The sequence below is a fragment of the Azolla caroliniana genome, unplaced genomic scaffold (genome assembly GCF_043228905.1).
Source record: "Azolla caroliniana isolate FFs.n. ecotype wild unplaced genomic scaffold, voAzoCaro1.0.p SCAF_3, whole genome shotgun sequence".
Classification (NCBI taxonomy): domain Eukaryota; kingdom Viridiplantae; phylum Streptophyta; class Polypodiopsida; order Salviniales; family Salviniaceae; genus Azolla; species Azolla caroliniana.
In genome coordinates, this window is record NW_028230438.1 from 3,328,930 (window position 1) to 3,386,573 (window position 57,644).

The 57,644-nt window shown below is 47.6% G+C and overlaps 1 protein-coding gene across 1 annotated transcript; it reads left to right on the forward strand.

The window, feature by feature from the left end:
- The first annotated feature begins 35,816 nt into the window (after positions 1-35,816).
- Positions 35,817-36,368, forward strand: LOC147865896 (uncharacterized). The gene has a single exon (XM_087316010.1). The coding sequence runs from the start codon at positions 35,817-35,819 to the stop codon at positions 36,366-36,368; it is 552 nt and encodes a 183-aa protein (XP_087172136.1).
- The last annotated feature ends 21,276 nt before the right edge of the window (positions 36,369-57,644 follow it).

The window sequence follows — 57,644 nt, forward strand, 5'->3', positions numbered from 1 at the left end:
TATACAAACATCGAGATAAAGCATCTGCTTTTCCTTGTTGCATCCCAGGGCGACATAGAATTACAAAATCAAAACGAGTTAAGAATTGCGCCCAACGAGCTTGTCGACGATTCAAGACTCGAGCCCTTTGGAAGTATGTTAGATTTTTGTGATCATTGAAGACAATAATCTGTTGAGAAGAACCCTCCAAAAAATGACGCCATTGTTGAAAAGAATCCACAATGGCAAGAAGCTCTTTGTCATGAATCTCATAGTTGATTTCTGTGGCTTCAAATTTCCGTGAGTGAAAAGCCACACGGTGCAGTTTGCCATCTTCACCAATCTGGGATAGTACACTTCCGAGTGCGAAATCAGATGCATCAACTTCAAGTATAAAGCGCCTCATTGGATTGACATGCATTAAAATTGGTGCAGATGTAAACGCTTGCTTTAAACCCTCAAATGCAGAATTCGCATCTATACCCCATACAAATCGTTGATTCTTGCGCATTAGTTGAGTGAGGGGCAATACAATCTTTGAATAATCTTTGATGAACTTGCGATAAAAGTTTGCGAACCCCAAAAAATATTGTACATCTCGCACAGACTGTGGTGTTTGCCAATCCAAAATTGTTTGAACCTTTGATGGATCCATAGAGATGCCATTTGAAGAGACTATGTACCCCAAAAATTCCACTTGACACTGGTTGAAACTACACTTCTCCAATTTTGCATAGAGACCATACTCTCATAACCGTTGCAAAACTTGGCGAACATGTATCTCATGCTCCTCGTGAGTTTTTAAGTAGATCAAGATATCATCCAAGTAAACTATGATGAAGATATCGAGGAAGTCTCGAAAAATGTCATTCGCCATATGTTGGAAAACTGTTGGTGCATTCGTGAGACCAAATGGCATCACTGTATATTCAAAATGACCATAGCGAGTGCGGAATGCGGTCTTCCATTCATCCCCAGGACGAATTCGAACAAGGTTGTAGGCACCTCGAAGATCTAATTTCGTGAAATACTTTGCTCCACTAGGGCGTTCTAGAAGGCTTGAGATCAATGGTAGAGCATATCGGTTTCTAATAGTCACTTTATTCAAGCCCCGATAATCCACGACCATACGAAGCATACCATCTTTCTTCTTAATGAAAAAGATGGGTGCACTAGCAAGAGATCTTGAATGTTGGATAAAACCATTTGTCAGGTTCTCATCTATATATTCTCGAAGAACCTCTAACTCCGTGGGCGAAAGGTTATAAATTGGCCCCCATGGAGGCTCTTTTCCTGGCTGCAAATCAATTGGGCAATCATAGGGTCGATGCTCTAGTAATCTATTAGCCTTCACCTTATCGAACACATCGGAGAATTCTATGTACTTCTTTGGTAATTGGACCCCCAATTCTTGTGAGCTAGATGAGGGAGTTGCCAAAACCGCAAACACCATCATGTCTTCCTTCCTTCCATCCTCTCGTAACTGATGTATAGAGATTGTTGAAATCATGTGGGATCCTAGATCCTTTGTTGGAGTTTCAAGAGACTTGGACTGTACTATGACCTCTTAAATAGTTCTTTTTCTCCAATCAATAGTTGGGTTATGTAACTCAAACCAAGGAAGACCAAGAACTAGAGAGTGCTCTGGACTACTAATGATGTTGAATGAGATGATACTAGCCAAATTACCTAGGACTACACGAATTGATTCAGACTCTTCGACTATATCACCTAATGCTATAGGGCGACCATCAATGACTCCTACAGCTACTGGGTTCGGGAGCTTGTTCAAGATGATGTTTTGGGTCAATGCAAACTCATGATCCATGAAACAAGAATTGGCTCCAGAATCTAGGAGGACAGAGGCTAGGACTCGATGACCTGTAGATGTGCTAAGCTCGACTTGTGCAAAAAAAACTCTACTAACTTGATTTGATGAAATGGAACCACAACTAGGTACAAACTCTACATATCTAGGATGGTCCAACCAAATGGCTCCTTTTTTGGCCGGACTTATTCGTTTAACACATCCTCTAATTGGCTCAAGACATCAAATCTATTCTCATGGCATGGGTTATTAGACTCAGTAGTTAAGTTATTAGAAGTGATAGTAGAACTCATGGTAGGGTTATCATGTGCACTTACTTGGTAAACTTGTCGTCTGGGTTTATGTGAACAATTCTCAACAATATGTGCTGGACCACCACAATAGAGGCATAGGCGATGCGCCCGACGTCGTTGTTTCTCAGCATCTGATAAAGGCCCTCGACATTGTGTTGAATCTATTTCCATCGGAGTGGGACCATCCCTCGTAACGGGTCTGGGAACTTGTGGCAGTGTTGCAACTATTGAAGCATACATCTGTTCCGGTTAACGGCATAACATTTGTTGACGTTCAGAACGTCGCTCAAATAGGTGATTATCACATCGCACAGCTCGAGTGATTTAGTCTCGACAGTTTGAACCGAATGAGTTGAAACGAATGTATAGACAGTTATTTATAGGTCCTTATGGAGTAATCTAGAATGTTCTAGAATATTTTAGATTTTATGATAAGAAATATAATCATGAAATATTAAAGGATGTTCTAGAATAATCTAGAATGTTCTAGAATATCCTAATATCTTGTAATAACTAGAAACGTAATTATTATAATCACACAACATATATGTTATTACAATGGTTAAGGGTTCAACACATAGATCAAGAAGTCGTGGGTTCGATTCTTGATAACCAAAATGTTGTCTTCATGACACCTTGTAAATAACTAGGAGCAAAGATACTAGATGTGACACATTGAATATCTTGGAAATCAAAGAGTATCTCTATCCGAAAGGACAGAGAATAAATGGATGAAAACGAGGGTGCAATGGCCTGCCTCGAGCGCCTACAAAAGGGAAGGAAGAAGGCAGATGAAAATATCATGTTTGAGGAGCGAGGACTGGTGCTGCCGGATTGGGACCAAGCTCTCTCCTCCATCGTTCGTCATTCTCTGCAGGATTTCGGACTGGGTTGCCTCTGCTTCGTGGACAACCTGTGTGCTTCCGACAAAGGCTCCACAGTGCAGTCGGGGCTATGTGCGTGCGTGAGCATCGTGTGTGTGAGTGTTCGCCTGAGTTGGGTCCGTTGTCGGCTTGCCGATTGTAATCGTTATTGATTTGTAATTAAGACTTTGTTCTCTTTCTCCCTCTGTGTTTCTACAAGCTGGTCTTTCTCTCTCTCTTCTTCTCACGCTCCTTGGTTCAAGGCCCTCGCGGTTCCGCCTCTTTCCACACGCGAAGAGCGTAACAACTCGACATATTTGGTGAACCCGACGTGAAACAAGCGGCAAAGGAGTGAAGGATGAGGGGATCCGAGCTTGCTAAAGCTATGGTCATAGCCGTTGACCGGCTAGTGAGCGCTCGTGAGGGAACGGGTGCCCTCGACAGGGCCATTGAGTCGATCGTCGACACCATAGGTCGATTCGGTGGTCAGAATGCCACGAGCTACTTGGAGGCCTACCGGGCTGAAATGATCATCAGGGATATCTCGATGAACAGGCCGTTATCCGGTTTCCCTCGGGTGGTGATGTAGAGCATCAACGTAGAGGTGCTCGAGGTGCTGGCCGGATGCCAGACTTGGGAGGAGTTCGAGCTACGGCTCCTCGAGATGTATGGGTTCAATGACTCGCTTCGACTGTCGAAGCGAGACTTCATGGCGTGGATTGAGGGCCCTGGGAAGGGGAGGAACACGTCGGCGCTCCCCCAAGAGTTCGAGAAACGGTTCGCATGGCTGTCAACGATGGACCGAACCGTGCTCGACACAAGCCGAGTCCTACTATTCGTCAAGTCGGTGGACGCCATGGACCGGGAGAAGGTGGGTCTCCTGTTGGAAACGGATGAAGTGCTCACGGTAGACTGGGCCATGGTAAGGAGGGTCTGCGGTCGTTTCGACAAGCGGCGCGAGTGGAACAACGAGGGCTCGTCGGCGGAAGGCCGGTCCCGGCAAGGGAGCTCGAGGAGCCGATTTTGGTACTGGCTAGGAAGGAAGAAACTCGGAGTTGGCTTGAGACGGGCTCAGCCCCAAGCAGAGTGGTCAAAGGTCCCTCCGGAGGCGTGGCTCTAGAAGAGTTGTCGCAAATGGTGCGAAATCTCCAAATCGCACAGGCCCGGAGGGACAGCAGTGAACAGTCTCGTGACCGAAGGCCGCCGGCGGGGCAACGGTGCATGTGGTGCGACGCGGTCGGCCACATCCGGAAAGAATGCGCGGATTTCGCCGAGGCACTCAGGACCAATGTGGTGTACCTCTGGAACGAGCGGGTGCACGCGAGCGAGACCTGGAAAGCCCTAGAGTTGAATACAGGGCGCGGCAGAATGAAGCGGTTGATGGAAGAGGCCGCGACATGACATGCAGAGGCCGTTAACTACTCGGCATTCGGCGGGAATCCGGGTCGGGGGCGATGAGGCCCTGAAAGCGAAGGACTCCAGATTCTGGCCGCTGGTGCTAGAGGTTCTCTCCGGAGTACGGCTGAAGAAGGAAGAGGCAGACCACGCGGAACAACGGATCCAGGAGGTTACCGGATGGGACGACCCGGTGGAAGAAAAGACTGGCTTCGTGGCAGCCACATGCCAGAACTACAAGGTTCGGGTAGAAGACAAGCGCGCGGGAAAGGCCGGAGGGGGCGGCCCCTCGCAGCGGTATGAGACCCGGTTCGGACCGAAGCCGAATGAGGCTGCCAACGCCAGCGCACCGGAGAAGAAGAAGCAAGCCGGTTTCCGGCTGAGCACCGAAATAGAACGAACAACGGTCCTGGAAGAGAGAATTCTCGACAGCAAGGTCGAGATGTCATTACGAGAGGTGCTGGGAATTGCCAAGAAGGAGTTCCACGACTCCATCGTGGACTTGGTGAAGCAGAAGAGGCTCTCGACGGAGCCGGAACCGGAGAGGCCAGTGGAAGTGCAAACGACGCACTTAGAAGAAACAGCCCTAGAGGATAAGTTGGCGGAAAGCCACTACGCAAAGCCATTTTGGGCTAGGGCCACTACGGAAACCCCTGTTCGGATCGGCGACGTCCAGGAGCCGGTGGTGGCATTGGTAGACCACGCTTCAAAGATCAACCTAATGTCCATGGACATCTATAAAAAGGGGAAATGGCCGATTGTTGAGCGGCAAGCTCAACCGAAGCCGGATCGGCTGAATAAGCCGGAGCTGGTAAGCAAGACGGATCGGGCGAAACGGATCGGTATGACGATGAGCAACCGAACCAGCAAGCAGTGGAGGCCGGGTGCAATCCATAACCGGAAGTCTAATCAGAAGCCTAGTATAGGATAGACTACTAGGTAGCTATAGTCTCGTAGTAAGTGTCAGATGCTCGTGTGAGCATTGAAGTACATGGTACTTCTGTCAGTCCCAAGAGGACTTGTATAAATAGTGCTACTTAGCACAGTGTATATACAGAGTTTTGATATAATTTTGAAATTGCGTTCTGCTCTCTCTGTCTCTCTATCTCTCTCTCTCTGTGTTGTTCTCTGTTTTACGCTTCCGCAAACACTTATGTTCACATGGTATTAGAGCGTGAGGGTTGAGAACCTCTACTGCAGACATTTACTCTTGAGAAGAAAACCCTAACAGGTCCAAAACAGACACAGTAGAAGACATGGATAAAGGCATGGCTACGTCGCTCCCGGTGGAGAAGCTCGACAGGAGCAACTACGCATCCTGGTCTTACAAGATGCACCAGTACTTGCTTGGACATGGATACTGGAGTTATGTTGAAGGAGCGAATGATGCGGCACCCGACTCGGCACACAAGGACTTCCCGGTATGGGAACAGGCGGCAAGCAGGGGATGTACTGCTTCGCGTCCAGTGTCGGCGATCAGCTGCTCAGCCACATCCGTGACGCCAAGACACCGAAGGATGCTTGGCGGAAACTTGAAAAAGGTTTTCGTCGCAAGCACCACTGCCCGAAAGTTGCAACTTAGACAGGAGTTGAGCAATGTTCGACAGAAGAACATGTTCGTGGCAGACTACACGGGCCGGATAAAGGAGATCTGCGACTCGCTCGCCTCTATCAATGTTACCGTAGAGGAAGACGAGATGGTGCAGGTATGTCTCACAGGCCTGGCGTCCAAGTTCGGAGCATTCCGGACTGCGGTGTGTACAAGGGAGAATACCCCCTCATTCTTCGACTTACAGTCGATGCTCCTTGTAGAGGAGAACCACGCCGGTGCATCTACTAGTGCATCCCCGGACAGTCGAATGTTGTACACGGGAACAGATCGGTTCCGTGGGCGTGGTGGAAGAGGTGGGTTGGCACGCAATGGAGGCGGCAGGCAAGAGCAGGAATGGAAGCACTATGAACGTGCCGACAGCAGTTCCGGGACTTCCACAAGCAGGGGGAGTCAAGGCAGTGCCGGAGGCCGGCAAGACAAATCCGCTACGGAATGCTGGTACTGTGGCAAAAAAGGCCACAGGGAAAGCGAGTGGTGGAGAAAGCGTGCCGATTCGGACAAGTCCGGATCCAGCAAGACCGGTAAGGATGGCCAACAAAACTCGCACTACGCAAACGGATCAGAAGGATCCGGAACCGGAAAGGCCGGTAAGGGGCCAGCCTTGGTGATGAATCACAAGGCAAACTCAATGAATAAGACCACTTCCAAAACGGAGGAAGTGTGGTATGTTGATTCCGGCGCGTCGAACCACATGACGAGCCACAAAGAGTGGTTCTCCTTTCTGGAGAAACCAGATCAACCAGGAGTAGTCGAAACCGGAGACGACACTCCTCACCCAATCGTGCACATTGGAGAAGTCCCTCTAAGCCACGTCAGACAGAAAGGGAAGCTGATGAACGTATTACACATTCCGACAATCACGAAGAACCTGGTGTCCGTCGGTCAGATTGTCGACCAGGGGATGCAGGTGCGGTTTACGCACCTCAGGTGCTTCATTGAGGATGAGGGCGAAGTCATTGCACAAGGGCGCAGAGACGGGAGGATGTTTATTCTCGACACCAATGACTTTGGCACCGCTCTGTTCGCAAAACGACAGAAGGTCGAGTCGGACATCGACCTGTGGCACAAGCGGATAGGCCACGTCAACTATTGGAGGCTTCAAGATCTACAAACGAAACAAGTCGTTTTCGGTTTGCCGAAGTTCAGCGGCCGGAGAGCCGAAATTTGTGAAGCCTGCCAACTTGGGAAGCAACACCGGCTTCCATTCCACACCGAACGGAACCGGAGCCGTAACAAGCTCGATCTCATCCATTCGGATGTGTGGGGACCGACACAAAGTGTAAACCTTGGCGGGAGCCGATACTTCGTCTCCTTCATCGACGACTATACTTGGCATACTTGGATCTACCTCATTGAGCGGAAGAGTGAGGTCTTCGACTGTTTCCGGAGCCTCCAAAAGATGGTGGAACAGGACGGAGAGGAAGATCAAATGCCTTCGGTCGGATGGCGGAAAGGAATATTTTTCCGGCCAATTCACTAGTTATCTGTAGCAGAAGGGAATTCGGCGAGAGTTCAGCTGCAAATACACACCGGAGCAAAACGGTGTGGCCGAAAGGAAGAATCGGACACTCGTCGAAGCGGCAAGGGCAATGCTGGAGGAAAAGAGCATGCCCCGATTCTACTGGGCAGAGGCGGTTCAGACGGCCGTCTACATACAAAACCGCATTGGTGACAAGGTGTCAGCTCATGAGCTGTATTTCGGGCGCAAGCCGAACTTAAGACACCTTCGGATATTCGGCAGCATAGCGTATGTGCATGTGCCGGATCAGAAGCGGAGAAAGCTGGATGCAAAATCGGAAAAATGCATCCTAGTCGGCTATGCTCAAGAGCAAAAGGGGTATAAGTGCTATAACCCCCGGACGAAGGAAGTCCGAGTTAGCCGGGATGTCGAGTTCGACAAATCGGCATCCTGGTACTCCGTACCGACTCCGACTTCCGATCTCGACCCAATGCCAGAAGATCAGGCCAGTGAGCCTGAATCAGCCCTGGCAGAGGATGATGAAGCCGGGACTCAAGATGAGAGTCCGGAATCGTTTCGGTTGAGTGGACCGAACGAGCAACTGAGTCGGTTGGACCAGTCGGATGAAGAGACGACAAGTGGTGGAGACTCTGTCGTGCTCTCCCCGCGCAAGGAACCAAGGAAACGGTTCACGCGCAAAGAGAAGGGGAAGAGGAAGATGCCGGAATTCGAAACCGGCAACGATGAGTCGGATCGGTGCGTATCCGACTCCGGAAAGGAGAAAGGCAGATCTTCGGCAATGAAGACCGAACTTGCCAAGAAGGGCCTCAAATCAGGTGACGGTGCGTTCCGCCGATCAACCCGTCAGAAGGATCCCGTCGTGTGGTACGGGTACAATGAATACATGGCGCATCATTATGCGTACATGACTAAGGTGACAGAAGTGCATGAGCCGGAGAGCTACGCAGAAGCGGCAAAGGACGCAAATTGGCGTGCCGCTATGGACGAAGAAATGCGGGCACTCGATGCCAACGAAACTTGGGACCTAGTTGATCCTCCCCGTCACTGTAAACCGATCAGATGCAAGTGGGTGTACAAGGTCAAGTACAACGCCGACGGTTCTGTTAACCGGTACAAAGCCCGGTTAGTGGCGAAGGGATACGCGCAGACCCACGGAATCGACTACGACGAGACCTTCGCTCCTGCGGCGAAGATGACGACGGTTCGTGTGGTACTGGCGGTTGCTGCGGCAAGGGGGTGGCATCTTCACCAGATGGATGTGAAGAACGCCTTCCTTCAAGGAGAGCTTGAAGAAGAAGTCTTTATGACTCAGCCCCCCGGATTTCAATCGGAGATGAACAAATCGGCGGTATGCCGACTGAAGAAGTCGCTTTACGGCTTGAAGCAAGCCCCCCGAGCTTGGAACGCGAAGATCACGCACAGGTTGCGTCAACTGGGGTTTGCTGTCTCTAAGTCGGACTCTTCGTTGTTCAACCGGCAAGGCTCTGACAGTCCGGTATGTATACTCTGTTGGGATTACGGTCCCTTCTGATGGGATGGTCGGATGTCGGAGATGAATGCCGACAGGCCCGGTTTCGGTTTCGGATCCGGATGACGAAGACCCCGGCTTCGGTGCCGGATGACGAATGTACCCGGAGACCGATCCGGATGCAGGGACATATCCGTGAATATGTTCGCTATGGGCCCCTGAGGCCACAGTTGTAAATAGCCCCAAAGTCATATGTGTATAAATATGACTTAGGGCAAACTGTTTTGTTGTTGCTTCTCATTTTTCTGTTTTTCCACTCAAGAGGAGTGAAGAGGGAGCAGCCGTGAGACAGAGTGAGAGATAGAGCGCGAGAGAAGAAGAGGTAGACGCCTCTGTGTATTTCCGCCGCCTGTGGCGAGGACAGCGAGCTCAAGGTCGTCGCCTTGGAGCTCGTCATTGTATACTTCTCTTGTATAGTGTTGTTTGGAGTCTTGCACTCCCGTGGTTTTTCCCATCTAGGGTTTTCCACGTAAATCCCTGTGTACTCGTGTGTTTCTCTCTTTTGGTTTCTATTTTCTGCTGCATTGATCCGCGATTAATCGGTTGTGGCCGAGGGAAGAAGGTGAATCTAAGCGTTGATTCCCAACAAACTGGTATCAGAGCGACTGTTGCAGAAAATGGAAGGCGGCGGCAGCGGGCAGCCGATGATGATGGTGCTGAATGCGCAGAATTACGCCGACTGGAAGATCAAGATGGAGGATCTTCTGATTGTTCGGGACCTGTACGAACCGATTGACAGGTCGGAAATACCGAAAGGGGTACTTGAGTCGGAGTGGAAGCTCCTGAACCGGAAAGCCGTAGCGACGATCCGACAATATGTCGATGTAAGCGTCCTACAACATGTGGCGAACGACACCAACGCACATGAGATGTGGAAGAAGCTGTCGGGCCTCTATGAGAGGAAGAATGTGTTGAACCGGACCTCCCTGATGAGGAAGATAGTGAATCTCAAGTACCGGGACGGCGAGAGTATGGTTGAACACGTAAGCACGTTCATGGGATTCGTGAATCAGCTTGCGGCGATCAAGTTCCCGTTGGAGGATGCAATGCAAGCCATCATCCTGATGTGTACATTGCCGGAAAGCTGGGAGAACTTGGTGGTGACTCTCAGCACCTCGTGCACCGAAGATAACTTGTCCTTACAAACGGTAAAGACAAGTATTCTGAATGAAGAAGCGCGTCGGAGAGATAAGGAACCGGCCTCCGACCCGAAGATGCTGTTTACCGAATCGGATCGGGGAAGACAATGGAACCGGAGTCCGCAAAGACGGGAGAAGTCGGGGACCCGGTCGCAGTCAAGAGGAAGGCCCACATGCTTCCACTGTGGGAAGCCGGGGCACTTCCGAAAGAATTGTCGGCATTACCGAAAAGACAATGGAACCGACAACACCGATTCGAAGAAGTCACCGGAGAGAAACGGTGCATACCGGGGAGCCACGGACCGGAATGGTTCAGATCGGCGAGGACAGGACCGGAAAGGAACGACGGCACTCGCGGCAAGTGAAGAGGAGATCATGCTCATCACCGAAGAAGGTGAACTAAACATTGCCGGCGATGAGACGACCTGGGTGGTCGATTCCGGAGCATCGTTCCACCTGACCCCGGAGAGAAGATACTTCTCATCCTACACAGCCGGTGAGCATGGCTGTGTTCGGATGGGAAATGAAGGTACGTGCCGGATTTCCGGCATAGGAGACGTGTGGTTGACAACCCCGACCGGATGCAAAATGCTGCTGAAGGATGTCCGACACGTTCCGGAGGTTCGATTGAACCTGATTTCGGCCGGGAGGCTAGACGATGAAGGCTACACAGGTAGCATCCGGAACGGCGTAATGAAGTTCAGCAAGGGGAGCCTGATAGTGGCTCGGGCCCGGAAAGTCAACACACTGTACCTGATGAATGCCCGGTTATGTCCGGAAGAACTGAATGTGGCAGCCGACACTGCCGGTGAGCTGTGGCACAAGAGACTGTGCCACATGAGCGAGAAGGGGATGAAGAGGCTTGCAGAAGACAACCTTATTCCAGTGAAGCATGTGCACCTGGAGAAGTGCACCGATTGCCTGGCCGGTAAACAGAACCGAACCTCCTTCCACTCAAGGCCACCGACGAGACGTAGCGCACCATTGGAGTTGGTGCACACCGACGTGTGTCAGGTAGAAACGAAGTCACATGGCGGAGCGCAGTACTTCGTAACTTTCATAGATGATCACAGCCGAAGACTGTGGACGGCACCGTTGAAGACAAAGGACCAAGTGTTGTGCGTCTTCAAAGAACTCCACGTGAGAGTGGAAAGGGAATCCGGCAAGAAGCTGAAAGCGATACGAGCGGATAACGGAGGGGAATACCGGGGGCAGTTCCAGGAGTACTGTCGCTCGAAGGGAATCCGGCTCGAGTTTACTGTGCCGAAGACGCCGGAACTGAACGGGCTGGCCGAGAGGATGAACCGGACCATAATGGAGAGGGTCCGGAGTATGCTGGCGCATGCGAAATTACCCAAGGGGTTTTGGGCTGAGGCAATGTCGACGGCGACATACGTGATAAACAGATCACCCTCAGTGCCTTTGGATGGAGACACGCCGCAGAAAGTGTGGACCGGTAAGGAAGTGTCCTACCGGCATCTGAAGGTGTTTGGGTGTCTCGCATACGTGCATGTGGCAAAGGACCGGAGAGGAAAGCTAGATCCGAAGACCCGGCCATGCATATTCCTCGGTTACGGCGACGACGAGTTCGGCTACCGAGTATGGGACCCGGTCGACAAGAAGATATTCAGGAGTCGAGACATCATCTTCATGGAGGACAAGACACTCGCCGACTGGGAGTCGGAGAAGAAGGTAAAGAGCTCCAAGTCGACCGGTGAGGATCAACTCTACGAGGAGCAGTCCCGACCGGCAAGGGACCGGTTAGCACTCGAGGATCCGGCCGAAGACGGTGAAGAAACAGAACCGGCCGAAGAAGATGAAAACGATACCGGAACCGGCCCCGATCCCGAAATGGATTCGGATGAAGAAGAATCGGAAGAACCGGTTACCGAAGCTCCGGAACGGAGATATCCTCTAAGGGAGAGAAGGGCCCCCCGGAGATTTCCGGAACCAGAGCACGTGCTGCTAACCGACGAAGGGGAGCCGGAGAGCTTTGAAGAAGCAAAGCATGACACCAAGAGCCGCAGGTGGTTGAGTGCCATGCAGGACGAGATGGATTCCCTGCATGAGAACCACACATATGAACTTGTGGAGTTGCCGAAAGGAAAGCGGGCACTTCGAAACAAGTGGGTGTTCAAGCTGAAACCGGGAGATGCCGGAAACCCCCCGAGATACAAAGCCAGGATCGTGGTGAAGGGGTTTCAGCAAAAGAAGGGCGTCGACTTCGACGAGATATTTGCCCCGGTAGTGAAGATGACCTCCATCCGGACGGTGTTGAGCATAGCGGCAAGCATGGACCTCGAGGTAGAACAGATGGACGTGAAGACGGCATTCCTTCACGGTGACCTCGATGAAGAGATCTACATGCTACAACCGGAAGGATTCGAGAAGAAAGGGAAGGAGCACCTGGTATGCCTGTTGAAGAAGAGCCTTTACGGACTGAAGCAGGCTCCCCGGCAATGGTACCGGAAGTTCGACTCCTTCATGACCGACGAAGGGTACCTCAAAACGCAGTCCGACCACTGCGTGTTTGTGAAGAAGTTCGAAGGAGGAGACTTTCTAATACTCCTCCTGTACGTGGACGACATGTTGATCGTCGGACGGGACCAGGTCAAGATACGGATGCTGAAGAAGGCTCTTCACCGAACCTTCTCAATGAAGGACCTGGGTCCGGCGAGACAAATACTAGGGATGCACATCATCCGGGACCGGAGGAAGAAGCAGTTGTGGCTGTCACAGGAGAAGTACGTGACGAAGGTGCTTCACCGGTTCAACATGTCGGAAGCAAGACCGGTCGGATCGACCCTCCCGACAAACTGCAAGCTGTCCAGCAAGCAAAGTCCCAAGACAAAGGCTGAAAAGGAGGATATGATGAAAGTGCCGTATGCCTCAGCCGTCGGGAGCTTGATGTACGCCATGGTGTGTACGAGACCGGACATCGGATATGCAGTCGGAGTGGTGAGCCGGTACATGAGCAATCCCGGCAAAGAGCATTGGAACGCGGTCAAGTGGATACTCCGATACCTGAAGGGCACGGCAAACGTGTGCCTCCGATTCGGCTCCGGAAAGCCCGAACTCGACGGCTTTACCGATTCGGATATGTCGGCTGATGCAGATACCAGCCGGTCCACATCAGGGTATGTGATGACGTATGCAGGGGGAGCTGTTTCATGGCAGTCGAGGCTGCAGAAGACGGTTGCGCTGTCAACCACGGAGGCGGAGTACATGGCGGCTGTTGAAGCCGGCAAGGAAATAATATGGATGAAGGACTTCATTAGAGAGCTCGGTATCCGGCAGGAGGAGTACCGACTCTACTGCGACAGTCAGAGTGCAATCCACCTTGCAAAGAACGCGGCCTATCACTCCCGGACGAAGCACATCCAGCGAAGATATCACTGGATCCGGGAAAGGATAGAAGACAAGGAGTTCGTGTTGACTAAGATCCACACGGACGAGAACGGGTCGGATATGCTGACCAAGGTCCTCACACCCGACAAGCTGGAAGCATGCCGGAAGAGGATCGGATTGGAGAGACATCCCATGCCGAAGTGAAGGGGGAGTTTGTTGGGATTACGGTCCCTTCTGATGGGATGGTCGGATGTCGGAGATGAATGCCGACAGGCCCGGTTTCGGTTTCGGATCCGGATGACGAAGACCCCGGCTTCGGTGCCGGATGACGAATGTACCCGGAGACCGATCCGGATGCAGGGACATATCCGTGAATATGTTCGCTATGGGCCCCTGAGGCCACAGTTGTAAATAGCCCCAAAGTCATATGTGTATAAATATGACTTAGGGCAAACTGTTTTGTTGTTGCTTCTCATTTTTCTGTTTTTCCACTCAAGAGGAGTGAAGAGGGAGCAGCCGTGAGACAGAGTGAGAGATAGAGCGCGAGAGAAGAAGAGGTAGACGCCTCTGTGTATTTCCGCCGCCTGTGGCGAGGACAGCGAGCTCAAGGTCGTCGCCTTGGAGCTCGTCATTGTATACTTCTCTTGTATAGTGTTGTTTGGAGTCTTGCACTCCCGTGGTTTTTCCCATCTAGGGTTTTCCACGTAAATCCCTGTGTACTCGTGTGTTTCTCTCTTTTGGTTTCTATTTTCTGCTGCATTGATCCGCGATTAATCGGTTGTGGCCGAGGGAAGAAGGTGAATCTAAGCGTTGATTCCCAACATACTCTTGGATGTGGATGATTTAGTCATCACCGGATCGGGTCTTCCCGAAATCAACCGCGTCAAGTCCCAGTTGTCGGACGCATTCGAAATGAAGGACCTGGGGGACCTTCATTTTTTTCTTGGGATCGAAGTGATCCGGACCCCTGCCGGCATATTGCTCTCACAATGACATTACGTGTTGAATATGTTGTATAAGTTCGGCATGACGGATTGCCGACCTATCTCCACACCCCTAGACCGGAACCAGAAGCTTCGTCCCAACTCCGGACCGGCCTGCAATGAGAAACGGTTCCGACAGGTTGTCGGAAGCCTGATCTACTTAACCATCACCCGACCCGACATCAGCTATCCGGTCGGCATAGTAAGCCAGTTCATGCAGAAGCTGACCGTGGAGCACCTTCAGTGCGCGCAAGGAATATTACGGTATGTCCGCGGCACTAAGGACCGGGGACTGCTATACCGGCGAGGTATACCCGAAGAGCTTGTCGGTTACACAGATGCTGACTGGGCCGGCGATGCGTCTCATCGCCGCTACACCAAGCTGCTCAGATCGGACAAGTTGCAGCACTTTACCGACATGCTTGGTATTCAGCATCTCGACGTGCCGCACTTGAGGGGAAGAAGCAAGGGCAAAGTCTCTATCGAAATGGGCAAAGGCCAAAAAACTATTGAACCCGTCGGTACGAGGAGAGCCAGAAGAAGAGGAGACAAGAAGATGAAGTAAGCCGAGTCGACGAAGGAAGTCGACACATCCGAACAGGTCGGAGCAAGCGGCTGTGAAGAAGAATTGTGCACTCAAGAAGAGAAGTGCATGCTGTGCGGAGGTCATCACGACGGTACTGACCATGATGCGGAGTCGAATGAAGAATTCGATTTCGGTTCACCGGCTAAAGAAGCCGAGGGAAGCATGGCGAAGGCCAAGACTCAGAAGTGGTCCGATGTGGTGAGAGGCCTGAAGCCGGAAGTCGAATCGGAGTGTACCGATTCGGACAAGAGCTGGAATGAGTCGGAGACAGCTGACTCGGATCAACAGATGGATCCGGATGAGTCGGATCGACTGAAGGCCAAGGGGACACGGACACAACGGAAGTCGATGCCATCGTGGGAGAACCGACGGATTGGCAAGCTCCGGAGTCACAGCAACGTGAGTGCTAAGATGGGCCTATTGAGCAGACATGCCGACCGAGAGGATCGAGGCGCGCAGAACCAAAGGGGTCGCGGCAAACGGGACCGGACCAGACGAGGAGCGCGAGCAAGGCGGAGTGACGCCAGGAGAAGTCGGTTGGAAGAACCGACTGCCACAGAGGTCGACACTACGACCCCACCTCAGGTTGAGCTTGAGGGGGAGTGTTGAGCGGCAAGCTCAACCGGAGCCGGATCGGCTGAATAAGCCGGAGCCGGTAAGCGAGACGGATCGAGCGAAACGGATCGGTATGACGGTGAGCAACCGAACCAGCAAGCAATGGAGGCCGGGTGCAATCCATAACCGGAAGTCCAATCGGAAGCCTAGTATAGGATAGACTACTAGGTAGCTATAGTCTCGTAGTAAGTGTCAGATGCTCGTGTGAGCATTGAAGTACATGGTACTTCTGTCAGTCCCAAGAGGACTTGTATAAATAGTGCTACTTAGCACAGTGTATATACAGAGTTTTGATATAATTTTGAAATTGCGTTCTGCTCTCTCTCTCTCTCTCTCTCTCTCTCTCTCTCTCTCTCTCTCTCTCTCTGTGTTGTTCTCTGTTTTACGCTTCCGCAAACACTTACGTTCACACCGATCAACACCAAGCACGGGTGGAAGATACGCGTGAAGATCGGCGACGTCGAGATAGATCAGCATTTCTTCGTGCAGGAGACTTCCTCGCACCCTGTAATTCTCGGCGAACCGTACATTACGGTAGCACGCATGGAGACGAAAGTATTGGACAACAGTTCGGCGTATGCGCGCGTGAAGAGCCAAGACGGTCGGCATTCCGTCCAATTCATGACAGTGCAACCCAACCATGAGCGAAACCGCGAGACCCTCAGTGGCGACAACTGAGGGGATTTTTAGAGAGGGCTATCAAGGCATGGGGCAGCAATAGTCCGAACACCCCAGAAGAACCCCACATATGTATTATAAGTAGGAAATTTTGGCTCTCCGAAAATGGAGGTTGTACGTTAACCGACATCAGTAGCCAAGAGAGGAAGCGGGTGGAGAGACGACTTAGGGTGTGTGGAGTCCTCTCCCCCGATGAAGAAATTAGCGGCGCCATGTAGGCGGTATCTTTTGATGACACCTTGGGCAAATTACGAAAGGTGGTCGGTGAAGGCCTTAGCAAAGACTGAACCGTTCCGGTTAGCTCGATTGGAATGTAAGAATTCATCGCGGACTTCGGGGAGAGGATCGGGTCGGATCGAACGGCCCACGTGGACACGAAGTATAAGACTGTGGACCAGAAGGTGAGGCCAATTGTGGCACCCTTGCCGGAGGGCAACGAGGCGGTATCTTTTGACGACACCTTGGGCAAATTACGAAAGGTGGTCGGTGAAGGCCTTAGCAAAGACTGGACCGTTCCGGTTAGCTCGATTGGAATGTACGAATTCATCGCGGACTTCGGGGAGAGGATCGGGTCGGATCGAACGGCCCACGTGGACACGAAGTATAAGACTGTGGACCGGAAGGTGAGGCCAATTGTGGCACCCTTGCCGGAGGGCAACGAGTCACGGATAAAGGGGATCGCGTCAGACCCAAGTTTACGAGATTCGGCCAGCATAGGACACACGTTCACCGACATAACGCTATGGGAGCTCAAGGTTGGTGGGGGTGGCTTTCTACTGCCGGAGGAGGAGGACCGGTTTTGGAGGATGCTCGGAAGGCACAGGAAGGCCTTCGCATTCTCGCCGGAGGAGATCAGGTGCGTAGACCCGACAATGGTCGAGCCAATGGTGATCTTCACGGTACCGCATGTGCCGTGGAATCTCAAACTGATTCCAGTGCCTAGAGCTCACATCCCGATGTTGATGGAGCTACTAAAGCAGAAGGTGGATACGGGCATCCTCAAACCGTCGAGTGCCCCATACTTGAATCGGTGGTTCACGGTGCCAAAGAAGAATGGCACCTTGCGCTTCATACAGGACCTGCAACTGGTCAACAAGGTGACCATCCGTAACGCAGGAATCGGGCCGACCATAGACGAGTTCGTGGAGGCCTTCGCCGAAAGGTCGATCTATTCGGTCAGTGATTTATACTCGGGGTACGACCAGTTCCAACTAGCCGTAGAGAGGAGGGACATCACGACAATGCGGACTCCTCTCGGCTTGGTGCGGATGTGTACCCTACCGCAAGGAGGAACGAATTCGGTGGCGCACATGGTGAACGCAATGAACAAGGTGCTGAGGGGCTGCATCCCGGACATCATTATGCCGTTCCCAGACGACGTACCGATAAAAGGGTGTCCGGTGGAGGATGCAGACGAAACGGTTGGGCCGGATGGATGTCGGAGGTTCGTCGTGAACCACATCGACGACTGCGATAAGGTGTTGTAGAGGCTCGAAAATGCGCGGCTCACCTTCTCCGAAGAGAAATCAGCGTTCGCACAGACGGAGATCCTAGTAGTCGGACACCTATGCAGGCCCTATGGCCAGAAACCATCCTCGGCAAAGGTGAAAGCCATCTCCGTGATGAAGGACGATTGCAGGTCGGTTACGGAGGTCCGCAGATTCTTGGGTGCGTGCGCGTTCTACCACATCTAGATTCCGCACTACGCACATGTCACAGAACCGCTCTACGGGCTATTGAAGAAAGGGAGTAGGTTCGAGTGGAGGACGGAGCACACGGAGTCGGTCCGGAGACTGAAGGAGGCGCTTGCTGCGGCACCAGCTCTCCAGAAAGTGGTTTATGGCAAGGAAGTCCCCATCTACGTGACGGTGGACACGAGCTCAACCGGGATCGGGTGGGTGATCAGTCAGGAGGCCAAGGACGGCGTACGGTTCCCGATCCAGTTCGGGGCGAAGGTGTTGAGCGAGCGGCAGCGAGGATACGCCCAAGTTAAGCGCGAGCTATGGGGTATCATTTCGGCAGCCAAGGCCGACAAGGACTATCTGATCGGGACGAAAGTGATCATCGAGACGGACTGCCTACCGATTCTGGGTATGGTCTCCAGATGCGCGACTCCGAACCTGGCGATGCTCAGGTGGATCGCGTACATCAAGTCCCTGAACCCGGAGATACGGCACATCTCCGGGAAAGATAATGCCATGGCTGATATGCTTTCAAGGGCGCGGTTCAGCGATGAGGACGGCATGGTTTCGGATAACGAAGAAGTCGGCGAGGACTTCTTCGGGTCAGCCAACATTACAACAAGAAAGGGGAGCACTCCGGCACTAAACAAGTTCGACGAGAGCGAATACGACGAAGAGTGGCTCCGAATCAGGAGGTTCCTACGGACGATGACGCCAGACGCGGCGTGGACGAGAGAAAAGGCATGCCAGGTGTGGAGGAAGGCATATCGGTTCTTCCTACGGGAAGGGTGCATATGGGAAGCACCCGAAGAAGCGAAGCAACACCCCACTCCGCGTAGTGGCGAGGGAGGACGAGCAGAAAGTGCTGCTTATGGAGTACCACGAGAGTCCTTGGGCCGGACACAGCGGGATATGGGCCACATTCGAGAAGCTGAAGGGGAAGTACTGGTGGTCGGGACTATACCGAGACGTGCATCGGTTCGTAACGACTTGCGAAAGCTATCAGATGCACACCAGAGTAGGACATCGAGACGAGCTTCACCCGACCTACCCTCCGACCGTCCACTTCAAGTGGATGGTGGATCTGGTAACTATGTCGATGGGGCTAGGGCAGATGCGGTATCTGGTGCTAGCTCGGGAGGACCTGACGAACCAGGTGGAAGGTCGAGCGTTGCAAAACAAAATGACCGCGGCCGTATGCCGGTTTATAATCGAAGATGTGGTATGCCGGTACAGGTGCGTCGGTAAGATCGTGGCCGACCACGGGGAATTGGACGCGCAAGAGGCGGAAGAGTTGTTTGACCAGCTAGGGTTTAAACTCTCGCTCACCACAGCGTACAATCCTGAGGCTAACGGGAAGGTGGAACGCGGACACGGGCCGATCATCAAAGCGTTAGTACGGGCGTGTGGAAGCCAAGTCGGGAATTGGTCACGGCTCTTACCCTATGCACTGTGGGTGGACCGGACTACGCACAGTTCGGTAACGGGGTTCATGCCGACGGAACTAATGTACGGGAAAAAGCCGATCATGCCGGTGGAACGGACGATTTCTTCTTGGGTTGCGGTGGGCTGGAAGGACAAAATGAGCCAGGAAGAGTTGTTAGCGGAGCGGATCCGGCAACTTGAGTGGAGGCCGGAGGACAGAACGGGTGAAGGAGAAGCTACGCATGGCAAGGGAACGAAACAAAACCCGGTTCGACCGGACGCACCGGCTACGACCGAAGAGGATCGAGGAAGGCGATTGGGTGCTAGTTTAGGACTGCAGCCTCAACAACCAACACGAGGCGACCCGCAAATTTGCGAGGAGATGGTTCGGGCCCTACGCGGTGACGAGCACGAACGACAATGGCACGTACCATCTTGCGAAGCTCGACGGGACACGATTGGTGATGCCGGTAGCCGGGAAGCGGATTAAAGCGTTCAAGAAGCGGTACGAAGACGAGCCGGAGCGGGGGAGCAATAACGACGACAATCGGTTCGGGGACGCCGATAGTCCGGAGGGCGACGAGTGAACGCGAGTCGGTTTTCTCCGGTATCTGTCCCTCTTCGGCGCATGCCGGTGGATGCGTGGTTTGGTGGGGGTGGATGTCGTGAAGAAAACAAGCCAGAAGCGGAATCGGCGAAGTAGGGCACATGAACCAGGCCTACACTTTTCCACACCAATTGATACCTTGTAAATAACTAGGAGTAGGACAATGGAAGCAAAGAGACTAGATGTGACGCATTGAATATCTTGGAAATCAAAGAGTATCTCTATCTAAAAGGACAGAGAATAAATTGATGAAAACGAGGGTGCAACGGCCTGCCTCGAGGGCCTACAAAAGGGAAGGAAGAAGGCGGATGAAAATATGGCGTTTGAGGAGCGAGGACGGGTGTTGCCGGAGTGGGACTGAGCTCTCTCCTCCATCGTTCATCATTCTCTGCAGGATTTCGGACTGAGTTGCCTTTGCTTTGTGGACAGCCCGTGTGCTTCCAACAGAGGCTCCACAGTGCAGTCGGGGCTATGTGCGTGCATGAGCATCGTGTGTGTGTGTGTTCACCTGAGTTGGGTCCGTTGCCGGCTTGCCGGTTGTAATTGTTATTGATTTGTAATTAAGACTTTGTTCTCTTTCTCCCTCTGTGTTTCTACAAGCTGGTCTTTCTCTCTCTCTTCTTCTCACGCTCCTTGGTTCAAGGCCGCCGTGGTCCCGCCTCTTTCCACACGTTGTCGTGTGGTTTTTCACACACGATATGAAACCTACCAAAACAATTAATTAAGATTAGCTTAATGTATTCATATAGATAGATGTCTTCAAGAGTTTCATAGCGTATTTTACTACGCATGAAACGGATTAACAAGTATCAAGTTATGTGCGTATAAAGTTTGAAGAAGAAAGAAAAGACAAAACTGTGAGACAACATTGGAACCAAAGATATATAAGGGAAACCAAAACATATTCATTCTATCAATGTGTGGAGCATAGAATGTTCAAGGTGACTTGGGCTACACTGTGTGTTGTGCATGTTGCGTATGCATGGCCGTGTTGAAGCTTAGGGCGTACGCGTGCATGGACGATCGTGTGGACATTTTCGGGTGTGTGCGTGCATGGACGGCCGCGTGGACATTTCCGATGTACGCGCGCATGGACGTCTTTGGATGTACGCGCATGTGCAAGGTTCAGGTGTATGCGTGGACGTTTCAGACGGACGCATCTGTGCGAACGAGTGCGCGGACGCGTGTGTGCGCACGCATGCATGCGTGGATGCGTACACTACGGCGTGGTCAAGACTTTTGCGCGCGGATGCGTACACGGTGCGGGTTGGACGCGTGGATGCGTACACTACGCGGTTGGGACTTTTGCGCGCAGACGCGTCTATGGTTTGGTTGCGACGCACGTACGAATTGCGCACGGGCTAAACTTTATGGATGATTGTGTCATTTGGGTGAATTATACGGACAGTCCCATGCAACCAAAAGCCAAGGCCATGCAACTAAAAGAAAAAGGCATGCATCTAAAAATGGAAGCATGCATCTAAAAATGAAAGCATGCAACAAAAAATAGAGGCCATCCAACTAAAAGTGGGCTTGCAAAGTAACATTGGGGAGGAGGATCAACAAGGAGCTCGATATATGTCCCATTTTTTCCCTCCTAGTTTTTTTTTTTTTTTCTCTTCCTTCTTCTTCCCTCTGGGTTTCGAGAAACAAATGATCTCACATATTGATATCAAACTCCTAGCTTTGTTGAAAGGAGCTTTCTTGTCAAAAATTATCTCTCGTATTCATATCGGACCACTAAATCTAGGTTGCACACGAGTGGCGCCGACTTACAAGCTAGGTCGGACATAGAACAAACAACCAACTTGCAGAAGGTCCTTGAGGACAAGGTTTTAGACAGTCATGTCGACCTTACTTTGAGAGAGCTACTTGGGATCGCTAAGAAGGAGTTCCACAATACTATCGTGGACTTGATTAAGCGGAAGTGGCAACAATCGGATGAAGAAGAGGTGAAAACAAGTGCCATAACCATGGCAAGATCCGAAGAGGAGGAGGAAGAAGAAGTGATGGCAGACAGCCATTACTGTCGGCCTCATTGGGCAAGAGCGACAACGGAGATGCCGGTGAAGATCGGAGAGAAGAAGGAGACTGTCGTAGCCTTGATTGACCATGGTTCGGAGATCAACCTCATGTCGACTAAATTCTACAAGAAAGGAAGATGGCCGATCAACACAAACCACGGATGGAAGATACGAGCGGCAACGAAAGCCACGGAAGACTTGTACGGAGCTTGCCCCAATGTTAAAGTCACAATTGGAGATGTGGAGATGGATCAACACTTCGTGCAAGACTCGGCTTCACATCCCATCATCCTAGGACAACCATATATCACATCATCCCGGATGGAGACTAAGGTGTTCGATAATGGAGCGGCCTTCGCGCGAGTCAAGAGCCTTGACAATCAAAGATCTGTTCAATTCCTTACGGTGCGGGCTAATCACGAAAGGAACCGAGATAGCCTTGCGGGCGAATCCTCGGATTTTTAGATCAGACTATTGAAGCGTGGGGCACAAATAGTCCGAGCAATCATAAGTCCCCACAAGGAAGCGAAATAAGTGGATCACAAGGAGAAGCAACATGTGTGACACCTAGTGGCGCATGTAAACTTACACTACTCAACAAGAAGGACAAGCATTGGATACAAGACTTTGAGAAGATGCTGAAAGAAGAAAGCATAATCGAAGAAGAAGAATTTGTGTCTCATATTCTAGAGGAAGCCTCTTTTAACGACACCATCGGCGAAATCGAGGAAGTCGTGGACTTGAGCTACCCTCACGATCAAAATGTGATTTCGGTTAACTCCGTCAACATGTACGCTATCATCGAGGCATCTTGATGGAGGAAGCTGAAGTCAACTTAAAATATAAAACAGTGGATAAGAAGATCAAGCCAGTTGTGGTTCCGCTACCGGAAGATAGCTGGCAGAAGATGAAAGAAGTTGCCAATGATCCGAGCTTAAGGGATCCAAAGGCAATAGGTCATGTCTTCACCAAAGAGACGAAAGGAAAGCTACAAGTTGGAAGGGAAGATTTCCTTCTCCCCGAAGAGGAGAGAATGTTCCGCAAAATGCTTGAGAGACATGGGAAAGCCTTTGTCTTCTCTCCACAAGAGATCGGATGTGCCGACCTGAAGATGATAGAGCCGATGGTGATTTTTACGGTGCCGCATGTACCTTGGAACCTCAAGCCGATACTGGTTCCAAGAGCTCACATTCCAAAGTTGATTGAGTTTCTAAAGGAAAAGGTTAGGATGGGACTTCTTGAGCCATCCAATGCTCCCTACTCTAATAGATGGTTTATGGTGCTGAAGAAGAATGGTTCCTTATGCTTTATACAAGATCTCCAACCCGTCAACAAGGTGACGATCCGAAATGCCGAAATTGGTCCAAGCGTGGATGAATTTGCCGAAGCCTTCGCGGGAAGATCGATCTATTCCATTGGTGATCTCTACTCGGGTTATGATCAGTTTCAATTGGTTGTCGATAGCAGAGATATAACGACAATGAGGACGCCGATTGGGTTGGTAAGGATGTGCACCTTACCCCAAGGTGCAACAAATTCCGTAGCCCACATGGTGAATACCATGAACAAAGTGTTGAGGGATTGTATCCCTGATATCACAATGCCCTTCTTAGATGACATTCCAATCAAAGGATGCTTGATGGAATAGAAAGATGAATCGAAAGGTGAAGATGGTTGTCGAAGATTCGTCATCGATCATATAAAGGATAGCGAGAAGGTGTTGCAAAAGCTTGAGGATGCGAATCTCACGCTTTCAGGAGAGAAGTCTGCATTCGGTCAACCAGAAATATCGGTAGTAGGACACTTATGTGGGTCTTATGGCCGGAAGCCATCTCCATCAAAGGTGAACGCTATTCAAGAGATGAAAGAAGAATGTGTGTCTCAAACGGAGGTGCGTAGATTCTTGGGAGCATGTGCATTCTATCACATATGGATTCCACATTATGCCCATGTCGTTGAACCATTGTATGGACTATTAAAGGAAAGGAATAAGTTCGAATGGGAAGATGAGCATACCTACGCGATTCGAAAGCTAAAGAAACTATTATTGGAAGCTCCAGCACTACGAAAAGCCGACTACACCGAAGGTACCCCGATATATGTGACGGTGGATACGAGCCCAACCAGAATTGGATGGGTGATAAACCAAGAAGACAAAGAAAAGAATCGGTATGCAATCTGATTCAGTGCGAAGGTGTTATCCGAAAGACAAAGGAAGTATGCCCAAGTAAAGAGAGAGCTATGGGGAATAGTATCCGCGGTTAAAACCGATCGTGACTACCTTATCGGAACATAGGTCATAATCAAAACCGACTGTCTACCTATTCTCGGAATGATATCAAGTTGTGCTACACCGGATATTGCTATGTTGCGATGGATTGCCTATATCAAGTCCCTCAACCCCGAGATTCGGCATATAAATGGAAAGCATAATGTGGTGGCTGATATGTTGTCAAGGGCGAGGTATGAGGGTGAAGAAGATTTGCACTCCAACGAAGAGGATGTTGGCCTAAACTTCTTTACGGTTTCTTGTGCTCGGGTGCTAGCAGTGTTTAAAGTAGAAGATTATGAGGGTGAATTCATCGAAATTGACAAGTACTTAAACTCTCTTACAAAGGATGAATCTGATAAGAATGTGCTCCCCTAAGCTATGCTCAGCCACAACCGAGACGTCGGATCAACCACAGAAAATAGGGATGTGGAGAGATGTATCTACACACGAAACAGTAAAGAAGAGAGTGCATTGGATGTTAACGTGGAAAACCCAAATATGGGAAAAACCACGACAGCCCTCAGACTGCAAAATATCACTATATCAAGATTACAACAATGGGGCACAGAGGCAATGACCTCTTGCTCACTCGCTTCTCCACCAGGCGGTTACAAGAGAGGGAGCAACCTCTTCCTCTCTTGTCCTCTCTCTCTCTCTCTCTCTCTATACACAGTTACACTCAGAATTATCACCACAACGATAATCACACAACCAACTCTACATCATCACTATTAAGTTTGCCCTAGGTCATATTTATACTAATATGACTTTCAGGCTATTTACAAATATAGCCCCAATGGGCTCTCTTGAACATATTTACATATATGTCCCTTCCATCCGATGAGAGGTTCTCACCGGGTCTTCCTTGCCGGGTACTCCACATCCGGTTCTACTCAATTCCCATCCGGAGGGACCTGTTTCCTAACAAACTCCCCCTTCGCTCCGGCATGGGATGTCTTACTAGTCCGATCCGCTTTCGACATGCATCCAGCTTGTCGGGTATCAGTACTTTGGTCAGCATATCTGACCCGTTCTTGGCCGTGTGGATCTTCGTTAGCGCGAACTCTCAATCTTCTACCCGCTCCCGGATCCAGTGAGACCTACGTTGGATGTGCTTCATCCTGGAATGGTACGCTGCGTTCTTAGTAAGGTGGATGGCACTTTGACTGTCAGAATAGAGCCGGTATTCATCTTTCCGGATACCGAGCTCTCCGATGAAGTCCTTCATCCATAATATTTCCTTGCCGGCTTCAACAGCCGCCATATACTCCGCCTCCGTGGTTGACAACACAATCGTCTTCTACAGCCTCGACTGCCATGAAACAGCTCCCCCTGCATATGTCATTACATACCCGGATGTAGACCGGTTGGTATCCACATCAGCCGACATATCCGAATCAGTAAAGCCGTCAAGTTGAGGTTTACCGGAGCCGAATCGGAGACACATATTCGAAATGCCCTTCAAGTACCGGAGTATCCATTTGACCGCGTTCCAGTGCTCCTTGCCGGGATTGCTCATAAACCGGCTCACCACTCCGACTGCATATCCAATATCTGGTCGAGTGCACACCATTGCGTACATTAAGCTCCCGACGGCAGAGGCGTATGGAACCTTCATCATCTCCGCCTTCTCTGCTTTTGTCTTCGGGCTTTGCTTACCGGATAATCTGTAGTTTGCCGAGAGTGTCGATCCGACCGGTTTCGCTTCTAACATGTTGAACCGTTGAAGCACCTTTGTCACATATTTCTCCTATGACAACCACAATTGCTTCTTTGACCGGTCCCGGATGATGTGCATCCCCAGTATCTGTCTTGCCGGGCCCAAGTCTTTCATTGTGAAGGTTCGATTGAGAGCCTTCTTCAGCATCCGTATTTTTTCTTGGTCCCGTCCGACGATCAACATGTCGTCCACGTACAGAAGGAGTATCAGGAAGTCGCCTCCTTCGAACTTCTTCACAAACACGCAGTGATCGGCCTACGTCTTGTGGTACCCTTGATCGGTTATGAAGGAGTCGAACTTCTGGTACCATTGTCGGGGAGCCTGCTTCAATTCGTACAGGCTCTTCTTCAACCGGCAAACCAGGTGCTCCTTGTCAAGAATAGTACTAAAGCAGAGATGGAATTAGTACTAAGAAGAATAGTACTATTAGTACTAAGAGGACGGGACTGCGTAAGATTCCCGAGAGAGAGGAAGTGAGAAGAGGAGAGAGAGAGATAGGATGATGACAGCAGCTCTTATATTATATGAAAGATAAGTACAAATCGACTAAGAGGCTTAAGACTGGTGTTGAACCAATTTGGTTCAAAACAATGCCTTGTGCCTCCTTTTATAGTGTTTTTAGGAATAATCCTGAAGCTTCTAGAATGTTCCAGAGAGATCTGGAATATACATCAATTTTCTATGATAAAGCATAAATAAAAATAATATCCTACAAATTACAATTCATAGTCTAATGGTAAGAGCTCGACCCATGTAGCATAAGGTCATGGGTTTGAGTCTTGCCATATCATGACACTATCTCCCCCTTAAAGACGACGAGTGGAACGAGTCGGCGCTAATTGCGGACCGGGTTTGTCCGGATACTTTCGTTGGAAATCAGCAAGAAGATCCTGTGCATTGGCAACATGCTCGACGGGTTCCCAAGTATGTTCGCTCGGACTATAACCGAGCCAATCGACCAAGTAATAAAGTTTGTTGCGAACAAGTTTGGAATCGAGGATGGCAACAACTTCATACTCCGGGCCGGCGTCCAACTCCAATGGGGGCGGCGGTGGTGTCACACGATCGGGAATGGTGTTTGCTTTATAAGGTTCAAGAAGAGAACAATGGAAAACCGGATGTATCTGAAGCTGCGGAGGGAGATCAAGGCGGAAGGTGAGATCATTAATCTTACCCGTAATACGGAAGGGACCGAGTCGTCGATAATCCAACTTGTCACACGGTCGAGTAGTCTTGATGTGATGACGTAAGAGCCATACTCGATCTCCGATGGAAAAAGAGGAGGGAATCCGATGACGATCCACATAAGTCTTCTGTGTGTGTTGAGCATGACGAAGGTGAGTAGAGAGATCCATCTGGATCTTGCGTAGCCTCTCCAAATGATCCTCGGCACGAGGGTTGGTAGGTAGCTCCAGAGTGTCGATCACCGACCAGCGAGGATGGAAACCGGTATAAGCGAAAAATGGGGAGACCCGAGTCGAGGAGTGAATAGCATTATTATACGCAAACTCCGCAAAGTGGAGAATCTCCGCCCAATCGTCTTGTTGATAACTCAGGAAACACCAGAGATATTGCTCCAACGTTTGGTTTGTTCGTTCCGCCTACCCGTCGGTCTGAGGATGGTAGCCGGAGGAGAGGTTGCAGGAGACCTTGAGCATCTTGAAGAGATGCTGCCAAAATTTGGAGACAAATTGCGGGCCTCGGTCACTGATAATACTGTTTGGGAGGCCATGATGCCGAAATACCTCACGCATAACAAGAGCGGCGGTTTCCTCGCTAGTGATGGCTTTAGTACACGGCACAAAATGTGCCATCTTTGTGTATCGATCGACGACGGTTAGGATAGCATCGAACCCCTTCGAGACCGGCAGATCTGTGATAAAATCAAGACAAATAGACTGCCACGGCTTACTTGGAATCGGTAAGGGTTCCAACAAGCCATATGGATGGTGTCGTGGCATCTTTGCTCGGCAACAAGCGTCACAGGTCCAAACGTAGTCGTCGACAAAACGGCGCATGTGGGGCCACCAAAAAGATCGTTGCACTAGCTCCAACGTCTTAGTACTACCGAAATGTCCCGCCGTATGCGTGTCATGACAATGTTGGACGATTTGAAGGCGACATGAGCAATCGGGGACATATACGCGCTTTTTAAAGAATAACAAACCATCATGATATTCGAATTGTCAGTAGTCAATACCTAGTTGTTGAGACGAGAACAGGATGCCCGAGAAGTATCAATGTGCGCTAGGATGTCTTGAGCAAAACTATCCGTCTTCAAGGTTGCACGTATGTCATCGGTAATCCGTGAATCCATCGGGGTGTGAAAAATCCGCGTCGTGTGCAATCGTGTTGGTCCCAAGATTACTTGCTTTTGATTATCAAATGTTGCGTCACCCGGACGAGGTGCAAGATATGAACGCCGTGATAGTGCATCTGCTTTTCCTTGATGCTTCCCCGGTCGATATGTGATTTTGAAGTCGAAACGCGTGAGGAATTGTGCCCACCGAGCTTGCCGTCGATTTAGTACGGGAGTGTTCTAAAAATAAGCTAGATTTTTATGATCGCTAAAGACAATGACCTGATGTGGAGAGCCCTCTAAGAAATGCCACCATTGTACAAATGAATCCACGATGGCTAATAACTCCTTGTCATGTATTTCGTAGTTGATTTCTGCGACATCAAATTTGCGCGAATGGAAAGCCACCAGATGCAACTCTTCTGTATCGCCTCGTTGAGAAAGGATGCTACCGAGGGCGAAATCTGATGCGTCGGCCTCCATGATGAATGGTTTGCTTGTATCCACATGAGCTAGAATCAGTGCTGATGTAAAGGCTTTCTTAAGATGCCGAAAAGCCATATCTGCTTCTATGGACCAAAGAAATGCTTGGCCCTTCTTCGTAAGTTGTGTGAGAGGTAAAATAATCTTCGAGTAATCCTGTATAAACTTACGGTAGAAGTTAGCAAAACCTAGAAAACATTGTACATCTCGTACCGACCGTGGAATTTGCCACTCTAGTACAGTTTGGATTTTAGCTGGATCCATGGCGATGCCCTTTGAGGAGATGACATAGCCTAGAAATTCCACTTGCTTGCAGTCAAAGCTACATTTTTCTAGCTTGGCATAAAGACCATTCTCGCGGAGTCGCTTTAGTACTAATAGTACATGAGAATCGTGCTCTTCCTGGGTCTTCGAATAAATCAATAGATCATCCAGATAAATGATCAAACAAATATCCAAGAGGTCTCTGAATATATCATTTGCCATGTGTTGGAAGACTGCGGGTGCATTGGTTAGTCCAAACGGCATAACAATATACTCGAAATGCCCATACCGCGTGCGAAAGGCGGTGTTCCACTCATCTCCCGGTCGGATCCGCACGAGGTTATACGCTCCTTGTAGGTCGATTTTAGTAAAAAACTTGGCACCATTAACTCACTCTAAAAGACTTGATATAAGAGGAAGTGCATACCTATTCCGGATGGTGACTTTATTCAATCCGCGGTAATCAACGACAAGACGAAGTGAGCCATCTTTCTTCTTGACAAAGAAGATGGGTGCACCGGCCGGAGATTTCGAATGGCGGATGAACCCACTTGCCAAGTTCTCCTCTATGTAGGCTCGAAGGACTTCTAACTCGGTGGGTGACAAGTTGTAAATTGGTCCCCATGGTGGCTCGGTTCTTGGTTGTAAATCGATGGGACAGTCATAGGGACGGTGATGAGGAAGGGTACCGGCTTTTACCTTGTCAAATACATCGGCATAAGGATGATATTTTGCTGGAAGTTGTACTGAGGAGTCCTTCTTAATAGTGCTGGAAGGATGTACTGATATTGCAAATAGGAACATTGCCTCCTTCGGTCCTTCTTTGCGTAGTTGATGGAGTGAAATGGTCGAAACTTGGTGAGTTGATTCTTGGGGTGGTCGATATCGGACTTCTCTTGTTCTCCAATCTATGGCTGGATTATGTAATTCAAACCAAGGTAATCCTAGGACAATGGGATGCTCTGGACTACTAATTATATTAAATGATATTACACACACAAAACTACCTATGACAACCTGAATGGGTTCTGATTCTTCTACAATATTCCCGGAAGCAATGGGACGACCATCAGTGACTACTATAGATGCGGGACAAGGAAGTTTTCTTAAGGATATCTTAGAAGCTTGGGCAAAATTTCGATCCATGAAACAGGAATTAGCTCCGGAATCTAAAAGTGCTAGAACGGGTACTGGGGGAGTACTTTTAGTACTAACAATGACTTGGGCTAGGAACACATTGCTAATTTGCTTGGAAGGAATGGAACCACTAATGGGTTGTACAGATCTAGGGTTGTTGTCCAACCAAACGGCTCCTATTTTGGCTGGACTCAATCGTTTAACTCTTCATCTAATTGACTAAGGATTTCAAATTTATTTGAGATACTTGGGCTATTAGTACTATGAATACTATCAAACACTCTATTAGTACTATTAATACTATCAAACACTCCTAAGGGAAGAATTGACTCGGGTTTAGTACAGGCTACAATTTGATTTACCTGTCTTCTTAGCCTATGGAGACAATTGATTGCGATATGCCCTGGTCCACCGCAATAAAAACATAATCGATTTGCACGTTGTCATTGCTTTTCTTCTTCCGATAACGGGCCACGTCGACGCATGGTATCGATCTCCATCAGTGTCGAAGTATTTGCTTGAGGTATGTCTCGTGCAAACGGTCTAGCCGCGACTGCGGCGTAAGTGGGCTCCGGCCTAGCGCGTGGTATCTGTAATTGACGTTCCGAACGTCGTTCGAAAAGGCGGTTGTCACATCGGACCGCTCAACTAATTGCCTTTGTAAGAGACTTTGGTTCTTCGGGGAAGGTTAGAAGTAGATCTTTGACATCATTTCGCAGGCCATAGCGAAACTGCTCCATTAGTGCTTGATCATACCAGGGTATGTCGGAAGCGAGTAGGCGGAAATCCGCCACGTAGGCAGAGGCTGGACGATCGCCTTGACGCAATCGCCGGATCTTGTTGATCGTCGTCCTGATGCTGTCGGTGTCTCCAAAGCAGGCTTTGAACTCACTAATAAAATCTTCAAAGTTATTAAGCAAGGGCGATTGTTTTTCTAGAAGCGGAGCGAACCATGCTAAGGCTGAGCCGCTAAGCAATGTGCTTATTAAGCCGACTCGGGATGCATCAGTGGGGTATCAGGAAGGATGCATTTCGAGGACTAATCGTACCTGATTAAGGAATCCCCTGAATTGGGATCGCGTTCCATCAAATTTCACAGGAAGTCCAATCTTCGGCTCTTTATGAAATCCTTGGGGACTTGATCCTTGTTGTTGCAATGCCACTTCGAGTTGTTGCACCCGTAACGCTAACTCCCCATGTTGTTGCTGCGTTTGTTGCTTTTCTAGAGCGATTTGTTGCAGATCCCCTATCAACCGTTGGTTTTCTTGTTCTAGGGCAACAAACTTTTCTTTTAGGCACTGTAACTCGGAGAAAACATATTGATATTCTTGGGCGCTAACAGTAGCCATCGTAGAGGGAAAAGGGTAGGAGGATGAGGGAGAACGACAAGTAGGCTGGAGGAAAGAAAAATTGGTTCAAACTGTCAGGAATAGTACTAAAGCAGAGATGGAATTAGTACTAAGAAGAACAGTATTATTAGCACTAAGAGGATGGGACTGCATAAGATTCCCGAGAGAGAGGAAGTGAGAAGAGGAGAGAGAGAGATAGGATGATGACAGCAGCTCTTATATTATATGAAAGATAAGTACAAATCGACTAAGAGGCTTAAGACTGGTGTTGAACCAATTTGGTTCAAAACAATGCCTTGTGCCTCCTTTTATAGTGTTTTTAGGAATAATCCTGAAGCTTCTAGAATGTTCCAGAGAGATCTGGAATATACATCAATTTTCTATGATAAAGCATAAATAAAAATAATATTCTACAAATTACAATTCATAGTCTAATGGTAAGAGCTCGACCCATGTAGCATAAGGTCATGGGTTCAAGTCTTGCCATATCATGACACTCCTTCCTTTTCTTCACAAATCCCTCCGGTTGTTGCATGTAGATCTCCTCTTCGAGGTCACTGTGAAGGAATGTCGTCTTCACGTCCAGCTGCTCTACCTCGAGGTCCATGCTTGCCGCTATGCTCAGCACCGTCCGGATGGAAGTCATCTTTACTACCGGGGCAAATATCCCGTCGAAGTCCACGCCCTTCTTGTGTTGGAACACCTTCACCACGATCCTGGCTTTGTACCTTGGAGGGTTGTCGGCATCTCCCGGTTTCAACTTGTACACCCACTTGTTTCGGAGTGCCCGCTTTCCTTTCGGCAACTCCACCAATTCGTACGTATGGTTCTCATGCAGGGAATCCATCTCATCCTACATGGCACTTAACCATTTGCGGCTATGGGTGTCACTTTTAGCTTCTTCGAAGCTTTCTGGCTCCCCCTCATCGGTTAGCAGCACATGCTCTACATTTGGAAATATCTAGGGGGCCCTTCTCTCTCTGAGAGGATATCTCTGTCTTTGGCTTTCAGCAATCGGCTCCTCTATTTGTTCTTCATCCGAATCAGATTCGAGGTCTTGGCCGGTTCCGGTTTCACCTATTCCTTCTTCTTCTTCGGCCTGTCTTGTCTCCTTACCGTCACCGGTAGGTTCATCGAGTGCTAACCAGTCTCTTGCCGGTTGGGTTTGCTCATCGTAGGATCGATCCTTACCGGTTGATTCACAGTTCATTATCTTCATCTCTGACTCCCAGTCGGCGAGCGTCTTGTTCTCCATGAAGATAATATCTCGACTCCGGAATACTTTCTGGTTGACCGGGTTCCACACTCGGTAGCCGAACTCATCGTTGCCGTAACTGAGGAATATGCATGGCCGGGTCTTCGGATCTAACTTTCCTCTCCGGTGCTTAGCTACATGCACGTACGCAAGACACCCGAATACCTTCAGATGCCGGTAGGACACTTCCTTACCGGTCTAGACTCTCTACGGCGTGTCTCCGTCCAAGGGTACTGAGGGTGATCTCTTTATCACATATGTCGTCGTCGACAATGCCTTAGCCCAAAGCGTCTTGACACTTCCTTACCGGTCCAGACTCTCTACGGCGTGTCTCCGTCCAAGGGTAGTGAGGGTGATCTGTTTATCACATATGTCGTCGTCGACAATGCCTCAGCCCAAAGCGTCTTGGGTAATTTTGCATGCGCAAGCATACTCCAGACCCTCTCCAATATGGTCTGGTTCATCCTCTCGGCCAGCCCGTTTAGTTCCGGTGTCTTCGGCACGGTAAATTCAAGCCGAATTCCCTTCGAGCGGCAGTACTCCTCGAACTGACCCCGGTATTCTCCTCCGTTATCTGCTCGAACCACATTCAACTGACTTCGTGTCCACTTGACACACATCAGTATGCACCAACTCCAGTGGTGTATTACATCTCATCGGAAATACCGATACTTGATTAACAACATTTTTGTTTTGAAACATAATGTCGATCTTCTCCCAGAGCTCATGAGCCTTGCTCTCTTCATTGAAGTTGTTGTATAAACTCATGTCGATGAAGCACCGTATGTACGCCGTTGTCTTCATGTGCATCACCTCCCATATCGTGGCATCGATTTTGTCTGGTTTCTCGTCCCCGAACTGAACCGGCAACCAAAGATCTTTAACCATGAGTATGTCCGTCATCTTCGACTTCCACACTAAGTAATTGGAGCCGGTGAGCTTGAACATGCCTCCCAACGATTCGTCCATTTTTCTGTGTCGTTTCGCTCTGATACCAGTTTGATAGGAATGCGCTCCCCTAAGCTATGCTCGGCCACAACCGAGACATCGGATCAACCATAGAAAATAGGGATGTGGAGAGATGTATCTACACACGAAACAGTAAAGAAGAGAGTGCACTGGATGTTAACGTGGAAAACCCAAATACGGGAAAAACCACGGCAGCCCTCAAACTGCAAAATATCACTATATCAAGATTACAACAATGGGGCACAGAGGCAATGACCTCTTGCTCCCTCGCTTCGCCACCAGGCGGTTACAACAGAGGCAGCAACCTCGTCCTCTCTTGTCCTCTCTCTCTCTCTATACACAGTTACGCTCAGAATTATCGCCACAACGATAATCACACAACCAACTCTACATCATCACTATTAAGTTTGCCCTAGGTCATATTTATACTAATATGACTTTCGGACTATTTACAAATATAGCCCCAATGGGCTCTCTTGAATATATTTACATATATGTCCCTTCCATCCGATGAGAGGTTCTCACCGGGTCTTCCTTGCCAGGTACTCCACATCCGGTTCTCATCGGGTCTTCCTTGCCGGGTACTCCACATCCAGTTCTACTCACTTCCCATCCGGAGGGACCTGTTTCCTAACAGAATCATGGTCAAAGGAAGACTTCTACCGAATTAGGAAGAAGGCCTACAAGTTCTTCCTCAAAGAAGGACATCTATGGAAGTTTCCAAAGAAGAAGAATGGAACTCCACTTCGAGTGGTGTGCAAGAAACAAAATCAACAAACACTAATTGTTGAATTTCATGATAGTGTGTGGGCAGGTCCTCGAGGTATATGGGCAACATTTGCAAAGCTCAAGGAGAAGTATTGGTGGCCGGGTGTTTACAAAGATGTAGCAAGCTATGTTGAAACATGTGAGCAATGCCAATTATACTCGAATATTCATCATAGGGATGAACTTCACCCGACATATCCATTATCAATGCACTATAAGTGGTTGGTAGACATAGTGGTTATGCCGATGGGATTGGGGCAAATGAAGTATCTCGTTGTCGCGTTGTTACGCGCGTGCGTGGAGAAAGGCGGGACCACAGGGGTCTTGGACTAGGGAGCGACGGAGCGTAGGAAGTCGCACTTCACCGTTTCTGGGGCACCCCTGAAACGCACCGGAAGCAGCCGAAGGGAGAGAGGGAGTGAGAGAGCGTGCTTGACACCAACTCACGCACGCACACACGCACGCACGCACACGCCCTCTTGTACAGGAAACGCAGGGAAGGAGGGGAGCACCCGACACCAACAAGACGCCAATATACACAGACAGAAGCAAATGTATATGTATATATATATAAGAAGAATACACTCCCGGCTTCGAGCCGGACTGAGGTAGGTTACAGTAGTCGTCTGCTGCCAAGCCGCCGTCGGGGAGCTCACGGGCTCGTCGCGCCGAGCGGGGTCTTGTGCAGGAGATGAGCTGAAGCCAACCCTAAACGAACACGAAGGGGAAGAAGAAGAAGCAGAAGAAACCTAACCCTAAACCTACTGGTATACCCTCTAATGCAAAAATGGGCAACCCTTTTACAAAGGGCATTCCCTCCCTTTTATAGAACAAGGAGAGGGATGCGTTACAATGTGGGACAAATCCCGACTTTCATGGGATCGTCTGTCCCGACTTGACTACTCTTCGGCGCCATAAAGGCGCCCTCGATATTCACACTAAATGTACATGGGTACGTACACACGCTGCACCCCGCCGATGTAGCCAATGTTTCCCGGTTTTCGCCTATGGCCGAAATTCTTCACGACATCGTGCTAGCAAGAGAGGATCTCACCAACCAAGTAGAAGGACGAGCGCTAAGGAATAAAACAACTTCGGCAGTTTGTAAGTTTCTCCTTGAAGATGTTATTTGTCGATACGGATGTGTTGGCAAAATAGTAGCTAATAAGGGAGAATTAGATGCGAATGAAGCTAAAGAGTTCTTTTTAAGAATAGGCGTCAAATTATCGCTCACCATGGCATACAACCCGGACGCAAATGGGAAGGTGGAACGAGGACATAGTCCAATTGTAAAAGCTCTAGCAAAGGCTTGCGACAGCAAGATGGGAAATTGGCCACAATTACTACCTTATGCATTGTGGGTAGATAGAACTACACATAGCACGACTACAGGATATATGCCCGCCGAACTCATATTAGGACAAAAACCAATAATGCCTATTGAGCAAAGTGTTGCTTCGTGGACGTCTTTGCCATGGCAAGAGGAAATGAGTTGGGAAGACTTGATAGCCACGAGGATTCAACAATTAGAACAAAGGCCCAAAGATGTCAAGTTGGCAATAGAACGGTTGTACCAAGCTCGATTGAAGAACAAGGAGAATTTTGATAGAAAGCATCGTCTTCGACAAAGAAAAATTGAAGGAGATTGGGTTCTTGTCTATGATAGTAGTCTCGATAATCAATATAGCATTGCTCGAATGTTCGCAAAACGATGGTTTGGCCCGTATATGGTCAAGAAAATAGGAAGCAATGCAACCTATTTTTTAGCAGAGTTAGATGGAACTTGACTTGCTTTGCCAATTGCAAGGAAAAGAATCAAGATCTTTAAGAGAAGAGAGGCCCCAAATCCTGAGATCGAAGCTTTGGATAATATAGCCTCAAACATCGAGGTTGAAAAAGAGTAATTAAAAGAGGAACCTCACCACAATTGGCACATACCAACGGATGTGCAGGTTTGGTGGGGGTGAATGTCGTGTGGTTTTTCACACACGATATGAAACTTAGTAAAACAATTAATTAAGATTAGCTTAATGTATTCATATAGATAAATGTCTTCAAGAGTTTCATAACGTATTTTACTACGCATAAAACGGATAAACAAGTATCAAGTTATGTGAGTGTAAAGTTTGAAGAAGAAGAAAGAAACGACAAAACTGTGAGATATCCCACATAGATAGGACAACATTGGAACCCAAGATATATAAGGGAAACCAAAACATATTCATTCTATGAATGTGTGGAGCATAGAATGTTCAAGGTGACTTGGGCTACAGTGTGTGTTGTGCACGTTGCATATGCACAGTCGTGTTGACGCTTCGGGTGTATGTGCGTATGCACGGCCACGTGGACATTTTCGGGCATACGCGTGCATGGACGGCCACGTGGACATTTTCGGGCATACGCGTGCATGGACGATCGTGTGGACATTTTCGGGTGTACACGTGCATGGACGACTGCGTGGACATTTCGGACGTACGCGCGCATGGACGTCTTTGGATGTACGCGCATGTGCAAGTTTCGGGTGTACGCGTGGACGTTTCAAACGGACGCGTCTATGCGAACGAGCGCGCGGACGCGTCTGTGCGCACGCGCACATGCGTGGATGCATACACTGCGGCGCGGTCGAGACTTTTGCGCGCGGATGCGTACACAGTACGGGTTGGACGCGCGCGCGTGGATGCGTACACTACGCGATCGGGACTTTTGCGCGCAGACGCGTCTATGGTTTGGTTGCGACGCACATACAAATTGCGCACGGGCTAAACTTTATGGATGATTGTGTCATTTGGGCGAATTATATGAATAGTCCCATGCAACCAAAATCCAAGGCCATGCAACTAAAAGAAAAAGGCATGCATCTAAAAATGAAAGCATGCAACTAAAAATAGAGGTCATCCAACTAAAAGTGGGCTTGCAAAGTAACATTGGGGAGGAGGATCAACAAGGAGCTCGATATATGTCCCATTTTTTCCCTCCTAATTTTTTTTTTTTTCTCTTCCTTCTTCTTCCCTCTGGGTTTCGAGAAACAAATGATCTCACATATTGATATCAAACTCTTAACTTTGTTGACAGGAGCTTTCTTGTCAAAAATTATCTCTCGTATTCATATCGGACCACTCCTTGCATGGTTGTTGGCTCCTTTCTTTGAAATATTAATCTCTCATTTCCATACCCAACCCATTGTAACACGATTCTAAAATTATAAAGAATCGATTTTCTTTTGCAATAAACTAATGATTTGTCTCTTCCACTTGTCTTATGCTTAAAACTTGCTTGTGTTGTACATGTTGCACTAAATCCTTCTAGTCCAGAACCCCGGCGGTTCTGTCTCACGATCCGCACATAGTGACGGATTTTCATGACAATGCTAAGCGCATAACAACTCGACAACGTGACCCCCAACAAAGAGTGGTTTTCGGACTACTTAGCCGACACCATCGGCACAGTCCAACTAGGCAACGGGCAAGAGTGCAAAATTGCAGGAACTGGAGAAGTTCCAATCTGATTGCCAAACGGTAACACAATAACCCTACACTAACTTGCTTGTGTTGTACATGTTGCACTAAATCCTTCTAGTCCAGAACCCCGGCGGTTTTGTCTCACGATCCGCACATAGTGACGGATTTTCATGACAATGCTAAGCGCATAACAACTCGACAACGTGACCCCCAACAAAGAGTGGTTTTCGGACTACTTAGCCGACACCATCGGCACAGTCCAACTAGGCAACGGGCAAGAGTGCAAAATTGCAGGAACTGGAGAAGTTCCAATCTGATTGCCAAACGGTAACACAATAACCCTACACCAAGTTCGGCACGTACCCGATCTAAAGAGGAATCTGGTCTCCATTGGCATGTTAGCCGAAGACGGGTACAAAACGACTCTATATGAGTCAACATGGGTGATCAACCGAGGAAATCTAAAAATCGGGAGTGGGCACAAGTACAACAATCTGTACCCATTGATGGCGATCAACCCTGAAGGGGCTATGAACGTAGTTGAGAAGACTGACCCGAACTTATGGCATGGCTGACTAGGCCATATGTCTCAAGCCGGACTTGATCGGCTGATGTCAGTCGGCTACATCTCGAAGCTCCAAGCGAAGATGGACTTCTGCAAGCATTGTCGGTATGGGAAACAAACCCGAAGTCCACATTCTCTCCATTATGAGATGGTACGACAGCCCCTAGAGCTCGTGCACACAGATATATGTGGGTCCATGCCAGAGCGATCACTAGGAGGCTCCCGGTACTTCATCACATTTGTAGATGACTGACTGTACACGGAAAATTTGGGCATACTCCATCAAGTCCAAAGATGAAGCACTCGAGGTCTTCACTCGGTGGATATCTAGAGTGGAGAACCGGTCGGGACACAGAGTGAAGACACTCAGATCCGACAACGGAGGTGACTACACCTCTAGAGCCTTCAAACAATACCTGTCCGAAAAAGGGATTCGGCATCAAAGGACCATTCCTTACACACCCATGCAGAATGGGGTGGCTGAACGGATAAACTGAACGATCCAGGAGAGGATGACGGCAATGCTCCAGCAAGCAGGATTGAAGCTGGAATTCTGGGCCGAGGCATTACAGACGGCAGTGTACCTGATAAATCAAGCGCCGTCAAGAGCAATCAAGCTCGAAGTGCCACAAGCACTATGGGTAAAAGCATGCGAGTGGAAACACTATTATAGCTAATTAGCTACTAAAATGGCCATAGCTAATTAGCTATTTGTTTAGCTAGTCTTTTTTGTGGGAAAATCAAATATTTGAAAAACTAATTTATGAAAAAACTCAAATATTTGAACTTCTGTTTCAGACGTAGTGGAACTTGGGGAATAGCACCATCATCTAAGGTCGACTTCAATGTCATCAATTTCCTATTTAGCCTAAGTTTAATTTTGAACGCAGATGGAGTACTCAGAGCACGAACGCAGACGTAGCTCCCGCAGAAGCAAAAAATCGACATTGCAAATTGAGAGCTACAACACAGAACTCGCTCGATCATCATCCAGGTATGTTTCAATTACAGAAACCCCAAACATTTGTTTTTACTTTTTGACTACTGTCTGAACTTTGGTGCCAATTCATATTTCCCCAAAATCCTTGGAGTCCCATACAAGGATGTCTCGCAGATTGGGGAGTAGCAGTAGGTGTGTTTATATTACTTTTTTTGTGTTTAATCCTGTCTTTAGTGATGATTAGGGTTTCTGATTGAAATTTCTTATTAGGGTTTTTGTTTATAAATTTCTGATTAGAATTTCTTATTAGGGTTTGTGATTAAAATTTCTAATTAGGGTTTCTGATTGAAATTTTTAATTAGGGTTTTTTATTATAAATTTCTGATTAGAATTTCTTAATAGGGTTTCTGGTTACAAAATTTGATTACAGATTAGAATTTCTGATTAGAATTTCTGAATAGGGTTTTTGTTTATAAATTTCTGTTTAGAATTTCTGATTAGGGTTTGTGATTGAAATTTCTTATTAGGGTTTCTGATTGAAATTTCTGATTAGGGTTTTTTATTATAAATTTTTTATTAGAATTTCTTAATAGGGTTTCTGGTTACAAACTTCTGATTACAGATTTTGATTAGGGTTTCTGATTTCAAACTTCTGATTACAGATTTTGATTAGGGTTTCTGATTTCAAATTTTTGAATACAAATTATGATTAGGGTTTCTAATTTGCTAAGTTAAAGATTTTGCACTATTTCTGTTGTTGTTGATTGGGGTTTCTCATTCTGACATATTCTGATTTTGCACTATTTCTGATTTCTGAAATGATATTTCAGATGGCTCGTTCCTCCGTATCCAAGAGTGCTAAACTTCGCAAAATTTTGCGAGACAAAGGAGGACTTCCACAACACCTATGGTCTGTCACTCGAGGGTGTTGACCCTGTTGTCCTAAGTGATAAATTGATCAGTGATGTAGACTGGATGACAGTATATACAGTGCCTGGAGTCAAAGGCAAGGTCAAGCTGAAGCATGTACGAGCCGACTTGTACGATGACTGCATGAGGCTGCACCAGAAAGTTCATCAGGAGATCCCAGTCAACAATGAGTTGTCAGTTTCATTTGCTAGAGCATTTGCATATGAGTACTGCAAAACAGTGAAGGAATCCAGAGACCCTGAAATGTATAGGGTAGCTTGGGCAGTCTATGGTGAGGCATCGGTAAAAAGATGCCGAAAGATGGGGACCTTGGCACAAAAAATAGACAGATTTTGGAGCATGGCAGCTGTTGATGCAACTGCCGACTCCCAGCAAAACCGGGGGCATACACCACACTGACACCCAAGGAAAGCCAATGTCGATGATACAGGTGAGACATTGGTTAGCTATATGCTAAAAAATGTCCATGATGTTGGGAGACAGGTCCCTCTGGATGGGAAGGGAGAAGAACAGTGCCGACGAACAAACTCAGCCGAGGCCGAAACGGTATGAACCGGATGGGGAGTACCCGACTGCGGAGAGCCGGATGGTGTAGGCCCGGTATGAACCGGATGGGGAGTACCCGACTGCGGAGAGCCGGATGGTGTAGGCCCGGTATGAACCGGAGGAAGAGACATATTCGTAAATATGTTTCTGAGAGCCCATCGAGGCTACATTTGTAAATAGCCGAAAAGTCATATTAGTATAAATATGACTTAGGGCAAACTTTTATGTGGGTTGTTCTCATTGTTGTTATTCTTCCTTGTTGGTGCAAGAAGATAGAGAAGAGCGTGTAACTGTACAGAGAGAGAGTGGTAGAGAGACGAGGTTGTTGCCTCTGTTGTAACCGCCGCCTGTGGCGAAGATCTGAGAGCACGAGGTCGTTGCCTCAGTGATCTCACTGTTGTATATTCCTACATAGTGACAGTTTGCAGCCTGTGGGCTGCCGTGGTTTTTCCCCTATTTTGGGGTTTTCCACGTAAACCTCCTGTGTACCATTTCTCCTTTTTGTGTCGCGTTACATTACCTGTTTTTTCTGTGTATGAAAAGAATCTCGGTTGTGGCCGAGAGTCGGACATAAGGAACGTCGAGTTTACATCACATGAAGCCTGTGAGACATTGGCATTTTTTAAGACTAATTTAGAGAAAACCACAATGGCTTCTGCAATGGAGAGCAAAGTTACTTCCGTTGTTACAACGATTAGAAATAAGATTCAGGTAACTATTGTTTTGTTGGTATGTGATTGTGTTATAAATAACTTTAAGGGTAAAATGTGCTAATCAAGCATTATCTGGAATAGGTTGCGCAACAGGAGCTTGAATTAGAGGGGCCATTGGATCCCCAGCGTAAAATACAATTGCAAATAGAGATCCAGGTTCTTTCAATGAACCTGGACCTTCTAGGTGTAAATATTGTTGCAGATTACAATTTGGAAAAGCTTCAAGTAAGTTAATGATTCCTGAGCAAAGTTGGTGTATCTTTCTCAGACAGGAATAATTAATCGGTAAATTTCTCTGTTGCGTTGAAGGAACAATACATTCATCAAGAACAGGTAGTTAGCTGCCTTAAGAAGCAACTACATTTTGTGGAGGGAATGGTAAGGACCAAACAGGATTTGGACCTGAACATTCTTGCTCCCTTACCAAATGAAGGAGAACCATAAAATGATTTATTGACAGTTCAAGCACGTTGCATCGCTTGCGGTTTAGGTGTTGTTAGGAAACAGGTCCCTCCGGATGGGAAGTGAGAAGAACAGTACTGATGAGCAAACTCAACCGAGGCCGAAACCGGATGAAGAGTACCCGGTGAGAACCGGATGAAGAGTACCCGACTACGGAAGACCCGGTGAGAACCAGATGACGAGTGCCCGGCAAGCGCCGGATGATGCAGGCCCGATGAGGAGTGCTCACCGGATGAAGGGACATATTAGTAAATATGTTTCTGAGAGTCCATCGGGACTATATTTGTAAATAGCCGAAAAGTCATTTTAGTATAAATATGACTTAGGGCAAACTCTTCTTCATGTTGTTGTCATTCTTGTTGGTGCAAGACTAAAGAGCGTGTAACAGTGTATAGAGAGAGAGAGAGAGAGAGAGGAAGAGGTCGGTGCCTCTGCTGTAACCGCCGCCTGTGGCGAAGATCGTGAGCACGAGGTCATTGCCTCCGTGAGCTCACTGTTGTAATCATTGTGATATAGTGATAGTTAGCAATCTGTGGGCTGCCGTGGTTTTTTTCCCTACTTTGGGTTTTTTCTACGTTAACATCCCGTGTGTCATGAACAGTACTGAGACAGAGAAGGAATTAGTACTAAACGAAGGATTAGTACTATGAGAGGTGTGGAACTTCTTAGAGAGAAGGAAGAAGTGAGCGAGACAGAGAGAAGGAGAGAGAGAGAGAGAGTGATGATAAGAAAGATATTTATTATATGAAGAGAATATACAACGGTGGCTAAAAGGCTTAAGACTGGCGTTGAACCAATTTGGTTCAACATAATGCCTAGTGCTCTCTTTTATAGTGTTTTCAGGAGTAATCCTGAAGCTTCTAGAATGTTCCAGAGAAATCTGGAATATACACTAATTTCCTATAATAAAATGTAAATGAAAATAATATCCTACGTATTACAATAGATGGTCTAATGGACAAGAGCTCGACCCATATAACCTAAGGTCATGGGTTCGAGTCTTGCCATATCATGACACTATCCCCCCTTTAAAACGACGAGTGTCACGAGTCGTCTTGGATTGAGGACCCGGTTTGTGTGGATATTGACGATGGAAGTCTTCAAGAAGAGCACGAGCATTGGTTACATTCTCGATCGGTTCCCAAGTACGTTCGTTGGGACTATAGCCTAGCCAATCGACTATATAGTAGAGCTTGTTGCGAATAATCTTGGAATCAAGGATGGCGGCAACCTCGTACTCCAGCCCATCTTCAAGCTCGATCGGGGGTGGAGGTTGGATAAGACGTTCTAGGATGGTGCTCTCGTGGTAGGGTTCAAAGAGAGAACTATGAAACACCGGATGTATCCGAAGTTGAGGAGGTAGATCGAGACGAAAAGCGACATCATTAATCTTTCCAATAATACGGAAAGGACCTAATCGCCGATAATCCAACTTCTCACATGGGCGAGTAGTCTTGATGTGTCGTCGTAGCAGCCACACCCGATCTCCAATATTAAAACTAGATGGAAGTCGATGACGATCCGCGTAGACCTTGTGTGTTTGTTGAGCTTGCTGGAGATGAGTAGATAAATCCGCTTGTATCTTGCGTAACTGCTCCAAACGATCCTCCGCGCACGGATTTGTGGACACCTTTGGGGTTTCAAGTACACTCCACCGGGGGTGACATCCCGTATAAGCATAAAATGGTGTAACTTTAGTGGATGCGTGGATAGAGTTGTTATAGGCAAATTCGGCGAAGTGGAGAATATCTGCCCAGTCGTCCTGATGATAGCTGAGAAAGCACCGCAAATACTACTCCAACGTTTGATTTGTTCGTTCAGCTTGGCCGTCAGTTTGTGGGTGGTAGCCGGAAGAGAGGTTACAAGTGACCTTGAGCATGTTAAAAAGGTGCTTCCAGAATTTTGACACGAACTGGGGTCCACGGTCGCTGATGGTACTATTGGGGAGTCCATGATGCCGACATACTTCACGCATGACAATTTCGGCAGTGTCTTCACTGGAGATCTCCTTAGTACATGGCAAGAAATGAGCCATCTTCGTATATCGATCGACCACCGTTAGAATCGCATTGAACCCCTTAGAGACTGGAAGATCTGTGATGAAGTCTAGAGCAATGGATTGCCACGGCTTGCTTGGAATTGGTAATGGTTCTAATAAACCATATGGATGATGCCTTGGCATTTTCGCTCTGCAACATGTATCACAAGTCCGAACAAAATCCTCGACAAATTGTCGCATACAGGGCCACCAGAATGATCGTTGTACTAAATGTAATGTTTTAGTACTACCAAAATGCCCAGTTGTATATGTGTCATGACAGTTTTGTACTACTCGAAGGTGGCAAGAACCATTAGGAACATACAAAAGTTCTTTAAAGAAGAGTAATCCATCATGGTATTTGAATTGCCGATAGTCCGTACCTGGTGGTTGCGACTGTGAACACGACGCTCGAGAGGGATCAATTTGTGCTAGTATAGCTTGGGCGAACGCATCTGTCTTCAAGTCTTCACGTATGGTATCGATAACGCGGGAATCCATAGGCATGTCAAAGATTTGTGTTGCTTGTAGCCGTGCCGGTCCCAAGATGACTTGTTTTTGGTTATCGAAAGCTGGCTCGCCGAGACGGGGTGCTAGATACGAACGCCGTGATAATGCATCTGCCTTCCCTTGATGCCTCCCCGGACGATATGTAATTTTGAAGTCGAAACGCGTGAGGAAGTGGGCCCACCAAGCTTGACGTCGATTCAACACACGAGCATCTTAGATTGAATTTCATTCTGCTACTTGAAAGTATAATTCTCTGCGAAATCTACTACTGAGACTACTACATCATTTGGGAAATCAGATATGCAAGTCTTAAACTGATGGGCCTGCCATGAATAAATGAAGTTGTGTTTAATGAACTTTCCTAGAGATACTACAAACAGAGACACCAAATCCCTTGGTTTAAGCATCTTCCGAACTAGATCCTTTCTTTTACACACCTTTCCTTTGAAATTGGTGTTCACTAACTCAAATAACTTCACAAAGATCAATATTTCACTACTCAATTCATTTGGACACCACCTAAATCTAGTAGGGCCACAATCTTGACATAAACCCATGACACATTTATGAATATGGAAGATAGCGTCAGTTTCTCTCCGAGACAATATTGAATCTAATAAATAACTCATGGAAGAGATAATGTGCTCAGATGATTTACACTCCTCTTGTGGGCTTGATCGATAGATTGGGCACCCACATGTGCAAACTGTATTAGTTAGGGATGCGTTATGGTGACGTAGTAGATTAACAGAGTCCTTCAAAAAACCCATCTGTACATGGTAAATGCAACAACATGTGTATCGATCCTTTAAGCGTCTCACAAAGTATGGCTTAAGAGACTCGAATGTTCGTAGTTGAACTTTGATATTTGGATGCATTCGTTTGAACCTAATAAATAAATCGACCTGCGTAATAAAGGGGAATTAGTTATTCTCGTAACTAGCTACCTATCCTAGTAGCTAATTAGTTATTCTAGTAGCTAATTAGTTGTTCTAGTAGCTTATTAGCTATTATAGTAGCTAATTAGCTATCATGGTAGCTAATTAGTTGTCCTAGTAGCTAATTAGCTATCATGGTAACTAATTAGTTGTCCTAGTAGCTAATTAGCTATCATGGTAGCTAATTAGCTATTCTAGTAGCTAATTAGCTGTCATGGTAGCTAATTAGTTGTCATGGTAGCTAATTAGCTGTCCTAGTAGCTAATTAGTTGTCCTAGTAGCTAATTAGTTGTCCTAGTAGCTAATTATCTATCATGGTAGCTAATTAGCTGGTCTAGTAGCTAATTAGCTATCATGGTGGCTAATTAGTTGTCCTAGTAGCTAATTAGCTATCATGGTAGCTAATTAGCTTTCCTAGTAACTAATTAGCTATCATGGTAGCTAATTAGTTGGTCTAGTAGCTAATTAGTTGTCCCAGTAGCTAATTAGCTATCATGGTAGCTAATTAGCTTTCCTAGTAGCTAATTAGCTGGTAATAACGAAATTAGCTATCCTAGTAGCTAATTAGCTGTCCTGGTAGCTAGTTAGCTATCATGGTAGCTAGTTAGCTATCACGGTAGCTAGTTAGCTATTTTGGTAGCTAATTATCTGGTAGTAACAAAATTAGCTATTGAGAATAGCTAATTAGCTATCATGGTAGTAGCTATTGAGAGTAGAAGCAATCCAGGACTAGACAGTAGCGGCCCCTGAGTGTAGAGTGGCACAAAGAAGAGAACCCCGTCAGATTGAACAGCTCTTTGATGATGCTTGGAACGCACAGTAGCGGCCCCTGAGTGTAGAGTGGCACAAAGAAGAGAACCCCGTCAGATTGAACAGCTCTTTGATGATGCTTGGAACGCACAGTAGCGGCCCTTGAGTGTAGAGTGGCACAGAGAAGAGAACCCCATCAGATTGAACAGCTCTTTGATGATGCTTGGAACGCACAGTAGCGGCCCCTGAGTGTAGAGTGGCGGTAGGTGGACTCAATAGGGTTTAGCAACAGTGGTAGCAACTAACCCACAATACTCAACTAGAGATGGCCTACGTGATGTGGCAAAGGATCATGCATAATGGACCTAGGAATTCGATATATAATTTATGGAACACATTTATGGTGCACATATCAATTTATGTTGCACGTTTATGTTGCACATTTATGGCACTCATTTAAATATATAATTAAAACACTCTAGTATTTTCAATGGTAGTTTTTTGCATAGTTAATTTATTAATGATGGCTTTTTACTAAAATGACTATTTATCAATGGTAGCTTTTTGCATAGCTAATTAGTTATGTCAAGGACATAGCTAATTGTTTCCACTCTCATGCTTTCACCCCTATGGTCTAGCAAACAGCCGACCTATGATAGGCTCCGTATATTCGGATGCGAAGCCTATGCGTTCATCCCCAAGGAGAAAAGGACGATGCTAGCACCCCATGCAACGAAGTGCATATTTCTCGGTTATGGAACTGATGGGGATTTCGACTACAGGCTATGGGACCCTGAGAACCGGAAATTGATCCGGATCAATGACATGGTCTTCAATGAAGACTCTATCTTCTCTCAAAGGAACCAATAGAAAATAGTTGGGAAGAAGGTATCCTTCGAAGATGACGGCACTGTCGTAGAAGGACCGACCCAACGGGCCGAAACAGAGAGTCAACAACAAGTTGAACTTGAACCAGCCGACGGCGTCCCAGTCGATCACGAATCGGCAACAACTCCCAACGTCGAACTCAAAGACAAAGACATCGAAGACAAAGCTAAATCGACAAGGATCAATAAAGGCAGAGTCAACAAGAGGCATGTCAAAAAAGAGTCGACAACAACAACATGGGAGAACAACGAGACACCGTCAAAATCCCACAATGGGGGCGGAACAACAAACAAGACTCCTGTTACAAACGGTTCAACAAATACCGATCGCCACATAGAACCGATCGAAGAATCCGAACCAAACAATACGGCACCCAGGAGATTTGGACGAGCCCGAAGGCAAACAAAGTTTTATCAACCAGGCCTTGACTACGTCAACTACACGGATGCATGCGAACCAAGCACGTATGAAGAAGCTATGGCCGCACCGGATGCCGAAACATGGCTACAAGCCATGAGATCCGAAATGGACTCGATCCATCAGAATCAGACATGGGAGCTGATCGAACTACCAGCAGGAAGAAAGTCGCTACCTTGCAAGTGGGTATTCCGATAAAAATATGTATCTGACTCAGAGAAACCCAAGTACAAAGCTCGGCTTGTCACAAAAGGATTTAAGCAGGAGTATGGGGTCGACTACGACGAGATCTTCTCACCAGTAGTCAAGATGACCATCCTTCAACTCCTACTAGGAGTTGTAGCGAAAGAAGACCTAGAGCTCGAATAGATGGATGTACAGACGGCATTTCTACACGGAGATCTAGAAGAAGACATTTACATGTCTCAACCGGCAGGTTTCACGATGACGAGGGAGGACAATCACCTCGTATGCAGACTGAAGAAAAGTCTACATGGCCTCAAACAAGCGCCGAGGATGTGGTACAAGAAGTTTGACTCCTACATAAGGCAGCTTGGATACAACAGATCAAACTCCGACCCATGCATGTATGTTCGGCAACTGGCCGACAAGTCCAGGATTTATCTGATCCTATATGTTGTCGACATGTTGATTGCAGGGAGCAATCAAGCAGAGATCGGAAAGCTCAAGCGGAGCCTTCATGAAAAATTCGCAATGAAGGAACTGGGACAAGCCCAACACATACTAGGCATGAGGATAGAGCGAAATCGGAAGACTAGGACACTCCGAGTCTCCCAGTCCGACCATATCCGCAAAGTGTTGAAGCGCTTCAACATGGAGAATGTGAAGCCAACACAAACACTGCTTCCGACGTCGATCAGACTATCAGACAAAGACTCTCCTACTACGGACAAGGAGAAAGAGCTTAATGGGAAGATACCCTACGCATCGGCAGTAGGAAGTATCATGTACGCAATGGTGGCGACCAGACCCAACCTAGCCTATGTCGTAGGGGTGGTCAACCGGTACATGTCAAACCTAGGAAAGAAGCATTGGGAGGCCGTCAAGCACATCCTGAGGTATCTGAAAGGAACCTTGGATGCACAATTGACTTTCAGGTTGACAACCTCAACCGAAGTCGAAGGCTACACCGATTCCGACTATGCTGTTAATACAGACAATCGGAAATCGACATCAAGCTACATCTTCACCTATGGTGGTGGTGCAATATCATGGAGGTCAAAACTACAAGAGTGCACGGCTCTATCTACCACAAAAGCCGAGTACATAGCAGCTTTAGAAGCAGCGAAGGAAGCCATCTGGCTACACCGACTGACTGCTGATTTTGGAACTACAAGCCGAACCGACCGACCAGCGTTGACCATCCATTGCGACTCACAGAGCGCAATACACCTCATCAACAATCCTGTCCATCATGCAAAGACGAAGCATATTGAGGTGCGGTATCATCATATCTGGGAGCTCGTAACCGAGAAAAAGCTTGAAGTCCGGAAGATCGACATCGAGGTGAACATCGTTGATTGCCTGACGAATCCACTCCCAGATCAACGCTTCGAAACACTCAGAACGAAGATGGGGCTACGACAAGCGACCGAGTAGAAGAAAGCCGAACAAGGAGCAGAAGGTAAGAAGTGATCGACAATCATACTGTACCTTTGCCAACTCGGTTGCATGCCGACAGACTTGTAAATATTAAATCTAGTTAAATTTGTAATCTAGGTTTACGGGGGAGACAGCCCCAAACATTTGTATATGTTGAAAAGAGTAGTCCTTTTACAGGGGAGTTTGTTGGCATAAAAGGCCGACTCCTTCCACCTTGTGTCCGTTCGAGTGTGAACTCGCTAATAAGTTAGGGCTTAGTATATAAGCGAATACCTAACATTGTAATGAGTGAAGAAGAGAAAAGTTGAATTGTAATCTCTGAGTGAGAGAGCACGTTGTGTAGAAATAATCGAAGCTTTCCATTGAAGCTCACATTTGTGTAAGTCTCTGCCGACTGTACATTTTCTATGTGTTGTTTGCTGTGCATAATGAATATAGATCCGAACATATACGTTTCCGCATAAGAGCGCAACATCACCAGCAACACCAGTCTACGCACTAGTTTACGCACCCATTGTTGAGTTTGTCTCTCAACAGTGTGCAAAAGGCATTTGGCCGAGTATTCCTCGACTTCGACCATTGTTGATCTTCCTCCTCTTCAACTAGTTCTTCCAATTTGCTCGGTTAAGTGGTGGGCTTCTACTGATTCGTTGATGGTGAGACCCATCGATCGTCATCGGATGTCCTCGGTCAAGACTTGTCTGATTGTTTTGTCCAAATTGACAGTCGGACGGTTGTTGGCAAATGTTGTGCAAAATATTAGCAAGCTCGAAAGGAGGGCAAGGGCCTTAACTTCTTCTTCAAAGTTAATCCTTTGGGAGGAGAGTTCAGACAACACCTATTATGGGCATGACCATATAATATCTCGTGGTAAGATTGTACCATAGTATTCTATACACATGGATAAAATGTGAGGGTTAAATGAGAGTGTAAAGAAGAGAGGATTACTTTTAATCCTAGGATTTGGGACAACCCATAAGGGAAAGTGTGAACTTTCCTGGGGGCCTTAGGTCTGGCTATAAATATGAGGGCTAGCTATCCTCATTTGACACATTATCGACTACGTAGAGACTTTCTCCTCATGGTGATTAAACTCTTGTAGCGAACACGCCAGTACCAGGTATGACTCAACACCACGGCGATGGTATGGGACGTCGATCAAGGCTCGAGTCCATCTCGATCCCTTTGCTCAGGGGTGGTCAGATGGATCAACACCCTTCTTTCTCTCTCTCCTTTCTTTTCTATCTATCTATTATATCCTTATCATATGCTTACATTAGGACTAACCTCTAACAACACCCGACTGAAGGTGTTGATGTGGGAGGTCATGGATCCGTCTCTCTCATCTTCATATTGAACAACTATCGGATCAATATGAGCTTTGAAGAGAGGATTTTTTCTCGTGCACGGCCTGTAACTTTGAAAAGTCGTCATCTCTTTGGCCATGCTGAAGTAGATGTTCTCGGCCAAATGCATCCAGATGGTCGACTTGGTTATCTCGTCTATAGATCGCCATTCTTTTGCAGTCATTGAAGCCCGCTTATCATTATGCCATATTGCTTCAACTTGTCACCTAATGATAAGGACATCTTGCATCATCTCCTTCCATAAAGCAAAGTTCTTTCCATTGAACTTCCAGATTTCCACATTTGTGCCAGATGTTGAAGTCATCTTTTGGAAGTGTGGTTTTGCTGGTCTAGTCTTTTCTTTTAGCTAGATAGCTTCTCTTCTCATTTTTCTATTGTTCGTTGCCACCGAACAACAAGGTCGCTCTAATACCACTTGATGGACATAGTACGAGTTGTCACAACAGAAGTCTATGAGGACCTGTAGGATTGATGTCAAGCAAATTGTTGGGGACATCGTCATCTAATGCAGAACAAGATCAACACTCTTCTAGGATAAGATTGTAAATGGATGCAAGATCATTTCTTTGATGGCAACAAAGGCAAAGAAAACAACTAGTACACAGGAGAGAGAGAGAGAGAAACAGTTAGGCACAATGCCAAAATTATATTACAACTTAAGACAACCACACTAACTAGGTTACAAAGTCGGTTTATATACTGACTAACTTAGGGCAACTGCCCTTCTCACTATTTACATAAAATAGCCTAAGCCTAGTGTGTACAAAGGACACAGTGTGAATACGTCCATTAGAAGCCCGTATTCAACACTCCCCCGTAATGGGCGTATACATCTGAAATCTGTAAACCGAAATGAATGTACAATACAGATTGATGCAAGGTTTCCGAACAATCGAGAATTCATTCGAGTCGGTGAACTCCGAAGAGCAAAAGGCCAAATTGGCTAAGTTCGGAGAGACTGAAGCCGAAGTTCGAACTATCCAAGTGTATTATACGAGATTCAACATCCTGTGTCCGATTTAGTCAGACTAATTCTTCATTATGCCCATTCGATGCCGAAGGGATCGAAATCGATCCGCCAAGAGACACTTGGTCATTGCATCTACAATGTTATCGGTTGTAGGTACCTTCTCAAGGCCAAATTTCCTTGAAATGGCGCAGTCCCGAACAAAATGATATCGAACATCGATATGCTTGGAGGCATTGTGATGAACCAGATTTTTTGACAAAGCAACAGCACCTTGACTATCACTTTAAACAATTGTAGTCGAGCCGATTTTGGCTTGTCGAAACGTGCAAGCGAACCGACCGAGCCATAAGGCCTCTTTTGCCGCATCGGACGCGGCTACGTATTCGGCCTCGGTCATTGATGTGGCGGTGCACTCTTGTGTTTCGATTTCCACAAGATCACTCCATTGCCAAGTTTAAAACAATATCTAGTTATCGATTTACGACTGTCTACGCAACCTGCAAAGTCTGAGTCAATGTATCCGACTACACTTGAGATGTCATTCGGGCCGAATAGAATGCCAAGGTCTTTTGTGCCCACCAGATATCTGAACACATGCTTGACTGCATTCCAATGCAATCGGCTAGGATTGTGCATAAATCTACTGACGACTCCGATGGCATGAGCGATGTCAAGCCGTGTCGCGACCATTGCGTACATCAAAGAGCCAACTGCCAGTGCATACGGTACCGACCTCATAGTTTCGACCTTGGCATTCTATTCAGCCCGAACGACATCTCAAGCGTAGTCAGATACACTGACTCCGACTTTTGTGCCCACCAGATATCTGAACACATGCTTAACTACGTTCCAATGCAATCGGCCAGGATTGTGCATAAATCTGTTGATGACTCCGACGGCGTGAGCGATGTCAGGCCATGTCGCGACCATTGCATACATCAGAGAGCCAACTACCGGTGCATACAATACCGACCTCATAGTTTCGCCCTCCGAACCGGATATCGGACAGTCTCGTTGAGACAGCCGAGTACTAATGGGGAGCGGGGTTGAAGCAGATTTTGTCGATTGCATGTTGAAGCGTTCTAGGACACGGTCGATGTAGTCGAATTGAGACAGAAACAATTGTCTTCGATTTAGATTCCGACTAATTTTCATACCAAGGATGTGTCGTGCCGGACCGAGGTCCTTAATGGCAAACTTCAACCGCAGTTGCCAAACAAGTTCAGTGAGTTCTACAGCATGGCGTCCGGAGATGAGCATGTCGTCCACGTAGATGATGAGGAAGATGGGTGATCCATCCCGAGCTATTTTCATGACGAGACAGTGGTCCTCATCACTCTTTGAGAAGCCAATCGATTGAATGAAATCATCGAACTTCTTGTGCCACTGTCGTGGCGCCTGTTTCAAGTCGTAGAGACTCTTCTGGAGTCGGCAGACTAGATGTTCTTGGTCGAATACCATGAAGCCTTTTGGTTGTTCCATATAAATTTCCTCTTCAAGATCACCATGGAGGAAGGCCATTTTGACATCTAGCTGAATTAGCTCCAAATTTTCGGCTGCCACTACGCCGAGCATAACGCGAAGGGTGGTCATTTTCACCACTGGTGAAAAGATTTCGTCAAAGTCAACACCTTATTCCTATCAAAAGCCCTTTGCTACTAATCTGGCCTTGAATTTCGGGGTGGTCAAATCGCACGTCTCCTTAACTCGATAGACCCACTTACATGGAAGAGCACATCGATTCTCCGGTAATTCGACCAAGTCCCAAATGTTGTTTGCACGAATGGAGTTCATTTCGGACTCTATTGCCAGATGCCAAGTGGCTGAGCCGGCTGATGTCGGTGCTTCTTCGTATGACGTCAATTCTCAGACGTCCATAAAGAAGATATCAGGAGAGTATCTCTCCGGGGGTTGCGACAGTCTCTCGAATCATCGAGGTATGACTGGACTAGTCGCATCGGATGTCATGGTCGGATAGTCCAAAGCTGAGTCCTTTTGTTGTGCTGAGGCTTACCAGTGTCAGAGGGTTCAACTTCCCGTGAAGGTGAGCACGTGTTGTGAGATGGGCCTTCGTGAAGGGTTGGCACATCGGAGAAAATTACCCTTCGGACTTCGATCAGTTTTTCGACCGATTGATGCATGGCCGACTCGTTGAACACGACGTCCGAACTTCAGACGATCTATCAATGCTTGGGGTCCCAGAGTCGGTATTCTATTTCGCCATCTGGTCCATAACCGAGGAAAATACATTTCATGGACCTTGGTGCAAGTTTGCAGCGATTATCTTTCGGGATGAGGGCGTACGCCTCGCATCCGAAAATCCTCAGTATGTCATAAATCGTCTTACTGCCGATCCATAATTCTTGAGGGTTCTGAAGTCCAAGAGGACTACCCGGCGACATGTTGATTATGTGTTAGGAAACAGATCCCTTCAGATGGGAAGAGAAGAGCCGAGTTGATGAGGAACTTGGCCGAGGCCGAAACCAAAATCGTGTAGACAACCAACTCAGAAGACTATACTTGTAAATAGTCTAAATATGCCCTTATGGGCTACACTTGTAAATAACCCAAAAGGTGTACTAGTATATAAGTACTTAGGGCAATCATAATGTAATAATGAATGTTATTGTTGTTGAAAAGTTACTACGAAGGTTGTTGCCTCTGTAACTGTGTAAAATGGTGTAACTGTAAAAGAGCGAGAGAGAGTGAGAGTAACTTTGTATCCATCTGTTGACGAAGCAGAAACCCGAGGTCGTTACCTCAGAGTTTCTAGTTGTACTCCTCCCTACTTTCATTATAGTGATTCTGTTTCTTGGGGTTTGTGAACCCCCATGGTTTTTCCCATTTCGGGTTTCCACGCTAAAATTGTGTGTCTCGGTCTCTTGTGCTTTTCTGTCTTTGTATACTGTTTGAGCATTGTCCATTACAGTGTTTTGCACCCGAATGAACAGCTAGTTGTGGCCGATCATGATTCTTGACAAAGTGGTATCAGAACGATGGAAGACTTGTTTGGCAGCATGTTTAAGTTAACCGACTCCAACTATTCAGTGTGGAAGTCGAAGATGAGAGACATGCTCGTGCGCAAAGTTATCTAGTTGCCGGTGCAGTTCGGAGACAAAAGGCCAGACAAGATTAACGCAGCGACTTGGGAAGTGCTCCATCTGAAGGCAACCGCATACATAAGATGTTTTATAGACATGAGTCTATACAACAACTTCGGCAAAGAAACAGAAGCAAATGTCCTGTGGAAGAAGATTGCCGTGATGTTTGAAAACAAGAACGTCGTGAACAGAGTCTCAGTTTTCAGAAAAATCATGAGACTTCGGTATTAGGATGGCTCCAGCATGGCAGAGCACATCAATACCTTCCAAGGACTAATGAACCAAACCACCTCTCTAGAAGTACCTCTTGCCGATGAGGTGTTTGCACTATTCTTGCTTGGATCCCTTCCGGACAGTTGGGAAACATTGGTTGTCACATTGGGCAATGCAAGACCGGAAGGGAAGCATCTATCCCTAGAGCAGGTGAAGTCGAGCTTACTTAATGAAGAAGTTCACCGGAAGGACCGAGAGTCCAATACCGACCTAAAGGCCCGCATCACACAAGGTGATATGGATCGAGGAAGGAGCCGAAATCGAAGTCCCAAGAACCGAGATAAGTCGAGGACAAGGTCGAAGTCGAGAGGAAGGCCCATGTGCTTCTATTGCGGGAAGCTGGGGCACTTTCAAAAGAATTGCCGACATTTCCGAAAGGAAAAAGGGGGAGCCGATGGTGTGTAGCCAAACAGGATTTCGGAAAGCAAGAACACCTCGGCTATCGCGACAAGTGAAGAGGAGTTGCTGCTCATCAGTGAGTAGAACAAAGTGAACCTTGTCGGCGATGAATCAACATGGGTGGTCGATTCGGGTGCGTCGTTTCACCTAACCCCCGACTAGAAATGCTTCTCATCTTACAGAGCCGAAGATCTCGGATCCATAAAGATGGGAAATGAAGGAGCATGCCGAATCGTCGGCATTGGAGACATGTGTTTGGTGACCTCAACTGGTTGCAGACTCCTGCTGAGAGATGTTTGACACATTCCAGAAGTTTGATTGAACTTGATATCAGCCGTTAGGCTAGACGATGAAGGCTACACGGGTAGCATTCGGAACGGCATCATGAAGTTCTACAAGGGGAGCCTGATCATGGCTCAAGAACGGAAAACCAACACACTGTACGTAATGAATGATCGATTACGTCGTGGGGAAGTGAATGTGGTAGCCGAAATGGTCGGTGAACTGTGGCACAGGAGATTATGCCACATGAGCCAAAAGGGGATGCGGAAGCTTGCCGAGGATAACCTCATTTCGGAGGTAAAGAACGTGCAACTGGAGAAGTGCACGGATTGCCTGGCTAGTAAGAAGAATTGAACATCCTTTCGAACAAGGCCCCCTATGAGGAAGAAAATGTCATTGGAACTCGTGCATATGGATGTATGCTACGTGGACACTAAGTTGCAAAGAGGGTCACAGTACTCCGTGACCTTCATTGACGACTATAGCCGGAAGTTGTGGGCTTCCATGCTAAAGACAAAGGATCAACTGTTATCCGTCTTCAAAGAGTTCCAAGCAAGGGCCGAGAGAGAAACCGGTCGTAAGTTGAAGGCAGTCCGAGCGGACAATGGCGGAGAGTACCGCAGACCGTTCGAAGAATATTGCCGAAAAGAAGGAATCAGGCTCGATTATACTGTGCCCAAGTCGCCAGAGCTTAGTGGGTTGACCAAGAGAATGAACTGGACCATAATGGAGAGTCTGAAGCATGCTTGCACATGCGAAGCTACCGAAAACATTCTAGGCTGAGGCAGTGATGACGACAGCGTACGTAATAAACCGATCACCCTCAGTTCCCTTGGACGGCGATATCCCACAAAGGGTGTGGAATGGCAAAGACATGCCGTGCCGACACTTGAGGGTGTTTGGTTTTCTGGCCTACGTGCATGTTGCAAAGGATCAAAGGGGGAAACTAGACCCGAAATCTCAGCCGTGCATATTTCTCGGTTACGGCGATGATGAGTTCGGCTATCGGCGATGGAACTTAGCCAAGAAGAAGGTGATTAGGAGCCGAGACATTGTCTTCATGGAAGAGAAGAAAATGATTGATTAGGAGAACGAGGAGAAGTCTCCAACCACCAAATCACGCCGAGTCGATGCTCGGTTGGATCGTGTAGATGACAGTTCGATCGAAATCGAACCTGTACCAGTCGATCGATCTAATACTCGGAAAAATCAAGAAACGACTGATGATCAAGGGGAGTCGGCCAAACTAGGAACCGAAATCGATTCGAATGAAGAGGTTGAAGACGAACTATCCATACCGAACGCATGCCGAAGATACCCCCTTCAAGAGCGAAAAGCCCCCCGAAGATTTCTGGATGAAGAACGCATACTACTAACCGATGAGGGGGAGTTGGAAAGCTTCGAAGAAGCTAAGAAAGATACCCACAGTCAGGGGTGGTTATGTACCATACAAGAGGAGATGGATTCCTTGCATGAGAACCACACATACGAACTGACCAAGTTGCCGAAGGAGAAGAAGGCACTTCGAAATAAGTGGGTATGCAAGTTGAAACCGGGAGATGGCCGAAATCCACCCAAATACAAAAGCACGAATTGTCATAAAAGGGTTTCAACAGAAGAAGGGCGTGGATTTCGACGAAATATTTGCCCCGGTAGTGAAGATGACATCCATCCGAACCGTGTTGAGCGTTGCAGCCAGCATGGATCTCAAAGTCGAACAATTGGATGTCAAGACGGCGTTTCTGCACGGAGATCTCGAAGAGGAGATATATATGCAGCAGCCAGAAGGATTCATAATGAAAGGTAAAGAAAACCTAGTATGCCGATTGAGGAAGAGTCTGTACGGGTTGAAGTAGGCTCCACGGCAATGGTACCGAAAATTCAAATCCTTCA

Excerpts from the sequence above, each read along its gene's own strand:
- LOC147865896 (XM_087316010.1), top strand. The coding sequence starts at position 35,817 with ATGGCATACAACCCGGACGCAAATGGGAAGGTGGAACGAGGACATAGT.